The sequence below is a fragment of the Protomyctophum parallelum genome, assembly GCF_964188405.1.
Source record: "Protomyctophum parallelum genome assembly, chromosome: 19".
Lineage (NCBI taxonomy): Eukaryota > Metazoa > Chordata > Actinopteri > Myctophiformes > Myctophidae > Protomyctophum > Protomyctophum parallelum.
Window position 1 is genome coordinate 21970231 of NC_139717.1, and position 57305 is coordinate 22027535.

Below are 57305 nucleotides of genomic sequence, written 5' to 3' on the forward strand. Positions count from 1 at the left end.
ACTGTAATGATTTAGAAGGCCTTATTTCGTAGAATCTGGTGTCAGGTCTAAATGGGTTAAATAAGATATGGTTGCAAAAGGGGTGAAATGGCCTTTTAACCCATTCTACACGGGAACCCCTGTGGGTGTTTTAAGCATATGTTATAGGCTACTTTAGCTATTTAAAAAATAGCAGATCTACAAGCTCATAGTGTGCCACCGAGTGGCGAGCTATGAGCTTGTAGATCTGCTATTTTTTTAATCGTGAAAATGTGGCGCAAATATTTGAATATATTCATCCAATCAGCCGTTAGTTATATGGTGTCAAACGGGGACACGGGAGTGTGCCATATGTCAGAGGTGTCTTCAGACCGTTCCTAAATAAAAAATGAGACGAAAGAAGCAGACATCCCTACACTAAAATCACAACTAACGTGTCTTAATTCTTTCAGCGCCATTGCCATACATCTAGGTCAATTGAAGTCTATTTTTTGACACTACGCTTACCGCCATTGCCGTTGATTAATGGCAATTGCGCTTTTATATAGTGCATTCGATCGATCGAGCCATAATGCTACTTATGTTAGCCGGTTAGCTAGCTATGTTGTTAGCGCAACACCGGATCTCCCATCTTAGATCGTCGTCGCCATAATAATCCATTCTATCCGTTTCTTTCAATCGCCTGTATCTCCTATTCCTTGTCCCAGGTGGCATTTTGGTCAAAACAACGTTTCTTTGACGGCACAGAGCCGGCGATGTGGAGCGTTCCAGTGTACCGGTTTGGATTAATATTGTAAACAAGGCCTCCCCAGGCTCCGTTCAGCTTCCTAGGTTAATACTACTTCCGGTAGACTGGAAATGTAAATTTACAAATTAAGAGCTTGACTGGTAAAAATGCTTTAAGTGTTAGTATTTAATCACGTCAGCTGGATTTGTGTATCTCTAAAAGCTCTGCTGGAGGAAAAAAACACACACATGCACGCACGCTCGCACACGCACGCACACACACACACGCACGCACGCACACACACACACACACACACACACACACACACACACACATACACACAGACACACACAGACAGGCACGCACTCACGCAGGCATGCACGCATGCACACACACACACTGTAGACTGAGGGTGTGTGAGGACATCATAGAAACTTTCGGTCTGCCATCCATTACCAAGTCAAGTAATAATAATAATAATAATAATAATAATGAACAGAACCAAAAGCATGAAATGAACAGAAAAACAGGATTTGATTTAATAAAAAAAACATATTGATGTTTGAATTCACTGCAAGACCAATAAAACCCCAATGAACATCAATCAGCTATCTTGTTCAAAACGACGTCCAATTATTATTCAATCAATCAATCAATCAAGGCTGTCAGTCAGTCAATGACACATGCACTATTCATGGCTCTTTAATGAGGGGGGGGCGGTTTATCAATCAACTTCAGCTGATGATAATTATGTTATCTCTCTCTCTCGCCCAAACCGGATCAGTTTAAATAATAATAATAATAATATATATGTAAATTCCGTCAGATTCTAAATAGAATAGTGAAGCATAGTCTCTGTGTAGCTCTGGAATGTTCACGCACGCACGCACACGCACGCACGCACACACAAACACACACACACACACACGCGCACACAAGCACACACGCGGAGGAAAACGCGGTACGTGACATTAACAACAGATAGCTTTGCAAACAGCTCCAACAACAACACATGTAAATGGAATACACAGACAGACAGACAGACAGACAGACAGACAGACAGACAGACAGTAAATAAGGAACACCTACTGAAATGGCGCCGAGGTCTGTTCTCTTCTCTGTCTGCAACCAGTCTCCCTCTCGCCCCTCTCTCTCTCTCTCTGTGTGTGTGTGTGTGTGTGTGTGTGTGTGTGTGTGTGTGTGTGTGCTCTTTGTCAGGGACGACGGAGTATTCTATCCATTCCTATAGGGAGAGAGGGAGGGATGGAGGGAGAGGGAGGGAGCCAAGGTGGGAGGGAGGGATGGCAGGATCTAGGATGAGAGGGAGAGAGAGAGGGGGGGGGGGGGGGGGGTGAGCGGAGCGCGCCGCTGCATGCTGCAGCCTCCTCCACAGAGGCAGAGCGAGAGAGAGAGAGAGAGAGAGAGAGTCTCTCTCTCAGAGAGAGCGAGGGGACACTGCAGCACAACACAGAAAAGGCGTTTGCCTTTCGTTCCCTTCTGTCTTTATTTTTCATTCTGCTCAAGTCTGTACACCTCTCATGCAACTGGTCTCATATCTCTCTCTCTCTCTCTCTCTCTCTCTCAGATCTCCATGCGACCTCGCACAAACCCGCACAAAATCGCAGCGGGGAGGGTGGGTTCCAGGAGGAGAGAGAGAGAGAGAGAGAGAGAGAGAGAACTCCCTCTCTTCCCCAATGTATACCCTGTAGCCTACCTCCACACAGACACTGCGCGCGCACACGCACACACACAGTCACACAAACGCACACACACACACACACACACACACACACACACACACACACACACACACACACACACACACACACACACACACACACACACACACACACACACACACACACACACACACACACACACACACACACACACACACACACACACACACACACACACACACACGCCCCAGTAATTCTTTACATTGTAGGGCTGTAGGCTATAACCAAACCGTATTGCAGACCAAAAGGAAAACACAAAACTGTTGCTTTTGAAATCAAATTGCAATGCTTTTATATCTGAGTTAAAGGACAACTATAGTTTTTATTTTATTTTCAACGAAGGTTGTTCATGTTTTAGGTTGTTATTAGAGAAAGTAAAAGATGAGTAGACCTATTATTTATTTATTTCATTTGCTGCAGCTTTACAGGGGGCGGGGGGAATTCGAACATGGGGCTTTACAAAATGTTATAGTGATTTATTTTTTGTATTATTTACTAGTCCTACTAGACCCCACAATTACATCTGGCCACAACATATCACATGGATCTACTGAGTGTGAAGGGGGAGGTGACAACCTGACATATTGAGCCTATATGGCTAGATGTAATTGTGTGGGGTCTAGTAGGACTATAGTAAATAATAATAATTACAAAAATATCACATTTTGTAAAAAGAAATACAGATGTTCGAATGCCCCCTTGTCAAAAATAGCTAAAATCGCTAAAACGAAAGAAAGCAGCAAATGAAAAATAAATAAATAATAAAGACTCATCTTTTACTTTCTCTGTATTTACTTTAAACTTGATCAAACAAAGTAATTACATTTAATTGAGCAATCAATACGTTTCAATAAGGGCCTTTCTCGGCCCCACCCCTCTCCAATTGTTTATATTGTGTTTAGTTTCCAAGATGGCCGCAGCAACAGGAGGGGCGTAGGTGAGTGGGTGGGGTCGACATGCCCTTACTGGGCTGCATTCACACATTCAAGACGCCTGTCTTGTGTCTGTGTTTAATGGCCGCTCCAATGCATTTCCAATGGAAGCCCATGTGGCAGTGACGTAGTCTGTGGGGGCCGGGGGGGCAGGGCCCCCATGAGGAATTGGACCTGAATATATATTCGCCTCGGCTCGTCCCGTTTGTATACCGCACCAGGTCGCGCCGCGCCCGTTCGCACGATTCTCGTCTTGCATTGACTATGTATGTAATCGCGCCACTCTAACCATCCAAGTCTGGCACCTTAACACGGTGGTGCGGTGTGGAGTGGACTGCGTTGCCTGTCCCTTGTACACATGCAGATCAGGCATTGAAATGCTAATCTGGGTGCTTGTTTTCACCTGTCAGGTGTGGGTATGCATGCATGCATACAGTACTGTACTCTGCTTAGGCTACTTAATCACAATATGAAACCACCGCCAACAAGGACACCCTGGCTGGCAACAGCGATGCCAGCCTGCCGTCGAAACCTTCCGCCGTCCCAGCGACAGTTCTACAGAACCTGCCGAGGCGGACAGGACTAGCCTGCAATCATGGCATTTAAACATGCTCTTCTGTTTATAATCTAAACACTGTGGGAGGGGAGGGGGGGCAGAACATATCCATCAAAGCTGTGTTCAGACACAAGTCATGTGTCAGACACAAGGCGAGTGTCTTGAATGCAGCCCAGTAAGGGCATATGTCGACTCCGCCCGCTCACCTCCGCCCCACCCCCTCATGGTGCTGTGGCCATCTTGGAAACTAAACACAATATAAACAGTGGGAGAGGGGTGGGGCTGAGAAAGGCCCTCACGTACTGCAACGTTTAGCATCCTGAGCTGGAGTTGAACCCCGATCTCCAACTCGTAGACAAGGCAAGCAACAAGCCACACCAAGAGAGCTATAGCTCCCTTGGAGGAGCAAGTTACGGCCGGGTCTTTTTCAGGGTCGTTACACCAGTGGTTCCCAAAGTGGGGTCCGGGGACCCCCAGGGGCCCATGAGGGAGTTCCAGGCGGTACCCAGCTAAATGATAGTTTGGAACCAAATGGACCCTTATGGGTCTGTAACTCTGAGAGTGTACACATGGAACCAAATTGGCCCTTATGAGCAGGCAGGCAGGCACTCAGCTGCAGCGTGTGAACCATGAGGGAAACACCCAGAGAGAGAGAGAGAGAGAGAGAGAGAGAGAGAGAGAGAGAGAGAGAGAGAGAGAGACACACAGACAGACAGACAGACAGACAGACAGACAGACAGACAGACAGACAGACAGACAGACAGACAGACAGACAGACAGACAGACAGACAGACAGACAGACAGACAGACGAGGAGCACGAAGGAGAGAGACATAATGAGAGAAAGAATGTGACAGAAACAAAGAATATCAGAGAGAAAGTGAAGCCCAATTACCTTCCACCATATCTCTCTCTCTCTCTCTCTCTCTCTCTCCCCCCCACACTTTGTTCCAGAATTAGACCACAGAGGTGGGCTTCCAAACAGCCAGTCTCTCCTCTTCCTCTGCCTCCCCCATGCGTCCAGCCATGCAGCCCTTTTCTTTCTCATCCATCCATCTCTCCCCTTTCATCAATCCTCTCCCCCCGTGTTCTGCAGCCGAGAGCAACCGAGGACACCAAGATACAGAGAGACTGCAGACAGACAGACAGACAGACAGACAGACAGGCAGACAGACAGACAGGCAGGCAGGCAGGCAGACAGGTTTGTAGGCTATAGCAGTCTGACCTAGATAAAGACTTAAATTATACATGTATCTATACTGTCTGTCTGTCTGTGCAGGAGAGACAGACAGTTGGACAGCTGAGAGAGAGACAGATAGTGTAGGTGAGACAGACAGTTGGACAACTGAGAGGGAGACAGTGTATAGGAGAGACAGACAGTTGGACAGCTGAGAGGGAGACAGTGTATAGGAGAGACAGACAGTTGGACAGCTGAGAGGGAGACAGTGTAGGAGAGACAGACTGTAGGACAGCTGAGAGACAGACAGTGTAGGAGAGACAGACAGTAGGACAGCTGAGAGAGAGACAGACAGTGTAGGAGAGACAGACAGTAGGACAGCTGAGAGAGACAGACAGTAGGACAGCTGAGAGAGAGACAGACAGTGTAGGAGAGAGACAGTAGGACAGCTGAGAGGGAGACAGTGTAGGAGAGACAGACAGTAGGACAGCTGAGGGAGACAGTGTAGGAGAGACAGACAGTAGGACAGCTAAGAGGGAGACAGTGGAGGAGAGACAGACAGTAGGACAGCTGAGAGACAGACAGACAGTGTAGGAGAGACAGACAGTAGAACAGCTGAGAGAGACAGACAGTGTAGGAGAGACAGACAGTAGGACAGCTGAGAGAGAGAGACAGTGTAGGAGAGACAGACAGTAGGACAGCTGAGAGACAGACAGTAGGACAGCTGAGAGGGAGACAGTGTAGGGGAGACAGACAGTAGGACAGCTGAGAGGGAGACAGTGTAGGAGAGACAGACTGTTGGACAGCTGAGAGGGAGACAGTGTAGGAGAGACAGACAGTAGGACAGCTGAGAGGGAGACAGTGTAGGAGAGACAGACTGTTGGACAGCTGAGAGGGAGACAGTGTAGGAGAGACAGACAGTAGGACAGCTGAGAGACAGACAGTGTAGGAGAGACAATCAGTAGGACAGCTGAGAGACAGACAGTGTAGGAGAGACAGACAGTAGGACAGCTGAGAGACAGACAGTGTAGGAGAGACAAACAGTAGGACAGCTGAGAGGGAGACAGTGTAGGAGAGACAGACAGTAGGACAGCTGAGAGGGAGACAGTGTAGGAGAGACAGACTGTTGGACAGCTGAGAGGGAGACAGTGTAGGAGAGACAGACAGTAGGACAGCTGAGAGACAGACAGTGTAGGAGAGACAATCAGTAGGACAGCTGAGAGACAGACAGTGTAGGAGAGACAGACAGTAGGACAGCTGAGAGACAGACAGTGTAGGAGAGACAAACAGTAGGACAGCTGAGAGACAGACAGTGTAGGAGAGACAATCAGTAGGACAGCTGAGAGAGACAGACAGTAGGACAGCTGAGAGAGAGACAGACAGTGTAGGAGAGACAGACAGTAGGACAGCTGAGAGGGAGACAGTGTAGGAGAGACAGACAGTAGGACAGCTGAGAGGGAGACAGTGTAGGAGAGAGACAGGACAGCTAAGAGGGAGACAGTGTAGGAGAGACAGACAGTATGACAGCTGAGAGAGAGACAGACAGTGTATGAGAGACAGACAGTAGGACAGCTGTTAGAGACAGACAGTGTAGGAGAGACAGACAGTAGGACAGCTGAGAGAGAGAGAGACAGACAGACAGTGTAGGAGAGACAGACAGTAGGACAGCTGAGAGAGAGACAGTGTAGGAGAGACAGACAGTAGGACAGCTGAGAGACAGACAGTGTAGGAGAGACAGACAGTAGGACAGCTGAGAGACAGACAGTGTAGGAGAGACAGACAGGACAGCTGAGAGGGAGACAGTGTAGGAGAGACAGACTGTTGGACAGCTGAGAGGGAGACAGTGTAGGAGAGACAGACAGTAGGACAGCTGAGAGGGAGACAGTGTAGGAGAGACAGACTGTTGGACAGCTGAGAGGGAGACAGTGTAGGAGAGACAGACAGTAGGACAGCTGAGAGACAGACAGTGTAGGAGAGACAGACAGTAGGACAGCTGAGAGACAGACAGTGTAGGAGAGACAATCAGTAGGACAGCTGAGAGGGAGACAGTGTAGGAGAGACAGACAGTAGGACAGCTGAGAGACAGACAGTGTAGGAGAGACAATCAGTAGGACAGCTGAGAGACAGACAGTGTAGGAGAGACAGACAGTAGGACAGCTGAGAGAGACAGACAGACAGTGTAGGAGAGACAGACAGTAGGACAGCTGAAAAGGGAGACAGTGTAGGAGAGACAGACAGTAGGACAGCTAAGAGGGAGAGTGTAGGAGAGATAGACAGTAGGACAGCTGAGAGAGAGACAGACAGTGTAGGAGAGACAGACAGTAGGACAGCTGAGAGAGACAGACAGTGTAGGAGAGACAGACAGTAGGACAGCTGAGAGAGAGACAGACAGTATGACAGCTGAGAGAGAGACAGTGTAGGAGAGACAGACTGTTGGACAGCTGAGAGGGAGACAGTGTAGGAGGGACAGACAGTTGCACAGCTGATAGACAGACAGTGTAGGAGAGACAATCAGTAGGACAGCTGAGAGGGAGACAGTGTAGGAGAGACAGACAGTAGGACAGCGGAGAGAGACAGACAGTGTAGGAGAGACAGACAGTAGGACAGCTGAGAGAGACAGACAGTGTAGGAGAGACAGACAGTAGGACAGCGGAGAGAGAGACAGACAGTGTAGGAGAGACAAACAGTAGGACAGCGGAGAGAGAGACAGACAGTGTAGGAGAGACAGACAGTAGGACAGCGGAGAGAGAGACAGACAGTGTAGGAGAGACAGACAGTAGGACAGCGGAGAGAGAGACAGACAGTGTAGGAGAGACAGACAGTAGGACAGTGGAGAGAGAGACAGACAGTGTAGGAGAGACAGACAGCTGAGAGGGACTGTGGTGACTGTGAACAGCGGGGAATGTCCGTGGTTGAGCGTTCTCGTTATGCACAGCAGTGCGCAATAAATTTGATTATTTGAGAGACGCAAGGCACCCAAATGAATGTATATGTATTGTGGTGTCTTCTGTGACCGCAACCTTGAAAACCAGTGCGTTGCCTTGGTAACCACAGTGTTGTTTTCGTCGACTAAAACTAAGACGAAAAATGTTCGTCGACTACCTTTTTCCACTGGCAAAAACTAAATGGAAACTAAATTAAATCTAAGCTATGATGACTAAAACTAAATATACTGACAATTTCGTCAAAAAATAAAAACTAGAATAAAATGTTAGGGACAAAATGTTAGTGGACAAGAGATCCAGTATAAGTCATTTTACAATTAGTTGCAAGCTGAAAATAGCCGATCTACAAGCTCACAACGCACCGCGCTGCGGCATGTTGTGGGCTTGTAGATCGGCTATTTTCAGCAAGTGAAAATAAAACTGTCATTACGACGGCATCAAGGCCCGCCAAAATACATTTTGTTCAATTAAATCAACTGTCGATTTAGCAAAAAAAAAAAAACAACAAAAAAGATTTAGTCGACTAAAACTAGACTAACATCCCAGTTGACTAAAATGTGACTAAAACTAAATGAAAACTATTCAAGAGACTATGACTAAAACTAAAATAGAAATTTGCTGCCAAAAATAAAACTGGGTAAACAGCAGCTCTCCTGTCAGGCACACACAGAGTGAGGAGACAATAGCCCTGGGCGCGGTAATAGACAACGCACATGGCTAATCTCTCGCTCTGCCAATCTGAGTTGATGCCGCCGCCTCCTCGTCAGGTACAGTGGTGACTCTGGTGAGCACTCCAAAGTGTCACTGGTGGTGCCTCCCTGGCACCTCCCTGGTACCACGTCTTTGGTGGTACCACATACGGTTGGAGCAGGTCAGAGAGGTAAGGAGGTGCCTGGCCATGGAGGGCTCACTGTGTAATGACTACAATCTTAAAATGTATGTAAAGGTGATGAGGTCGGCATGCACATTTGGGCACATTTGGGCAAGTGGCTATGGCCTAATTTAGCCCAAGGAGTGTTTTTCGTGCAAAACTAATGCTTGGAATGGATTCAGAATCATGAATAACCCCTAGTTTGACTGCACCCATTCGACCGTTATCATACCATTGAATGGGGCCAGTATGGCCGTTATCACACCTTTGAATAGGGCCAGTATGGCCATACTGGCATACTCACAGTCTCAGTATGTCAGTGACGGGTGATAATGTCACTGATGTCCTGACGGAGGCGCGCCGTGTCTGGTGGCCTTGAGCCACGTGAGGCACTGCCGACCGAGGCGCTAGCCGAGCGAGTCGCCGTGCCGAGCGTTGCGACGGTCACCAGACCCGACTCAGCGCCGTCTGAGTTACGTCCCGATAGGCAGAGAATAGTAGGCTATATATTAGTAGCCCCTAGTTTCCATGCGCTGGAAATGACACGTCCACCAGGAGGAAACCTTGACCAGACTATGTTCAGCCAAGGGCAAGTATGCCAGTATCAATGGTATGATAACGGTCAAATCCGCTGGTTTGACACGTCACATGCTATACTTAAAGCATAATTAAAATCTGACATTTTTGCCTTATAGGAATCAGGATGTAAATGATAGTTTAATTAACCAAAAGCTCTGGAACTCCACACGAAAAACACAATACTAGACAGTAGACACCCACCCATATACAAGATACCCGGAGCAAGCCATGTAGACAAACTCTCAACACTTCAACACTAACTGTGGGGGATCAGCAGCAGCGACGTAGAGTCTGTGGGGGCCACGGGGCCATGGCCCCCATGAAGAATCCTAGGGCCCCTTTCGGCCCCCATGAAGATTTTCGTGGACATTTTACATTTACATTACATATTTTCTGGGAATTCCGAACATTTTGGACCTCTCCGCCGGCAATCTGAGAATCCCATCGTCAAATATTCGGGAAAACAGCGCCTCCCCTGTTGTTCCTCAGGCAACAGTCTGTCTTGAGAGACACCGGCCGTCCAAGAGGTGTTAAAAAGTGCTAATCTGTTTCTTTTGTAGTTGTTCTTGAGGCGTGACATAAAGGGCTGTGTTCGGAAATACCACACCGGAGCACACTCGCCTATTAGTTTGCATTGCACAGTGGGCTCAGTGCGCTATTTCCGAACGCGCCCAACACTGATCAAGATTCACCGAAGAGACCTAACCACAGACTAGTGAGACTACACACTGACTCGAGAAAAGACCCATATCGTCCAAAATAGGCTGATCAGTCGCTGTCTGTGTATAGGCTAATTCAATGGTAAAAGTATGCTAAAGAACTCATTTTTAGACCATTTGGGAAATAAATAAATAAATAAATCCGCGGCGACAGTCCCACCCCCCCAACGCAATTCTGTAGCCTACCCAAAGGTACCCAAGGTACGCACCCGCCGCCAGCTATGATCTCTCTTTCTCTCTCTCTCTCCGTATCTCTCTATATCTCCCTCTCTCTCTCTCTCTCTCTCTCTCCCTCTCTCTCTCTCTCTCTCTCTCATAATAAAAAATAATATATTCCTGAAAGTCCTCACCTTGGCTTGGACATTGGCCTATAGAAGCTGCTTTAAAAGTACCAGCGAAACAACTTATTTTTTTCCGCGCTGCGGCGGGGGGGGGGGGGGGGGTGGGGGGGGGGGGGAGGCGGGGCTGCGGGGGGGGGGGGGGGGGGGGGCATGAGGATTGATCAAACTCTTCGGCTCTGATCAGCAGTATGATGTGGCTAGGGTCTAACAGGCGTTTGCTATGGTAAAATAGGTGGTTGATATGGTCTAAAACAGTGGTTGCTATGGTAAAAAGCATGGTTGCTAGGGTCTAACCGGCGGTTGCTATGGTAAAATGGGTGGTTGCTATGATCTAAACAATGGTTGCTATGGTAAACATGTGGTTGCTATGATAAAACAGTGGTTGCTATGGTATAAAGCAATGGTTGCTATGATAAACATGTGGTTGCTAAGGTCTTAAACAATGGTTGCTATGATAAACATGTGGTTGCTATGGTATAAAGCAATGGTTGCTATGATAAACATGTGGTTGCTATGTATAAAGCAATGGTTGCTATGATAAACATGTGGTTGCTATGGTATAAAGCAATGGTTGCTATGATAAACATGTGGTTGCTATGGTATAAAGCAATGGTTGCCATGATAAACATGTGGTTGCTATGGTATAAAGCAATGGTTGCTATGGTAAATATGTGGTTGCTAGGGGTAAGAAACATGGTTGCTATGGCAAACAGGAGCGGCCTTGATAAAACAGTGGTTGCTAAGGTAGTTGCTACCATACACAAACACATACGACATAATAATGCTTGTGTACACAACAGACGTACACAAGCGCTTAAGCTCTGATTGGTTGAGCTCCATAATAAAGGTTGGCTCAGAGTGACAGATCTTTCAGTGTTGGAGACACAGAGCAGAGAGGAGCAGATATCATAACATTACTACTACTGATAATACTATATATCACTGTAATTATTAATATTATAACAGTACGTGTGTTGAAGAGGGACACATAGAGGAGCGGAGATAACATTACTACTACTAATAATAATTATTATTAAAGATGGTTTCAGCTCCATGAAGAGCCCCCACGACTCCACCCAACAACGTTGCCAGAGTCCTCCTCCCCTCACTGCCAAAGGCCCCGGAGAAGAGACGCCTTCCACGTCCGCCGTTCCCCTCGCTCTGCGGGCCAGACGACGCTCGCTCTGTCAGCAGCGGCGGCGGCCTCTACAGGCCAGAGGTTGTTCGGCGCCGCTTGGACTTTTTGGAAGCGTGTCCGATGGTTCCGAGACACCCGAGAACCGACGGCCGATCCCGCCGCTGCCAAACGCCCCAAAGAGACGTCCGCCGCTGCGTCTGCCGCTGCGCTCGTGGCTCTTTGGGCCGGACGTTAGGCGGCGGTTGGCCTTTTCGAAGAGTGTCAGGAGCATAAGATGCTTCTGAAGACGCCCGAGAACCGGCGGCCGAACCCCCCGCAGCCAAACGCCCCGAAGAGACGTCCGCCGCTGCGTCTGCCACTGCGCTCGTGGCTCTTTGGGCCGGACGTAAAGCGGCGGTTGGACTTTATCTCTGAAGCGTGTGCGGATGGTTCTGGAGACCCCAGAGAACCAACGGCTGATCGGCCCCGCTGCCAAACGCACCGGAGAGACGTCTGCCGACGCGCTCGCTCTGTGGGACACGCCCACGGTCCAGCGGAGGTTGGACTATTCTGAGGTGACCGACGTCGGGGTGGACGATGACAGCATCGGTGTGAGTCCCTCGACCAATCAACACGTTCACTGTCTGGATGTGACATCATCATCTTATCGTCACGTTCGGCCGAAGCGTCAGAGATTCATGGAGTCTAGTGGAGGACGCAGCTCCTCTGTGGACATTAACCCATTCTGACCTGAGATCAGATTCATACGAGGTTTCCACTGGACACACACTGGTCTGATGAACCCATTCTGACCTGAGATCAGATTCATACGAGGTTTCCACTGGACACACACTGGTCTGATGAACCCATTCTGACCTGAGATCAGATTCTAAAAAATGTCAGTCGTTCTTCGATTTTTCAAAAATAGCAGACCTACAAGCTCGTATCGCGCCACTCGGTGGTGCGCTATGAGTTTGTAGATCTGCTATTTTTCAATAGCTAAAGCATAACATGATGCCAACACCAAAATGGGTTCCCGTTCAGAATGGGTTAAGACATGTCACATCATGCATTATATATTGTAAATACGATTTTCATCAAATTATTGAGAAGATTTATTTTTTTTACTCTGTGGCTTTAACGTTTCAAATAAATACAGTTTTGATTTGTATCAAAACTATAAAAAAAAGTATTGCTTCCTGTTCAATGATAGTTGTGCTCAGTTATCTTTTGATCCACGCTAAATAGCTGATCTACAAGCTCACTTTAGGCTGTTGGCAATGTTGAAGAGAGTTTGTCCTGTCCGATAATTTACCATTAGCTTTGGAACTCTACACGAAAACCATACTAGACAGCCACCAGTGTTGTTTTTGTCAAAAATTTAGATTTTAGTTTCAGTCATAGTCTCCTGAGAAGGTTTCAGTTAGTTTTAATCACATTTTAGTCACCCGGAATGATTTGGTCTAATTTCAGTCGACAAAATGTCATAAGATTTAGTCGACTAAATCTCACAACGCGTCGCGTTGTGAGTCCCTTCACCTCACTAACTAGACTAACACTTTAGTCTAGTTATTATCTGTTGACAAATTGTCAATATATTAGTCTTAATAGTTTTAGTCATCATTGCTTAGTTTTCATCTAGTTTTCGTCAATGAAAAAGTTTTAGTCGACAAAAACAACACTGACACCCAACCCATATACAAGATAGCCAGAGGCAAGCCATATAAGGAGCAGGGTCAAAGAGGTCGATACTATCCAAGCTTGCGTCATAGTCTGTACACCCCATATAAGGGCATGGGTAACACGTAAGCTCCATATGGTCATGTGACCTTGTGATGTAGGCTATTATAATTAAATAGTGAAACCTTCATATTCTAGAATCTAGATTCATTGCACAGACTGTGAAACATTCAAAACCTGTTTTTTGAAAATCAAAATCCACTCAAACTAATGAAAACTAAGCTATGATGACTAAAACTAAGACTAAATATATTGACAATTTCGTCAACAAATAAAAACTAGACTAAAATGTTAGGAAGGGACTAGTGGACAAGATATCCATTATAAGTCATTTTACAATTAGTTGCATGCTGAAAATAGCATAACTAAAATCTTATGATATTAGTCGACCAAAACTAGACTAACACTAAAACATTCCAGGTGACTAAAACTAAATTAAAACAATTCAAGAGACTACGACTACAACTAAAATAGACTTAAAATCTGATAGTCAGTTTAATACGCAGCAATATAGACAATCATAAAGAGCTCACAAAGTCCTAAACATGTGCGTGTGTGTTCCCATCCACAGTGTTGGGCAAGTTACTTTGAAAGCGTAGCTTGTAAAGCTACAAGTAGCTCACCATGGCAGTAGCTTGATCAAGCTACATAGCTACCACCGAGAGATGTAGCTTGTAAAGCTACAGCTACATGGAAAAGTAGCTCAAAGTAGCTCAGCTACTTTTTATTTTTCAGCGTTAAATTGAGAAAGTACATGCGGGAGACCCCTCCTCCCCTCTGGGAGACCCCTCCCCTCTGGGAGGACCCCTCCTCCCCTCTGGGAGACCCCTCCCACCCTGCTCCCTCGGGGAGACCCCTCCTCCCCCTGCTCCCCTCTGGGAGACCCCTCCTCACCCTGCTCCCTCTGGAGACCCCTCCTCACCTGCTCCCCTCTGGGAGACCCTCCTCCCCTCTGGGAGACCCCTCCTCACCCTGCTCCCCTCTGGGAGACCCCTCCTCCCCCTCTGGGAGACCCCTCCTCACCCTGCTCCCCTCGGGAGGACCCCTCCTCACCCTGCTCCCCTCGGGGAGACCCCTCTCACCCTGCTCCCCTCTGGGAGACCCCTCCCTCACCCTGCTCCCCTCTGGAGACCCCCCCACCCTGCTCCCCTCTGGGAGACCCCCCCACCCTGCTCCCCTCTGGGAGACCCCCCCACCCTGCTCCCCTCTGGAAACCCCTCCTCCCTGCTCCCTCTGGGAGACCCCTCCTCACCCTGCTCCCCTCTGGGAGACCCCTCCTCACCCTGCTCCCCTCTGGGAGACCCCTCCTCACCCTGCTCCCCTCTGGGAGACCCCTCCTCCCCTGCTCCCCTCTGGGAGACCCCTCCTCCCACCCTGCTCCCCTCTGGGAGACCCCTCCTCACCCTGCTCCCCTCTGGGAGACCCCCCCACCCTGCTCCCCTCTGGGAGACCCCCCCACCCTGCTCCCCTCTGGGAGACCCCTCCTCCCCCTGCTCCCCTCTGGGAGACCCCTCCTCCCCCTGCTCCCCTCTGGGAGACCCCCCCACCCTGCTCCCCTCTGGGAGACCCCCCCACCCTGCTCCCCTCTGGGAGACGAGACCCCCCCTCCCCCTGCTCCCTCTGGGAGACCCCTCCTCACCCTGCTCCCCTCTGGGAGACCCCCCCACCCTGCTCCCCTCTGGGAGACCCCCCCACCCTGCTCCCCTCTGGGAGACCCCTCCTCCCCCTGCTCCCCTCTGGGAGACCCCTCCTCCCCTCTAGGAGACCCCTGCTCCCCCCTGGGAGACCCCTCCCACCCTGTGATACCAGGGCCAATCAGAGGCCAATTAGAGGCAGCTGTCAAGTGCTGATATGCCCTCAAAGCAATCAGAAAAAGGAACAGTCCTTGATTTCTCAAAGGGGGTTCTAGTACAAGAATTAACACAGCAACCAATGGTCAAAATTTATATATTTCTTTCATGTTATTGCCCAAAATTGTAGCTTGTAACTTCAGTAGCTAAGCTACAAAAAATGACCCAAAAGGTAGCTGAGCTACTTGACGAGGTACACAAATATGAATGTAGCTAAAATACCACAAGCTACAGCAAAATGTAGCTCAGCTACGTAGCTCAGCTACATGTAGCTTAATACTCCCCAACACTGCCCATCCATGCTACAACGAATCAACAATAGAAACATGTTCTCATTAAACCAGGATCTATGATTCAGTGAAAAGTTAAATTTATTAAACAAAAAGACAAAACGCATCTGACAGCTTCTCTGAAATACGTCCACCATTCCACATCAACAACAGCCGTTCGTTCTGAACACAGAATTCCGCTTTCATAAAATATTTAAATATTAAAACACAAACTACAGTCTCGCGTGGGCCAGACGGTTGGCCTCCCCACAATATTCTAATGTTTTCCTGTCATACAGACCGTCTGGAACAACGCTCCTAATATACCTGAAAAATCAAAAAATAATCAAAAGCATATGATATAGCTTGCTGCTTAGAATAAATATTTTCACAAAACGGAAATGACAAAATGACGGATTTCGTGAGGTGTAGTTGTGAACGCAGTGATTGCGAACGCAATGAGCATTAACTATGAGACCCTGCAGCTCATGTCTGTGTGTCTGTGTGTCTGTCCCGCTGTGACACCACCCGCCCGCCACCAGAGGGCGCAGCTGTAGCACACACACACACACACACAAACACACACACACACACACGCACACACAAACAACCACACACACACACACACACAGCTGCGTCGCTTCCCGCGTTTGCGCGTCTTACTTGTTTACAGACTCAGTATACATAGCATTCGGAGATTGTGGAATAGTTGTCTGGCTATACGCGAGACTAAACACAAAGCAGTTAATTCTGGGCTGTAAAATGTCTCGTATCAAACCGACAGAACGCTGTACCAAACACGACAAAAAAAAGAAAATCTTCCAGGGGCCACAAGGGGGCGCTAATTGGGGAACCCTGGGTTAAGGGGTCCATTTGGAAACCCCTAAAACAAACCCTTGAGGGTCCCTGAGACAGCGCTGCCTTCCTATTGGTAACTGAACTTAAAAGCGGCCATCCATTGGTTACCGTACTTCGAAAAAAGGCCATCCCAGAACACTGCTCTTCCATTGGTTACTTCGAAAAAGCCATCTCTTTCCATTGGTTGTTTTTTTAAGACTTGGCCGCTCCCTCTCTGGACAGCCTGTCTGCTTCTTCATTTCCTGTGTAGCCAGCATGCCCTGGGATGTGCAACTGGGGGGGGGGGGGGGGAGAGAGAGAGAGTTAGCCCAATATTAACACTTTGACTACATAACCTGAGTTACTCAGTTAATTAAGTGACATGTTTCCAGGGTAGGTACCCTCACACGAAAAGACCATGCAGTAATCCTGGTCTCTATGCTGCCTCCCCCTGGACAGCTGGGGCACCTGATGGAGGGGGAAAGGGAACTGGTTGGAATAACGTGTTCCTTCCACGTGCTATACGTCCAACCGGGGGGAACCCGGTAGTATAGTATTTCTATTGTATTTATTATCTACAACTTCCCCAGTCAGAGTTTTAAGAATCTCTCAAGAACAGATTATTTCTATTCTATTTTTTCCTTTTGTTGCCAATAGGTTCTCATATTGGAGTTTTATCCATTGAATGGGTTGATTTGTATAAATATCTTGGGGTCAAAAACAGCTAAAATCCCTAAAACGAAAAAACGCAGCAAAAAATACACTCACCTTTTACTTTTACTTAAAACCTTGGTTGAAAAAAACTAAAGTTGTCCTTTAAATTCACGCTGAGTTTCTTCTACAGCAGGGGTTCTCAACGTTTTTGAGCGTTGAGCGTTGCATGTTTGTCCTGTTATCGTCTTGTCTTGTATGTATTGTTACTCTTGGCCAGTTCACACAAAAGAGACTTCAGTCTCAATGTGGTTTTTACTGGTTAAATACATAAAATAAATAATGACTGTAGAATTATGTGCAGGGTTTAATTGACATACAAATGTGAGGGACTTAATTTATTAGATTTTTTTTCTTTGAAAATGTGTCTTTTTCAATAGTTTATTTAACAGCTCCAGTGATGTGTCGTATTTACCCAGACCACCTCCATCTCAGAGTTCAGCTCGTCCAGCTGCATGAAATCCTCCTTGTTGACGACCTCTCCTCCTCCCGACTTCAACCTCCATCCGTTCAGCTTCCAGTTCTTCACCCAGCTGGTCACGCCTGGCCCACGACGCCAGGCCACGACGCCAAACAAAGACGGCGGCAAAAAAAAAGTCAATAATGGTACATGGTGCATTTATATAGCACTTTTATCCGAGTGGCAGTGTTGAAAACTATGACGATTTTATTGTCGTCGACTACCTACAGCACTGCCACTCAAGTGTGGAATGCCCTGACTCCCTCCCTCAAAAAAATGCAAATCCCTGGCGTCCTTTAAAACAGGCCTGAAATCCACCTTTCAGCATGCCAAAGGGAGAGGAAATGATTACCCCCCCACCCCACCCTTAGTCTAGTGACTACCCTCACCTCCTTATAACCCATTCTTTGTTCCCCAACCTGTACATATTATTGTTATTTTTACCTTTTATGATGATTAGAATTTTGTTGTTCTTTTTTAGGTCATGATTATGAATTGAATACCCAGGACCTGAATGAAAACAAGACGGCAAGGACTTTTTTCAGTGATCCCATTGGACGTGTTTGACTGTACCCCGTACTGATTACATTTCTGTTTGACTGTACCCTGTACTGATTACATTTCTGTTTGACTGTACCCTGTACTGATTACATTTCTGTTTGACTGTACCCTGTACTGATTACATTTCTGTTTGACTGTACCCTGTACCGATTACATTTCTGTTTGACTGTACCCTGTACTGATTACATTTCTGTTTGACTGTACCCTGTACTGATTACATTTATGTTTGACTGTACCCTGTACCGATTACATTTCTGTTTGACTGTACCCTGTACTGATTACATTTATGTTTGACTGTACCCTGTACTGATTACATTTCTGTTTGACTGTACCCTGTACTGATTACATTTATGTTTGACTGTACCCTGTACTGATTACATTTCTGTTTGACTGTACCCTGTACTGATTACATTTATGTTTGACTGTACCCTGTACTGATTACATTTATGTTTGACTGTACCCCGTATTGATTACATTTCTGCCAATAAAGTAGTCAATCAGTCAATCAAACACAAAAACCCCAAAAAACGATGACGATGACTAAAACTAAGACTATATTGACAATTTTGTCCAACAAATAAAAACTAGACTAAAAGAGATGAGTGTAGAAGAGATCCAGTAGAACTAGAAGACAAGTCATTTTATGTTTGGTTGCCCTCTGAAAACAGCAGATCTACAAGTCAATCTAGATAGTGGTGACAATATGCTATTTCCGTGCTCGGACACAGACACACACACACACACACACACACACACACACACACACACACACACACACACCGTACACACACAGCTGTCTATAGGAGTGGTTTGCGCCACTCTAAAAGCTCTACAGATCTGTATATCTTTGGAACCTACGTTTGGATCATGAAAGTGTTAATAGATACCCTTTGTTTAGCGTTTTTACTTTTCTTCACGGAATCAACGATTAGATTTTTTTATTAAATAATTGATACAAATGTATGTTTCTCCATGGGGGGGGGGGGGGGGGGGGATAATGAATGGCAGATTTTTCAGTGGGTCCAGACAACCACACCCACTGCTACTCATTTCAACCTGACAGCAGCAGCACTCTCATTACATTAATGGTGAACTTGCTGTCTGTGTAGAGAACCAGTTTATTGATGTCCATGTCCTTTGCCTGCTCCAGGGCTTTGACGGCCGCCTGTGCACGCACGCACACACACACACACACACACACACACACACACACACACACACACACACACACACACACACACACACACACACACACACACACACACACACACACACACACACACACACACACACACACACACACACACACACACACACACACACACACACACACACATCTTGAACAAAGCAACCCATTTAGACCAAAGCCAACTTGGATCGTGACAATCATGACAAACACAAAAATTTGTGCCGATCAAATAATTTGAAAGAAGAAAATAAAGGCAAAGATACAACACTATTTGTTTTGTTTTTCTTCTTACTAATTATTTGATCGGCCCAAAACATTGTAATTATTGTCATGATTTGTCACGACAAGAGTTGGCTTTGTACGAGGCTTAAAAAGGTCTTTAAATAAATACTTTTTGAAATGTCTATGAGGAAAATGAACAGAGAATCATTTCCTGGGCCATGGTAGGGGGCGGGTCTGCTATTGTACTGTTAAGTGTGTTATATGTTGTGCCCCACGTGTAGTCATGCTCGTGGGGCATAGTCTCTTTCGTTTCCATTTAATACAAATATTGAAACACAAAACACCCGTTTGATGTGTGATGTGTGGCTTGAATATTCACCTGTAATTCTGCTCTCTGGTTGGTTTGTCTTCCAAGGAGCGGCTCTGCAACGTTCCTTTATAATAATAAAAAAGGGGGGAAAAAACTATTACAAAGAGCACAGATCAGTGTCCGTCCAGTGTTGTTTGTGTCGACTGAAACTAAGACAAAGTTTTTTCGTGGACTACTTTTTTCACTGACGAAAACTAAATGGAAACTAAATGAAAACTAAGCTATGGTGACTAAACTAAGACTAAATGTATTGGCAATTTCGTCAACAGCTAAAAAACTAAACTAAAATGTTAGGAAGGGACTAGTGGACAAGAGATCCAGTGCGAGTCATTTTACACTTGGTTGCATGCTGCGACGCGTTGTGAGCTTGCAGATCAGCTATTTTCAGCAAGTGTAAAATCAGGAATTACGACGGCATCAAAGCCTGCCATTCTTTTTAATATATATTTTTTATCCCACGATTTTGTAACCCATTTTTCACCCCAGTGTCAATCATCTAATGTGATCCTGGGCTCTACACAACCTAGTCCCCATATATGGGGGACAAGGGGAGAGCAACAGACTTGAACTCATGCTTCCTTCATGCCTGAGTGTCCAAGTTGCTCCTTTACACCTGACAGGGGGGAGTTTCCCTGGTTGGACGTAGCGCGTGGAAGGAACACGTTATTCCAACCAGTTCCTTTCCCCTCCATCAGCCTAAAACTAGACTAACACTAAAAACAAGTGACTAAAATGTTTTTTTTTCTCCCTGGAAGTAAAAACCTCTGGGTTTCCGAGGCCAACTAAAATGTGACTAAAACTAAATGAAAACTATTCAAGAAAATATGACTAAAAATCTAAATATGCTGTCAAAAACGACACCGATGCGTGCTATTGCCTTACCATCACGCACACAGACAAAATGTGTCCGTGGCAAAGACCATTTTCGTCATCGCTAAAGCCCTTATCCCTAAACTTCTTTGCCTTTTTTACTATTTTGAAAAACATTTTTGAATACCGGTAGTTAAAATGGCCAGTATACAAGCTCACAACGTGCCAATGTAGATTGGCCAGTTGAACTATTCAAAAATGTTTTTCAAAATAGTAAAAAAGGCAAAGAAGTTTAGGCATAAGGGGTTTAGCGGTGAAGAAAATGGAGCCCATAGTCTTGTCCATGGCAAATTGAGATTTTTGAGGGGCGCTATGCCCTCCCCAGCTTTGAGGGTTTGGGTAAACACAAACCAGTGTTGTTTTCGTCGACTAAAACTAAGACGAAAAATGTCCGTCGACTACCTTTTTTCACTGACGAAAACTAAATGGAAACTACATGAAAACTAAGCTAAAATTAAGACGATCTACAAGCTCACAATGCATCGCGCTGCGACGCGTTGTGAGCTTGTAGATCGTCTATTTTAAGTGAAAAGAAACGGTCGTTACGACAGCATCAAGACCAGCCAAAATACATTTTCTTTGACTAAATCAACTGTAGATTTAGTCGACTAAAGCTTGACTAAAATTAGACTAACACTAAAACATTCCAGGTGATTAAAATGTGACTAAAACTAAATGGAAACTATTCAAGAGACTGACTAAAACTAAAATAGAAATGTGCTGCCAAAAACAACACTGACACAAACAATTGTTTTGCATTGTACCGCCTATATGACCTGATAGTTCTGAGTGTTTGTTGTGCACATTAGGCAAGTGTAAACACAAACATTGACATGACGAGATGATGTATGATGATAAGAGTGCCCCTCACGTCAGACGAGTGTGATTTTTGTTGACACCATTATAATGGTGTGACACCATTTAAATATAATGTATTTTGGTCATAAGACTGCCATAAGGGTTCTTTAATTTGTCTTAGTCATGTTTTGATATGCATATTTTTGGACCAGGCCTTCACTGTGTATACATTATTGCACAAATTTGGTGAATGATAATTGAGTGTTGGCTGTCTTCTCAGCGGTGACCACAAGATGGCAACATTGACCTAGTTATTGACCATAATAGTCATACTACTGAATGTCAAATATCCAGGTTTTCTTCACATCAGTGGTTCCCAAACTTTTTCACTCAAGGACTCCCAAATTGACCCCCAATTGAAGAGATATGCTAGGAGACCCCCATAAGAGACGGCTCTAGACAATTCTCAACCCATTTAAATTCAAGGACCCCCAGTTTGACATGCATTAGGCTACGGACCCCCATTTAATGGCATTTCTTTTCCATCTCTGAGACCCCCCAATTTATATTGTAAAATCAATGTTAATTATACTCTGAGACGGAGAGTGTACAAATGGAACCAAATTGAACCTTTTTGTACACTCTCAGAGTTACAGACCCATAAGGGTCCATTTGGGTTCCTAAGTATCATTTAGCTGGGGACCCCCTGGAACTCCCTCAAGGACCCCTGGGGGTCCCCGGACCCCATTTTGGGAACCACTGGGTTCCCAAACTCTCCTGAGTTACCGACCTGTTATGGGAATCATTCAGTATTTTGTGTTTGTGCTCTAGCAGTGATTCTCAACCCGTTTAATTTCAAGGACCCCCAGTTTGACATGCTTTAGTCTACGGACCCCCATTTAATGACATTTCCAACTCTGGGACCCCCTGGTTCCATTTGACTCAGAGTCAAATGGACCCATAGGGGTCCATTTGGTTAACTATCATTTAGCTGGGGACCCCCTGAAACTCCCTCAAGGACCCCTGGGGGTCCCCGCCCAGACACCACTTTGGGTGTCTGGAACAAAAAAAAACAGAATGGGGGGGGGGGGGGGGGGGGGGTGTGTGAGGGGCAATTATAATTCTGGGGCTCCTTGACATGAAATAGTTTGAGCACCATTGACATAGAAACACAGGTTTCAGAAAACTGTCATGATTTAGAAAATAATCAGTCCTACATGGGTCAAGCTTAATTTCTACTGTACGACGGCGTGGCTTATGGACAAGCAGCGCTGTAGAGCAGTGTTTCCGAAAGAGCGGGTCGGGTCACAAGTACATTGTTATTTCAAGACATTTTCTAAAATGTTGGGTCTCGAGCTAAACCACTTGGGAACCACTGCAGTAGAGTATACATACAATGTTCAGCTGTGTGTGTGTGTGTGTGTGTGTGTGTGTGTGTGAGCGAGCATGCATGTGTAACCCTTCAACTCACAGAGGATGGTTGGGACCCCAGTACACACCGATGCCCGCCCGCGCGCCTTTCTGCCCATTCTTTGAACAGCAGCCATCGGTGTACACCACCACAGCGTCGCCTAGGGAGAGACACACACACACACACACACACACACACACACACACACACACATTTTAGGACGGTAAAAAGAGGAATGAAATGCCATTTTTACCTATTTTTTTTGTGGCTTTCGCCTTTATTTTATATTTTTTATGGAGGGACAGACAGTAGGCTGACAGGAGGTGAGGAGAGAGATGGGGGGGGAAGACATGCAATTAAGGCCGCCGGGATCAGGAGTCGAACACTGCCAGACTGGATTACCAGCCAAGGTGCCTGGACCATTGAGCCATGGCCCAGGCCCATTTTTACCTTTTTAACGAAAACTCTATTGCCTTTGACTCTTCTGTCTCGTGTGCGTGTGTGTTACTGTAGTCAGCCAGCCGTCAGTCACTCAGCCAGCCAGCCAGTCAGTCAGTCAGCCAGCCAGTCACTCAGCCAGCCAGCCAGTCACACAGCCAGCCAGTCAGCCAGCCACCCAGTCAGTCAGCCACCCAGCCAGTCAGCCACCCACCCAGTCAGCCAGCCACCCAGTCAGTCAGTCAGCCACCCAGCCAGTCAGCCACCCAGTCAGCCAGCCACCCAGCCAGTCAGCCACCCAGTCAGCCAGCCAGCCAGCCACCCAGCCAGCCAGTCAGTCACTCAGTCACTCAGCCAGCCAGTCACTCAGTCACTCAGCCAGCCAGTCACTCAGTCACTCAGCCAGCCAGCCAGTCAGTCACTCAGCCAGTCAACTATCCCATCAGTGTACTCACCCATGTAGGTGAATCCATTGGAGCTGTCTGAGGTTTTAACCTTCTTGGATGGAGACTCCTCTGGATGCTCCGTGTGGGAGTGGCTCCTCTTCTTGCCTAGGGGGAAGTACTCCAGGGCCTCTGGGCCTCGTCTGGGCAGGAGGCTGTCCGCTGTAGCCGCCGCAAAACTAGCCGCTTCTGCAGCGGGCAAAACACATTGTGGGCCCGATTGACTGGCAGTGTTGATTTTGTCGACTAATACTACTATGACAAAAACATGTTCGTCGACTACCTTTTTTTTCACTGACGAAAACTAAATGGAAACTAAATGAAAACAAAGCTATGATGACTAAAACTAAGACTAAATATACTGACAATTTCGTCAACAAATAAAAACTACACTAAAATGTTAGGAAGGGACTAGTGGAAGAGATCCAGTATAAGTATTTACACTTGGTTGCAAAAACATTGAGAACCCCTGGTCTAGAATAGGGGTGGGCAACTTTGACAATGGAGAGGGCCACTATAGTTCCACACTCACTCCAGAGGGCCACTATAGTTCCACACTCAGTCCAGAGGGCCACTAATGCCTATAATTATAGTTATGCTAACTTTATGAACTAAATGCAAATATTTTAGACATAAAAAAGACACTAACATTTTAATACTAGTCATTGAGCTACTAATTTAGACTGAAGTAATTAAAGTGGGTCATGCTTGCATGGAATTGTAACAGCTGAAATCAATATTATATCAGTATTCCGATATTAAAGGGAAATTCCATGCTAGAAAGCTTCTTTTTTTTTACCTTTATTTGTAGTTGTTATGTCCCCACCAAAGAGGTCCAAGTGTTATTTTGTGCAAAAGCGCATTATTGGCTATTTCCCCTATACCATAAGAATTGAATTGCATTGAATTGAATTGAATGGGGCATTGGGGTGTTGTGCTAATTAATTCACTTATTTCCATTGCTCTTCATCATGTAAATAGTATCCCAAGCGGCACACTTTACTACTTATTTCGATGGAAATAAATGAATTAGCACAAAAACCCAAAACCCATTGATAGATTGTCCGTGCACGCCCCGTTACCTCCTGTCCTAGCTGACGCACACCCCAACGGTCGTTGTATTTGACCGAAAATAATAATAAGGGCAAAAATAATCACACAATGTCACTGCACTGAGAGACATGCAGCTGCTCTATAATTACCAGATTTAGGCGTTTATGTTAAATAAAAACTATAAAACTGCCATTACCCTTTTCATATCACGCACCCCCGCCTAGAAGGCGTTCGCACAACACAAAGAGGAGCACGCACCACAGTTTGGGAACCCCTGCACTATGGTAATGCGTCACCCAAGGACTATTAAAAGAGGACAGGAAGCGAAGAACGTACGGTGCCTGGAAGGAAAGAAAAATGTGCAATGGGCTATATGCAGCAAACACTTCTGCGTTCAGCTTCCTTGGTCTCAATTGCGCATGTTTCTTTCCTTCCAGGGAGCAACATGTACGGTCTTCGCTTCCTAACCTTATTTAATTAACCTTGGCGTCACTTACCAGCAGGGACGATGGCTGGAGCGTCTGATGGCTTGACTCCTCGGACGAAGGACCAGGCGTCTTTCTCTGAACCAAACTTCTTGTAACTGGCATTTGGAAACTTGGACACTTGGCCCTTGCATTCGTCCCTGCAACAGATCATGGGGGGGGGGGCAGCAGACTTCAGGGAGTGGTCTACATATCCACGATATAATTTTAGGGATGCACCAATTAATTCAATAGAGAAGACGTGTACACTGCCAAAGCAAGTGTCAATGTCAAAAGTATATATAGTTCGAGCATGTAAACAGAGCTATGTCACATTGTTATATAACTGTACATATTATATACGGGTCCATTTGGTTCCATTTGTACACACAAATTATTACGAAACATTATGACACAAAATCAACTGTCGATTTAGTCGACTAAATCTACAGTTGATTTTACACAAAACATTTCCAGGCGACTACAATGAGACTAAAAGTGAACGAGAACTATTCAAGAGATTATATGACTAAAACTAAAATCTGCGGTCAAAGATCAACACGGCCGGTTAGCTCAACCGTCTGGGCACCTAGCCAGCATGACGGCGTGCCGCGGGTTCGACTCCCGTTCCCGACGGCCTTTGCCAAAAAATAAAATAAATCAAACACGACTCACCACGTGTTGTAGACTCCCGGCTTGAATCCCTTCCTCACGGCGTACCAGTACTTGACCATGTCTTCCGGCGTGCTGCACAGCGCTCTGCGTACCGTTCTGTACAAGCCGCTCAGTCTGAGCATCGAGCACGCTTACTGCAGCTCTGCTGTCATGGCGGTGGACCTGTACAAGGAACAATAACACCGATATTAAAGATTAACCCCATTTAGACATGAGGACTTCTGAAAAACCTCATGTTTCTATGTCAGTGGTGCTCAAGGACCCCCAGAATTTTGCCGCGGACCCCCCCCCCTCCCCCCCCCATCTGAAAATATATTTTTCAAGAAGCAAAGATTTTAGTTAAAAACGTTCGCTCTGACAGAATATATATCAAAGATTTGCGTCACATTTTCACGATTAAAAACAAATTGCAGATCTGCTATTTTTATTAGATCCTGTCCTATATTGACCCGTTTCCAGGGTCCCATAAGCCTTTGCGTTTTGTGTGTGCATAATGTCCGCTTCCTGTTGCTGCTGTGACCAGGTCTATGAAATCAAGCACAAATTAATTTAGCAGATCTACAAGCTCACAGTGACACATTGTGATGTTGTACATCTGCTATTTTCAATAAAATTGAGAATAAATTGAAATATTTTGAATATGTTTTTAAAACATTTTAACAACACAAATCTTGTACGGGGGTCCCCGGCACAAAATATTTTCAGATGGATGTCCGTGGACAATTGACGTGAAGAAATGTGGGAACCACTGGTTTAAACTACATTAAGACACAATCCCAAATAAGCAACTACTGTACACTTTACAGAAAAAACCCCAACCCTATTTACAAGTGACTTTACAGAAAAGAAACACGCCAAAGGTCGCTTATAATATTCAGAATCCAGGCAACATTGGCTGAAGGAATTGAAACACACACACACACACACACACACACGGTGCTCAAACTTTTTCATGTCAAGACCCCCTGCTATCAATGAATGTGGTGGACCTATTGTATACAGGGACAATAACACAAATATGACAGTTTCTGACTGAGGCGAAGTCATTGAAGTCACATGGAAGCAGGGAATCACAGCTTCAAATTGACATATTGGTTGTTCAGTTTGACCCGCTAGCTTTGGAGATATGGCTTATAGATTAATGTCTTACAGAAAACAGCGAGTTGAGAAAACAGGCTTGAAACAAGGTTCACTTCTGTGGTCTCTAACGTTACACCTAGCTACATGTTTAAGCATTTATTTCATATTTGCATGTCAATTTCAGCTCTGATATTTATTGACATGCTCAGTATGTGAAGAGTCTGCCTGTGCTATCAACTCATTTTGGATATACAACAAAAAAAGAAAAACTGTCTTTCTCCTCTCCTGAACAGTTGCCACCATGACTGTCTGAGTCTGTATCAAAAAGAGTCACAAATATGAATGCAGCTCATGCTTTGGCGGCAGTGGCTCAAGGGTAGAACGGACGCTTTGGGTTCCCAGTTTGATCCCGGGCTCCCCCAGAGTTAGTGCCGAGACGCTGAACCCCTAATAGCTCCCAATGTGCAGGTTGGTGCATTGCATGGTTTCCTCCACCATCGGCGTATGAATGTGTGTGTGTGTGTGTGTGTGTGTGTGTGGTGTAAATGCACAATCTATGTAAAGTGCTTTGGGAAAAGGCACTATATAAATGCACCATTTATGTACCATTGTGCTGGACCTACGGGAGCAATATAACCCATTCAGGACGAGAACGGGAACCCCTTTTGGTGTTTTAAGCATTATGTTATACTCCCGCTATTGACAAATAGCAGATCTACAAGTTCATGTGCCGCACTACGAGCTTGTAGATCTGCCATTTTTTTTAAATCATGAAAATGTGGCGCAAAACTTTGAATATATATTTTTCGTTTTTAACTCAAATATTTGCTTCTGGGGGGGGGGGGGTCCCTGGAACAACATATTTTCAATTGGGGGTCGGCAGACAATTACATATAATTCTGGGGGTCCTTGACATGAAATTGTTTGAGAACCACTGACATAGAAACATAGGTTTTTCAGAAAAGTGTCATGATTTAGAATCTGGTGACAGTCCAAAATGGGTTATACCCTCTAGTGTATATCAGATGTATAAGCTCATAGCTTACGAGCTTGTAGGTCTGCTATTTTTGAAGAAATCACGAAAATGTGTCGCAAATCTTTGAATATAATTGTTTTTAACTCAAATCTTTGCTTCTGGGGGGGGGGGGGGGGGGGGTCCCTGGAACAACATATTTTTAGATGGGGGTCGGTGGCCAAATACAGTTAATTCTGGGGGTCCTTGACATGAAAAAGGTTGAGCACCACTGATGCATGGGTTTTTCAGAAAACTGTCAGAATTTAGAAGACATTTGTAGAATTGTCCTCAGGTCTAAATATGTTAAGTCAAGTGGTAAATGTCTGATTAAAAGAACACACTGACAATGGTCTATGAAGCGACCTATGACAGTGGTTCACAAACTTTTTCACGTCAAGGACCCCCAAAATGATAATTAGCCTGCGGATCCCCATTTGAAAATATATGCCAAGGACCCCGTAAGAGAAGATTTTGTGCGGCCCTAGCAGTGATTTTTAACCATTTTCATTTCAAGGACCCCGGGTTTGACCTGAATTAGGCTATGGTCCCCGGCCCTGCTTCATCTCTCTGTCTCAGCTAAGGGGTCCTTGGCCCTAGTCTTAGTCAAACAGAGTTTTAGTTATTTTGGCGAACCATCAATTGAAGTATTTATTAACAGTTTGGAGAATGACAGTATACATTTCAAGCTCAATGGTGAATGGACGACAAAGTGGACCATAAAGCATTACACGTGTTTACCCACATTCACGTGTTGACATCTGGGGGGGCAGGCACTTTCGTTGAACTACTGTACCCACGGGCCATTGTACAAACTGTTTCAATCAATCAATCAATCTGGAATAATCAAAAAACTAATCAATGTAATTATATTCTCTAAATCTCCAAGAACGTTGCAGCCCTATATCGTTGCAACTTACCTCGACTTTGTAACAACAAAACAAAAGCAGTGTTTTTGTTTGTTGTTTACAACTTTGTTGATATTCTTCTGCAGGATTCGCGGCTGATTGATGGCTTGTTATTTGCCTGCGAAGTTGAAGTTGGCGTTTACGTCTACTAGCACTGACGGATGCTACAAACACGGTAGAGAACAGACTGTTTGAGTCAAAGTTGTAATATTTATGGGTTAAACGCTAAGGTTAAACATTAAACGAGATGATGAAAACTGACATCCATGCGACTCAATGCTTCCGGGTTCCTGCCTGTGTCTGCTGAAGAAGGAATGGTCACATGCGTCAGGTTCTAAACGCACTGGTGGAGCAGAGCAGAGTGTAGAGTAGGAGAGTAGCGACGCGATTTGATCGCGCCGCAAAGCGGGTGCCTATGGGCTATAGTTCCAAACATTGCTGCTATGGCTGGAACTATCCTATCCCATTGAGATATCATGTGCACTTCCGTATTCCATTGTTACAATGGGAGTCAACGCTAGTATCACCACTCTCTTACTATAACACTCTGGATCAGAGGACACTCGGTTTAACAAAATAAATAAAACAATGTTTTCTGATCTCCTGTTTTTTTTCTGTATACGTTTATTAACGTTAGAATTACATAATAAATAAGAATAATTATTAAAAAACTTGAAATAGTTGTTGAAACATTAAATTTTCAGTCATAAAGAAAAAGTATGACAAAAGACGAAATATTATTATATTACACAAACGCATCAACGTCGTGAAAAGTGGACAAGAAAAAATATATATAAATATTATATATTTAATGCGGGTTCCCATGGTTCCCGGCGGGCGGCGCGAGACGCGACTTGGGGACTCCTCGCGAGATTTCCGACCTCTTCCTTGGCCGTCGTTGACAGAGGTTAGTCGAAGCGTTTTCGCACGGCCACACATTTTAACATTAAACATGGCATTAAAACGCACATTTGGTCCCCATTCCGCGTCGCATCTCTTCACGAACATCTGCCGCGTCCGATGGAGTGGTTTGCGCCGACGGATGGCCATTTAACGAGACGATATGTCATGGATATAAAGTCTCTGGTGTGTGTGGAAGTGGGTTCCCTTCCCTCCACCGGGCTGGCTTGTTGGTTCAATATGGCCTACACGTGTGTTTGTACATCGTTGCCTTTTACATTGACTGTCGAGGCGTGCTCGGTTCTGTTCGCTCCATGGTGGTCTTCTCCGCGGCCTTTAAATTAATACAACTTTAGAATGGTGGTGGTCGTGTTGTTGCTAACAAGCTAACCTGTTAGCCAGCCCAATAAGGCTGCTCCACCACCATGCTAGCTTCGTGTAGCTAAACTGGTTTTACAGACTGTGTTCTCTGTTGACGTTTCCACTTCGTTGTCTTGTTGTCAGCTTGCCCCGGCTTGGTTCGGAACTGATCTTTAACGTTCTGCAGTGTCACGATAATGCCGTTTAGTTGACTGGTCAAGAACCCGGCTTCGTCTAGCCGCTAATATTGTGCCTATCCTTTTTTCATTAGACCCGTTAGCATCACAGCTAGCCGGCAGTGCACACAGCATGTCGGGCAGGATGATCCCCATGGTTAGCAGCACATATGTTTCTGCAATGCTTTAATAACACAGCAAAATCCTAGTCTCAAAGTGTGCAAGTGGTACTCTAGTATACAGGAACTCTTGCTGTTATTTGGGTCCAAATTAGATGTGTAGGTAGGTAGGGTCAAACTTGGGTCCACTAACTGGCAGGCAGTGGCTGGCAGCAAGCATGGATGTCCGGCTGATGCTGCAACTAGCAGTCAAAGTGTGCAAATGGACCCTTATGCCTGATATTGTACAGTTAATGAGGTTGCAGTGTAAACCATCTGAGTTAATTTCCCCATAAAAGTGTTTAATTTTTAGTGTTTAATTGTACAATTTAAAAGAGTAAAAGTACCATTTAATAAGGGTCCATTCGGTTAATTCAATAACATGCTGGGGTTTTGCAACAGGTTTACAATGATTTGACGACACTAGTGCCCTTCTGCCCTGATTGACTAAACATTAAACTCTGCAATTCATATTGTCATTACACTAATGGCAGCATGGATGTATTTTGGTCCTCATGTCCCCCTGAGCTGAACTTGTTATGCCTTTAGAATGATTCTTAAATTGCTGTTGAATGTGATCTGAAAGTTTGAGTTGTGTTTTTGTTAAAGTGTGTTCAACGTGGACATCCTGTGAGGTTACTCTCTCGCATGGCTCTGTCCTTGTGGCGTATGGGAGCGTAGCATTCGTGCTGTGACGTACAGTCCCGTTCCACGACGTTGTACAGCAAGCTCTGTCCCCGGCTCTCCGGGCCGGTGAGGACGGGCGTCCTGTATATTCCTACATCTTCCCAGAGTCCTTTGGGCCGTTACTGGGGGGCTAAACCATGCAGGACATAAATTGTCCTCCGCCAGACACCTGCTGAGAGTGAAGTCTGAACTGTTTTCAAGAGATGGAAGGACAGATTTGTGGAATTTATAGATGGTTGTTGACATAACTCGATGTGTCATCTTTCCTTTTTCAGAGACAAAGGCCATGTTCAGTACCAGCGCCAAAATCGTGAAGCCAAATGGCGAAAAGCCAGACGAGTTCGAGTCTGGGATCTCCCAGGTAAGAAGCGACTGAGGGGTGAAAGCAGTGTTTATTATAATGTCCATGATAAGTGTATGTATGATGTACTGTACCTGGTTCATTAATGTGATTGTGTCTGCTGTCTCACAGGCTCTCCTCGAGTTGGAGATGAACAGTGATCTGAAGGCTCAGCTCAGAGAACTGAACATCACAGCTGCAAAGGTACAAGTCTTTTAGTTGTATGTTATTAGCTTAAAACATTGTGTATTTCTTAACCCATAAAGACCACCTGAGGCAGATTCTAAAAGAAAAACACTTCTAATTCCTGGCAGTTTTCTGAGAAAACAATGTTTTTATATCAGTGATGCTCAAACCTTTTCATGTCAAGGACCCCCAAAATGTGTTCTGCCACCGACCCCCATCTGAATTTTTTTTGCCCCGGGACAAGCACAGATTTGAGTTAAAAACGTGAAAAAAAATGTGAAAGAATATATTCATTTTCACAAATGGCAGATCTACAATCTCGTAGCGCAGCACGACACTCGATGCTGCACTATGAGCTTTTTCAATAGCTAAAATAATTAAATTGGTGACACTCTTTATGGGTTAAAGGTTGTAGTTGTTCACATGTGTGCTTTACGTGAATTGAACAGTGTTGTATGTATATGTTCAACGTGGACATCCTGTGAGGTTACTCTCTCGCATGGCTCTGTCCTTGTGGCGTATGGGAGCGTAGCATTCGTGCTGTGACGTACAGTCCCGTTCCACGACGTTGTAGAACAAGCTCTGTCCCCGGCTCCCGGGCCGGTGAGGACAGGCGTCCTGTATATTCCTACAACTTCCCAGAGTCCTCTGGGCCGTTACTGGGGAGCTAAACCATGCAGGACACAAACTGTTGACCTTTTCTATTGTTTTATAGTGTCGTTGAAAAAAACACTTAGAATACTGGGTGAACTGCCTACATTTAGCAAATGTGCTTAATTGTTTCTTATGTTTTAATATTTTGCGATATCTGTTTTAATGCCCACTAATTCCTCCCGAAATGGTTTGTCTAATTTGTTTTTCTTTTTTCATAAGGAAATTGAAGTTGGTGGGGCCAGAAAAGCCATCATCATCTTCGTTCCCGTTCCTCAGCTGAAGTCTTTCCAGAAGATTCAGGTTCGTCTGGTGAGAGAGCTGGAGAAGAAGTTCAGCGGAAAGCATGTTGTCTTCATCGCACAGGTAAAGATTAACGTTAAATATGATCAGAATGTTCACTTGTGCTTTTAATGTGTTCAACGTGGACATCCTGTGAGGTTACTCTCTCGCATGGCTCTGTCCTTGTGGCGTATGGGAGCGTAGCCTTCGTGCTGTGACGTACAGTCCCGTTCCACGACGTTGTACAGCAAGCTCTGTCCCCGGCTCTCCGGGCCGGTGAGGACGGGCGTCCTGTATATTCCTACAACTTCCCAGAGTCCTCTGGGCCGTTACTGGGGAGCTAAACCATGCAGGACACAAATGTACCTAATGGATTGATGTAGTATTGGACTGTGAGATGATAATTATTGTATTATATTTGTGTTTATGCTGCTCTGTGGCTGGGCCAACTGTAACATGTTAAATCTATGTGGAATGAATCCCTTGGTTAATTTTAGATGTATATATTGTGTCCTTGCAGAGGAGAATCCTGCCCAAACCCACCAGGAAAAGTCGCACAAAGAACAAGCAGAAGCGTCCCAGGAGGTGAGTTTCTGTGTTTTAAGACAACTGGTGGTTTAGAACGGTGGTTCCTGAACCTTTTAGCCTGTGACCCAAAAGACATTTGATGTTTCCCCTGGACCCAAACTAGTGAAAATGGCAGATTACAATCTCACAAGTAACGTGTCGCTTTGCGCAGCGTTGTGAACTTGTAGATCGGCTATTTTCAGTAGTTTAAACATTTTTTGTAATTCATGAAATTACTTTAGGGAAAAATGTTTTGAATTCACGAATAATCTTGCTATTTTTGGGAATGTGTTTTGAAAAGATGTAGGAAAAAATAAAATATATATAGGGACCCATAAAAATGTGTCTCGAACCACTGTTTGGGAAACGGTGTTTTCTTTTTTTGAACATTCTGTTATGTTCCAGGTGTGGCAGGGCTTGACTGTCATGCACATTTTACACGAAAGGCAAGCTTGATAAATGCAGTCCATTTAACTGAAATCCATGCGTAAATGTGAAAGTAATGCATCGATATCCACTCAAGTTAATAATTTCGAACCACACTGGAGAAATTACTTTTTTAACAATTCACAACTCCACAATCTTTAGCTGAACTATTAATGTTGCACTGCTGTTGAGACCGTGTTCAACCAACGTGGACATCCTGTGAGGTTACTCTCTCGCATGGCTCTGTCCTTGTGGCGTATGGGAGCGTAGCATTCGTGCTGTGACGTACAGTCCCGTTCCACGACGTTGTAGAACAAGCTCTGTCCCCGGCTCCCGGGCTGGTGAGGACGGGCATCCTGTATATTCCTACAACTTCCCAGAGTCCTCTGGGCCGTTACTGGGGGGCTAAACCATGCAGGGGACAGTATTAAAGGAAATGTGAACCATCAATTTGTTTTGTTTAAATGACATTTAAAATTCAGCCATCAAACTTGAGCCGGAGTTATAGTGGATATTTAAATATATTGAAAGGTTTTCTTTTAGTTTTTTTCCCATATGTACTCATGGACATGATGTAATCTGTTAATAATTCTTAATGTTCAACACTGTTAAATGGTAGGATAGAAACGGCAGGTCCTGGTATGAGATAAAAACCATCAGTGCTAGAGGTCCTGGTAGGACATGGAACATAATGCCTAAACATGTGTTTGTCTCTGTTGTCCAGCCGTACGCTGACGGCCGTGCATGATGCCATCCTGGAGGACCTGGTGTTTCCCAGTGAGATCGTGGGTAAGAGGATCCGCGTGAAGCTCGACAGCAGTCGCCTCATCAAGGTCCACCTGGACAAGGCTCAACAGAACAATGTAGAACACAAAGTGAGTAAAGTCCTGGTGAAGTTTGATTTCTAAATCTTTCAACTTCAAAGTGCAGTTGGAGTACACGGTGCTGACAAGATCCTTGAACAGTCGATTGACTGAACAAGTCACTGTACTTCCTTATACCTTCCTTATTACCAAATATCTTGGCAGAAAATAGCAAATCCACAAGCTCACAATTCACTTGGCTAGTAGATTGGCTATTTTGCAGTTCTGTTCACCAAACAGAGGCGCTATGGTTAAGTATTTATGTTCAACACACTTAATACTCTGCAGCTATTAGTTACTGTTTTGAATATTTTGTAATTCATGATCCATGTCATTAAACATTTTAGACTGTCAGGTGTTCAACGTGGACATCCTGTGAGGTTACTCTCTCGCATGGCTCTGTCCTTGTGGCGTATGGGAGCGTAGCATTCGTGCTGTGACGTACAGTCCCGTTCCACGACGTTGTAGAACAAGCTCTGTCCCCGGCTCCCGGGCCGGTGAGGACGGGCGTCCTGTATATTCCTACAACTTCCCAGAGTCCTCTGGGCCGTTACTGGGGAGCTAAACCATGCAAGATACAAATTCTGTTTAACTGTTAATGCCAGCGTTCAGATTAAATGAAGAATTATATTTTCTCATTTCCATGTACAGTACCAATGGGCTGTTACACACAGACCTACCAGTCCCTGGTTTGGTTCCGTTTACCTCCCAGATAATTGGAGACTGAAACCCTAATGCTGATTTTTATATATTATTTTAATTTAATCTTAAAAAATACAAGATATTAAATACTGCTGATATTAGTCTATAAGAAGTGCTAAGAACTGGAATTGTGTAATACTAACTTGTGCATCATTAGATTCTGTGCAGATGTATTACTTACTTCAAATATTACCAAAAGGTCAGCCTTGTACAGCTGGTCATGTTTTACCCTGCACTGAGAATGTAACAATTAGCCCTGCGTTTTATCCACATTTTAATAATATATAGGACGTTCTAAAAACCTTGAGTGATTGCAGTGAGTTAACCTGTCCTTTTGTGTGTGTGTCTTTTCTGTCAGGTTGAGACCTTCGCTGGTGTCTACAAAAAACTCACTGGCAAAGATGTCGTCTTCGAATTCCCTGAATTTCAGCTGTAAAGTGTAAAGATGACGAAATAAAGTTTGTTTACTGTCGTCGGTTGGTTGTTTGTTTATGCCTGTGGCATGGGGTGGGTTTAGTTTAATACAGTTTTCTGTTGCAAATCTTTCAGTTGTGTATAAAATCCCCGGGTTTAAATATTGTGAGACTGCTGCTGGGTATACCAACCCCTAATGATTTCTCAAAGAGGGTCCAGGGGTGCCTTTTGAATATGCGATCAATAATTGATCAACAACTTCAGTTTAATCACTTAACCCTCAGACTAGGTAAACGGTCCTGAATAGTTACACTGTCTTAACCCATTTAGAACTGATTCTACAAATGTCTTCTAAATCATGACAATTTTCAGAAAAACCCGTTTCTATGTCAGTGGTGCTCAACCTTTTTTCATGTCGAGGACCCCCAGAATTATCTATTTGGCTGTGGACCCCTATCTGAATATTGTTGTTCCAGGGACCCTCCCCAGAAGCAAAGATTTGAGTTAAAAATGATTTGTGCCACATTTTCATACCACTGTAGTGTTTTGGGCTACATCACTCAACCTTTATTATGTCAAGGATGTTATCTCTGATACAGTTTACTAATTGTACACATGGAACCAAATGGACCCTTGCGGTTCAGCTTTGTACACTTGAGTTACAGATGTGTCTCTGTTTTGACCCCTGGTGGTCCCTGTAAAAAAGGTAACAAGTCAACTGTTGAGTTTTAATTTACCAGAAGGGCCTGCAGTGTAGCCTCGATACCCAGGCTTTCATTTCGTCTGCGCGAAAGATGAAAGCCTGGAAAAAGCCGTGGGCTGAACCAGTCTAAAAGTGGGAGTCAACCCTTCCGGGTGGGCGTCGCTCTAAATGATGTGACGTAGCGCTGCACTAGGGGGGAGAGGAGGGGCCGGGGGTGACGGACAGATCGATGAGATCCAATCAGGGTGCGCGCATTTCTGAGGCGCCCCGCCCCTCTAGACCAGAAATGTCTCTGCTTAGGTCAGGCTACCTGCAGTGTTAACAAATAAACAGCAGGGGGAGCCTGAGTCTGTTGTACATGGGCAAAAATGGTGGTTTGGATGTTCTATGCTTTTAGGTCAGTCAATCTAAGATTTGACCCAAAAGTACTTTGTCAAGGTTTTTTTTAATGATCCTTAGGTTCATCCAAATAACATAACAAATTGAGTATTATATAAATTGTGGAACTTGGTATATTCAGGGGTTTAAAGTTGGAATAACATTAAAAACATGTAATTCTAAAACGGGTACTCCCAATACTTGATTCTGTTTGCCTGGTTACCATCACTTGACCGGTGTAAATTTCACCGATAACCCACACCTTCAATCACTTATATCATTCGCAGCCGATTCCGCATCTCTAGCTGTAGGGAAGGGCAGCACTTGATTGCTTTGCAAACCCATAGGAGGCCTTAAGTATGTTTCAACAGTTTCAATTGAAACGGGCCTCCACCCTCAACAGAATAATGATGTCATAGGTATATGGGGGCCTCATATTTTGTCTTGAAACGGGCCTCCAGATTCCTAAGGCCGCCCCTGTGCAAACCTATGCCGTGCGGGTGTCTAAGCACTGCCCGGCTCATGACTGTGAATGTGTGGCTCCAGGCGGCCCCGTAAAGACATCAAGCGCTATTTTCCCGTCACATAGCCTAGTTGCAGCAAAACAAGGAAGTGATGTGGCTCGGCTGCGCCTCGGGTCTGCCTCATGGGTCTGCCTACGCCTCCAGCCATTATAAAATACCCGGTAACCTGAGACCTCGTGGCTTATTGCTTTATTATGCTTTAAGCATGCAATGTGTTTTAATTATTCTGAACCATCTGAACCCATTCCAATTGTTAGTTTTACATGAAAAACACTCCTTGGGCTAAAAACGGCCATAGCAACTTGCCCAAACGTGAAATGGTAGCCTACTCCAACTTTCAATCACTGAATTTACCATGCTTTACATACTCAATTTTTTATTATGTTATTTGGAAGAACCTATGGATCATAAACAAAGAAGAAACCTTGAACGATTACATTTGCAATTTATTTTGGGTCAGGCCCTTTTTTTTTATCTTAGATTGACTGGCCTATTGAATTGTTTTGTGGAAAGATGGGAAGCCATTTACATGCAGAAGTATGTTTAATGTTGCTCACAATCACATGGGTCAAATAGTTGTACTTTAGGCTGCACCTGTCTGAATGCCTATAGTTGTCGAGGTGCTTATAGACATATCTCCATAATTATTAATTTAGATGGCTTCCCAAATCCCACCTGTACATCTCTCAGCCTTTCAACCAGTGGTCCTTGAGAAGTTCCCAGGTGGTCCCCGGCTAAATGATGGAGAGTTCGTAACCAAATGGACCCTTATAGGTCTTTAACTCTTGAGTGTAAAATGGTTTCATTTTACGCTCCCAATAATTAAATAATTGTTAAAAGTCGGAATTACTAAATTTTCATGAATCTACACAATTAGAGAATGTAGAAGAATGGTTATTTTGATCAACATTTGCCTGATATCTCTCCTAAATAGGTCTACAGCATTGCATTGTGGACAAAAGCAAACAAAAAATCTGTTTGGGTCTGAGAGACGACACCTTATCAAATGGTGGTCCGTGGCTAAAATTCAGAATTAATAGTGGGCCCTGGTATCAGTCCTGGAATTTCATCCTTTTAGGGGCAAGGCCACTTGGCCTTTAGTGTGGTCAACTTTTTGAGGGCACAAGGCCAAGTGCCAGGGCATGAAGGCCATCAATTAAAACAATGATTTTAAGTCCCCGGTCATCATTATTTTAGCTTAAAGGTTAAGGATGATTACATTTTTTTGTGTTTAAAGGAGAACATTGGTTCAGAACAGAGCTTCTTAAATAAATAATCACAGCTTTAAATAACAAAATATAAGTAGCTACTGTTGTAAAATATTGTAAACATGTCTGTAACATGGGGTCCCAGTGCAGAGATGAAAATCATAATGAAATGGCCTAGGACCCTGTCACCCTATAATTCATATAGCCTACATTTAATTTGGGGGTCATTGAAATTAAAATGGCTGAGGATCAGTGGATTAAACTGTGAGTTAATTCACAGAAAATACAATGACAGACAGCCTACATTCATTTTTATAGCCCTATGTTTTTGTTCTGCCTTGTTTGTTTTTGTTCTGCTATATATTGTCACAACTGTGTGATATGTTCCTTGTTTTTCTTCTATTGTTTATACTGTGCAAATTGTTCAGCACCTCCTAACTTTGTTTCGAAGGTCCTGGGTTTCATTCCCGCTCGGGACGCTGTGGGTGCTGGTGGCATGTTTCCTCATCCGCGTCATCAGTGCCCATACCCGAGGCGGGGTTGGCGAAAGGGCCTTTCTGTGTGGAGTTTGCATGTTCTCCCCGTGTCCCCTAGGGTAGGTACCCTCACAAAAACATGCAGTAATCCTGGTCTCTAAACTGCCTCCCCCTGGCCAGCCGGGGCACCTAATGGAGGGGAAAGGGACTGGTTGGAATAACATTTTCCTTCCACTCGCTACGTCCAACCAGGGAAGCTCCCCCCTGTCAGGTGTAAAGGAGCAACTTGGACACTCAGGCATGAAGGAAGCATGAGTTCAAGTCCGTTGCTCACCCCATGTCCCCCATATATGGGGACTAGGTTGGTGGAGGGTGTGTAGAGCCCAGGATCACATTAGAATAGATAATTGACACAGGGGTGAAAAATGAGTTACAAAATCGTGGGATAAAAAATATATATGAAAAAAAGAAGATTAACTCCTGAAAGCTGGTGACTGATTAGTATTAAGTTATTGATCCATCCAGCAGTTTGGATCAATAATCCAGACACATTGTTGCCATTTGAGTAAATAATTAGGATGCCATATTAAATGCCACAATTTCAAATGGAACACATGTGAGGTATATGAACAACACATACTTACAGGCAGGTAGAACATGAGAGATCAATATAGTGACAAAGGTTACAAGGCAGAGGCAAGGAAGCAACCAGGTGCTCAGGAGGTGTACAGGTATACAGAGTATAAAAATAGTAAAAAGGTGCCTTACTTTTTACTCCCTGTGTTCCGAAAGGGGAAAGGATTTCCAGTGTGGTCGGAGGGAGGCGGTATACTGAGTGAGCTGCCACCATTACTTTCTTATTTGGACAATGTGGCTATCATCTGAAGTGGCAGTATGGGGAGGTATGCATATTTACTAAACCATACGGTTTTATGTGAGGAGAGACAGAGAGCCCCGGGGCTCGGCTCTCTTTTCTTTGCGGTTTTGTGAGTACAGACAGAGGTGGAAAGTAACTGAGTACTTTTACTCAAGTACTGTTTGAGGTATTTCCAGTACTTTTACTTCTACATCTCAGAGCCAAATTTTTTACTTTTACTCCACTACAATTATTTGAAAACTAGTTACTAGTTACTTTGCGATTTAAAATTTAGTTAAAAAACATGCATTAACTAACAATTTCAACCCTATACATTTTGGCCATTTGAAAATAGCCGATCGATCTATAAGCTCACAATGCGTCGTAACGCAACACATTGTGAGCTTGTAGATCTGCTATTTTCAATAGATTGTCTACACATTTTGAACTTGTGAAATGGGACGTTCTGCAATATGAGTACTTTTAGTAGGCCTACTTTAAGTACATTTTGATGCCGATACTTTTGTACTTTTGTTATGGCTGGCTCTGGGGCCATAACGAAGAAGGGGAAACCACACCGGAGGACAATCGAAAAATAAGTATTTTATTTAATACTTGTGGAAAAAGATAATGCAAGCAATTCAATTAAAGTTCATACCGGCAGGGAAACATGCTGCCCAAAGTCTAGAACCAAAACAAATAAATGAACAAGGGAACTCTCCTATGGCCACCCCTGCAGCCTGTGGAGAAAAGCAGATCTGAAGTGCTGAGAGAGCAGGTGTCTTAAATAGTGTTTGGGGAGGACACTGGCCAGGTGTCTCCCCTTCCACTCATCATCTCTGGCTCCGCCCTCCAACACTGCAATGGAACTGTTAAAGGCACAGCCACACATACACACACAGCACCCATAGTAGACTAAAGGCCCAGGGGGCCGTCACATCAAGTACATTTTAAATTCTGTGCTTTTACTTGTAACGAAGTTGTTCTAAATTGCAGTAGGCCTATTGGTACTTTTACTTAAGTTAAACAATTGAGTACTTTTTCCACCACTGTGTACAGATATACCCCGTCTAGGGAGCCGGAAGAATTTCAGTTAACAGTTTCCGTGCCGCGAATGGATTACTCCAGGTTAATGTCGCTGCCGTATCGGACATACCCGCCTTTTGTTTTATGTGTTTAATCCGCCGTAATGTAATGAATCAAAAGAAAATCCGTCTTCGTCGCGGAGTATGAGACTGGATGGCTTCGCTGTGATGACGAAACCGGAAATCGTCACATGCTGTGGGCTGCTAGGGCTTCTGGGAAATTGAGGCCAATGGAAATGCATTGGGTGCAACGCCTCATTGAGACGAGTCTTGTGTGCGTCTTCCGGGTGCATCCGGGTGGTGGATGCGACACTCGGATCATAACAAACCACGGGACCTTTTTTCGCTGGATTTTCGCGGATTAAAAGCCCAAATAATCAGCGTATGCTCTAAAGGTAATACAACAATCTCGGCAGTGAAAGGGGGTTGATTAAAATGCGTGTTAAACGTAAAAAACAGTCAAACTGTTAAGAATGAGAGGAGGAGAGTAAAAAAGTGCAATTTGCAATGGTCATTGGAAGGGCTTTAGGGTCCTGGTCCGGTTGATGAGTATATGTGAATTGTGACAAGAAAGGTTTCCTTCAGCCTGGTAGACCCCAGTGTCACTCAGTGTTGTTTCCGTCGACTAAAACTATGACGAAAAATGTTCGTCGACTACCTTTTTTCATTGACAAAAACGACATAAAAACTAAGCCATGATGACTATGACTAAATAAAGTGACAATTCCGGCAACAAATAAAAACTAGACTAATGTTAGGAAGGGACAAGTGATCCAGTATGTCATTTTACACTTGGTTGCATGCAGAAAATACCATATATACAAGCTTGTAGTGTGTAAACACAGTCATTACGACGGTATCAAGGCCCGCCAAAATACATTTTAGTCAACTAAATCAACTGTAGAATTAGTCGACTAAAATCGCATGACATTTGGTCGACTAAAACTAGACTAACACTAATACATTCCAGGTGACTAAAATGTGACTAAAACTAAATGAGAACTATTCAAAAGACTATGACTAAAACTAAAATCTAATTTTGATGCCAAAAACAACTCTGGTTGGAGCCTAAAAAAGGAAATATAGAAAGTATCAGCTGTATAGGCCCACGGCTGGTAGTATGGAAGAGAGCGAAAAGAGGCCAAACGGAAACTATCCGATGTATAGTAGGCTTATAGCCAGTGGGTTGTGAGAGAGGACCTAAAAAGGCAGTGTAGAATTTGTCCGCTGTGAGCCTGTGGTTAATAGGTTGGGAGAGGGCCTAAAGAGGCCCTAAAGAGGCCCTAAAGAAATTATCTAATGTAGGCTTCTGGCTGGTATAGGGTAGGAGAGTAATAGGCAAAAGATATGGTAACCTCTTACCATGTCATTTAAGTGTGTGGCAATTTACAATTACAATTTACAATTTAGGCATTTAGCAGACGCTCTTAATCCAGAGCAATTTACATTAAGCAAGAACAAAAAGCATGGCAATACATCACATACATAAAAAGTATTTATCATGAAACATGTGTAAGCTAAGAATGTAACGTGGAATATCTATATAATGAAACTATACATATAGACTATACTATGCTATATGTACTATGAAGTGCTATGACTACATAAAATGCAATTCTAGTGCTGTCTACATAACATGCTATAAATCTGTATCAAATGCTATCTAAGTCTACAAAAAGTGCTATCTAAGGCGGTAGGGTAAGTGCTACAGGCCATGATGGAGTCTGAAAAGGTGGGTTTTCAGACTATGACGGAAGATTGGCAGTGAGGCTGCAGTTCTGATTGTGATGGGAAGTGCATTCCATAATTTTGAAGCCAGAAGGGAGAAGAGTTGGGGACGTGTATAGCAACCACCAGGAGAGGCAGTATGAGTGTTTTTCTTACGGGTTTTCAGTTATGTCCGCTTGCCATGGGAGTGAGAACATGTCATCTGTCTTATGTGGCGTACACTACAATACTAATTGTTTATGATCAGGCTATAAGGCAGGCGGTTCATATAATTCATACTTGCATTTTATTTTAACTGCCATGCTGTGACAGTGAGGCAGTTTTGATTGATTGATTGATTGATTTTAACACCCATTCATGTGTATAACCCTGCATGTCTTAACTGTCACTCTCCTCTCACCACAGGCTTATAGGAACGGTCCAGGAAATGTCCGAGGGACAGAGACTATCGGACTGTATGAATAAAATATAGGAACAGGAGTTCCAGTTCCACGTATCGCGCTGCGGGAGGAAGGCAGCCCCGCCACAGTGACGGTGACGTGGAAACTACAAATAATAAGGTCGGAAAGAAACCTATAATTCTTGATATTGCATATTGCACTGGCAAACAGGCGCTCATTATATACGCCAGATCGGCTTGACGGCTTGTGCTCTCTCGGAGCTGAACCCCCGCTATGGGAGAAGACCCGCTACAGTTAAAGATAAAGACCGATGACGTCACGAAGCAAGGCATCGCCGTCACACCTTATCGTTGTTAAAACCAAAGCCCTCCAGTGAGGAGCGAGCTATCAGAGACTGTATAAACCTGAGTTGAAATCTAATCTTCTGTTCTCATCCTTCTCCAGGCTGTGGAAGACGCCTGTGAAACAAATATTGTATGGAATATAATTTGTCCGGAACCTATGTGGGGTTTCTCCTGCCTGCTGTATGATTTGCTGCTAAAACAAATAAAAAGCCGTTTGAAACTGCTGCAATCCCGTGTTCCGCCTGCTCATTGGTCACAGACCTTCCACACTATTTGTTATTATCTTTAATCTTTAATCCATTTGGTTTCCTTTCACACTCTCAAGAGTTAAAAATCACACCCGTGTGAAGTGATCAGGAGCGCAATTTACGTCATATTTGGTGGACATTTGACCTAATTTCTCCTTTCAAGTTTTTCGTCATATTTGGCGGACATTTGACCGATACCGATACCGATATGGCATTTGTATGGCCGATTCCGATTATGCTACCGATTATATTGGGCATCCATAATTTAGTCAATTACAAAAAAAGGTCTTAATTAGCCCTTCGCTAAATCCCAACACAAAAAATGATTGTCCAATGCCAATCCAAATAGTTTAGCAACTGTTGCTATGCAGGTCAAGCTTTCACCATTCGCCTCATAGCTGTCAATGTTATATTATATTGCATGTCTGTGTTGTTGAACACGTCTGGAAACTTACACGACTCACCCACCCAGGTGATGGCAATAATACAATGCTAATGACCGTAGTCTTACCGTGTAACATGAAAACTCCTGTCGGTTACTCTGTCCTGTTGTTAAAAGTAGTATCCTCATATTTCTTTTTATTTAAATAATGTCATGCACATTTGCCCAGTGCATAGCCTACTGCAGGCCTGGTTGACTAGATTTAGAAGACATTTTGAAGGTTTTGCTTCTGAAATTATCCGTTATTTATATGGCGAAATTGCGTAATTTAACATGCATCTCAATGGGTGAGAAGGACAGGTTGACCTGTATCTTCGCTGCTAACGTGCCTCCATGCACCACCTCCTGATCACTGGATCCCTCAAATACAAACATCTTTGTCCCGATGATGGTGGCAGAGTGATATGCTGAAACAGGTGGTGGAGTGCCAGCAATTTTCATTAAAACCATTGAGGTCGGTAGTGTCCAACTTGTAGATGTCATTAGTTCTTTCAGACGGCCTGATGTATCCTCCATGGACATACATGACCTTCCCCAAGACACAGGCTGAGAGATCCCAGCTCAGCTATCTGGGAGGATTCCCAGAAAACCTGGGCATGAAGCATCTGTGGGTGTCGACATCAAATGCAACGTTGAAAGAAAACATTTCTCCCCAGATGTAGATGACGTCTTCTATCAGCACAGCTATGTGGACCTCACGGTGCCGGGAGGGAGCCTCAAGGCTACCTTCTCCTCTTCCATGTGTTACTATGGGAAACTTCACCCAGCATAAAGACACTGTGTTGAAGACGTGTACGTCAAGTTCAACTTTGGAGTAACCATGAAGCAGGACGTCTCCAAAGTAGTACATCTTGTGCCTCACTGCCACAGCAACACCCCTGGTTGGTCTCTCTGGCTGCAGACTCACAGGCCAACACAACATTCCTCACACTAAGGGGCCATGCTGTGTTCACCGAGTTGTATGTTTGGAATTTCACAATGGAACCACAGTTTATTTTCTTCTTTAGAAACACCAGCATAGCATGTGGCGACGAAGTGCTTTAGCGTTTCTTGTTGCGTTCGCGTGTGAGGTGTTTCTCTCTTGCTAGCTGAGAGCTGAACTATTTTCATCTTATTGGCTGTTATTGGCTGGGACAAACAAGGTCAGTGTACACGACCCCCAGTGAGATAAAGATTCAAGCTAACAAGCTCAACACCGCCGCTGTCGTCTACCGTGTAAACATTCACAGATGCCTCCCGGGGGTTTCTTGCTTGAAATATAGCTCCTAAATCTAGTAAACACGGCCCTTATATGCATTCATACTGCTGATGTCACCTCCTCTTCACATGACCATGGAGCTTACGTGGTACCCATGTGCTTATATGGGGTGTACCGTCTATGACACCACCTCGGATGATATCGACCACTTTGGCCCTGCTCCTTATATGAGTTATATTGGCTTGCTCCATATGGGTATATGGAATATGAGAATATATCTTGTATATTGTTTCCGTGTGGAGTACCAGAGCTAATGGTTAAGTAAACTCTATCAGACAGGACAAACCCTCTTCAACATAAGTCCACATCAGCCTACAGTGAGCTGGTAGAGCAGCTCTGTTTGGGCTAAGAGATTTGGAGTGGATCGAAAAAGAACTAGCACAACTATCATTGAATACTTAGAGTTTTATATTATATTTATTTGAAATGTCAAAGTCACACAGTAAAATATATATATCCAGAATTATTACAATATAATACATATGACATGTTTGATTAATTTATCAAAAGCAGGCTACAATAATACATTTTCAAACATTTGAAAACATCAGACCGATGCCCGTTGGATGTCCACAGAGGAGCTGTGTCCTCCACTAGACTGTCCTGTAATGTCTTAATGTCCACACAGGAGCTGTGTCCTCCACTAGACTGTCCTGTAATGTCTTAATGTCCACAGAGGAGCTGTGTCCTCCACTGTCCTGTAATGTCTTAATGTCCACAGAGGAGCTAGTTATACGTCCGGTATTCTGGCTTCAACTCCCACATGCTCCTGTGCGCCCCCATGGTGTTGTAGACGCAAATCTCTCTCATGATCTCCTTCAGATACGCCACGGGTTGTTTGGTGATGTCGACCAGCTCTTTGATGTTGTAACACTGCCGTTTCTCCAAGGCGGAGAACAGCATGTCCAGAACCGCCTGGCGCTCCGCCCGCACCATCCTCCCCTCCGCCTTCCTCTTCTTCTCATACTCCACATTGACGACGTGATTGGCCACAGGCTTGTAGGTGCGGACAGCCGTCTCCAGCAACTGCGCCACGCGGCGAGGCTTGACGGACTCTGCGATGAGGCTCTTCTTCAGCTTCGCGTAGTCGCCGTTGGCGGCTGCGGGCCTGCAGCCCCCTCTCTGAACCACCACGCCCTCCAGGGCAACGCCGCCACCCGTCTGGGACTGACTGAAGACCACCAGGTTTTGGGCCCCCTGCACGGCGTGCATGGTCAGAGGGTAGTCTCGGGGAACCTGCAGGGTCTCGCTCTTCTCGCCCGGGGCGCTCACCGTGGACAGTGCCTTGCTCAAGGTGAACGACGCCTGCTCTGTTCTTTCCCCCTGTTTCTGTCCAATGTTCAGCTTCCCCACTTCTCTCCCTGCAGATTGTCTCCATTGCTGGGAGAGATAGTTGGGAACCTTCACCAGCCAGACACCTGAGGTCTGTTTGATCGCGCTCAGATCAACCTTCTGGTCCTTGTTGTTGGACATTATTAGTAGTAGTATCTTATCCTACAGTACGTGTGTTTAATAATAATAATTATTAGTAATGTTATCTCTGCTCTCTGTGTCCCTCTTCAACACACGTACTGTTCTAATAAAAGTATTATCAGTAGTAGTGTTATGAGATCTGCTCCTCTCTGCTCTGTGTCTCCAACACAATGAAAGCTCTGTCACTATGAGCTGACCTTAATTATGGAGCTCAACCAATCAGAGCTCTCGCTTGTGTACGCGTACACAATAATTTGTGTACGTTGCCATGGCAGCAGTCTGCCACTGGTCTCTTTGTGTATGGTAGCAACCACTCCCGTGTATCAAATCAACCATGTTTCTTACCCCAGCAACCGCCTGTTTACTATAGCAACCACTGTTTTTGACCTTAGCAACTGCTGTTTTATCATAGCAACCACCCATTTACCATAGCAACCATTGTTTTAGACCATAGCAACCAGCTATTTTACCATAGCAACCACAAGGTTATCATAGCAACCCCTGTTTTAGACCTTAGCTACCACATGTTAGACCCTAGAAACCATGGTTTCCCCATAGCAACTATAACTGTTGACCATAGCAACCACTAGTTTTACCATAACAAAAAGTATTTGACCCTAGCAACTGTGGTTTTACCATAGCAACCACTGTTTTAGACCATAGCACAACCACTGTATCATCATGGCAGGTTGCATTTACTATGAAAACGTGAAATTCCCGTCAGTCAGTCAGTCACTCACTCACTCACTCACTCAAAATCCTCATATATGGGAATGCCCCCATAAATGGTGCCCAGGTCTCGTGACATCACTATAACATCTGATGTCTTAGTAAATGTGATCTGCTGTTGCAATTAAGCCCATATATGGAGATTCCTGATCAATATTGGCTAGCAACTCCACATCTGACCTCAAACCCTTAGATCTCCATATATGGATATGTCAGATCCTGTTCTGACATTCCATATGTTGATCCTTCCCCATCCATCCTTCCTCTTTGATGTCTCCCTTTTGACTGATACCTGTCCATTCAAACTCTAGACACGGGCCTGCCCCAAAGTTAAAAACTAGAGTTCTCAACAGACCCTGTACACTCAAGAGAATGTCCCCGCTACCACCCTTAGATCTCCATATAGAGCTGACTTGTTCTGACAATCCATAAGTTGATCTGACCTCATCAAACCCTGTATACTCAAGACATGCTCCTTATATGGCCAGTACAGAATTCTTACGTTGATCTGACCCCCCCTTGCCAAAGCGCCAGCGCTCGCCCAGCAGTCTGCCGTCAACATGACGGATGCATGCACGCGACCTCGCCTTAATTTAGGTTGTGTGTGTGTGTGTGTGTGTGTGTGTGTGTGTGTGTGTGTGTGCAGTCTAGGGTCTATCTATCTATCTATCTATCTATCTATCTATCTATCTATCTATCTATCTATCTATCTATCTATCTATCTATCTATCGTGGCTTCTTCCCATGTAGTTGATGTGTTTTAATTTCAGTTCAATGTATTTATAGTGACTCATAGGAATAGACTATGTGACAACCAGGTCTGGTGACCACCAGAGAGACGGGTGACAGCCGGAATGTAGACGGCACCCCAGGAGCAGTATGGGTTGGCGCCCCCAGCCTGCATCCTCTGTGAGGCCTCAATTACACCTATACAACAATGTTGCATGCAAGATGTAAGCAAGAAGTAAGTGTCATGGCCGCCCCAATGCATTTCCAATGGAAGTCACATGGTTTGATACAACATTTCTGTTTGATGGCTGTGTTGTGCCCCCCTCCCCTGCATCAAACAAAAATGTTGTATCAAACCATGTGACTTCCGTTGGAAATGCATTGGGGCGGACATGACATGACACAACTTGCTTACATATACCATGTATGCTAGATGTATAGGTGTAATTGAGGCCTTAGGCCTGACTCTCACCTTCACAACAGAACAGATTGATGTATAGCTGATGCATGAGATTTGTTTACTGATGCAAGCTCGCAATGCATTTCCAGTGGAAGTCACATGGTTTGACACAACATTTTTGTTGTATGAGGGGGAGGGGGGCAGTCGAAACACAGCCGAAAGCCGTACAACAAAAATGTTGTGTCAAACCATGAGACTTCCATTGGAAATGCATTGGGGCGGCCATGACACTTACCCTTTGTTTACATCTAGCATCCAACAATGTTGTATGTAGATGCGAAGGTGTGAGTGAGGCCTGCCTTCGGTGAGGCCTTTAGGAGGCCTTTAGGAGGGCCAAAACCGCTCTCAAAGGGCACCTACGGATGGCTGCAATTCGAAACTGGCCTCTGTAAAATCTGAATCCCCCCCCCCCCACCCCATTTCCCCTCACTGTATATATATCTTTTCCCTTTTTGCTTCCTATATGATGAATTCCTGTTCTGTTCTTTAGCTACATAGAAGTGTCTATTTGTATGTCTCTAAATGTTTTGATGAATTGAACAATGTGGACCCTGTTGTAAACAAGTGTAATGCTTAATTGGGTCGTCCACTCACAGTTAACAGTCTTTGTATTGAGTTTGTGCTTAAAATGTACTGTAAATTCTACAAACTGTTAATAAATATTTCAATCAATCAATCAATCAAATCGAGCCGCAAGCGGAGCCTGCAGTACCACCGTTGCCCAGGTGGAGCCTGCAAAACCATTGCGGCTCAAGAATCAACCACTCCTGAATGAAAGTGTCTGGTGCTGGGAGTCTGGTGCAACGCACAGGTCCTGGACCTGGTGAGAACAGGAGTGGACCTGGTGACACGTAGGAGGGACCCGGACAGGAGGCAACCCACAGAGCCTATAGTCCCTCTACATATCAGAATTGTGCCTCCCAGTCCCGGCAGAGTAGTTCCGGGGTGGTTCCAACGGATTGTGTGGCCCTGGACTTTCCATAGTGGGCCTGATCGAGGGTAGCTACTGGGACGTAAGTCGGGACTTGATCACCCCGGCTGGGTCGCCTGAGTGAGGGGTATGATGTTGAGAGACCCGAAACCCCCGATGACCTTGGGATACATCACTGAGGATACGTCCCAGGTGCATCCATGCAATGTATTTTCATTCTAGGCTACACAAATGTATATTTTATTTGGCAGTGGCTCAGGAGGTAGAGCGGCTTTCTTGGAATCCAGAAGATTCCAGGTTTGATACCCGGTCACTCCTGGCTAAGTTTCTTCATTTAAAAAAAAATCTATTCATGTGGTTTCAACTTTAAACCTTACTGTAAGTGAATGTATCCGACTCCTCCTGGGGGAATATATTTTGAACATCTAATTAAAACATTTTTTTAAACAGTTTTGGACATTCAAGGAAAATAAATAAGGTCGTTTCAGGAACAGAGTCAGAATCAAGAATCATCTTTATTGTCACATGATCCTGGAATAAAAACTGTTTCCGAGGCTACGTGATCTTGATGTTTTACAGGTTGTGAAACAGTGGCTGGAACTTGTTTTTGTGCAACAACAACAAGCTCCATCATTTTGTTGTTTCCATGAGAAAGAGAGAGAGAGAGAGAGAGAGAGAGAGAGAGAGAGGGGGGGGGGGATAATAACCCATTTTAGGCCTGACGCCCCATCTGATAATATGTTATTCCAGGAACCTCTCAGAAGCAAAGATTTGAGTTAAAAGCGTTCACTCTGAAAGTATATATAATATATTCAAAGATTTGTGCCGCATTTTCACGATTTTTCAAAAATAGCAGACCTACAAGCTCGTAGCACGGCACTCGGTGCTGCGCTACATAATATTACTTACCTAGCAAAAATAGCCGATCTACAAGCTCAAAACTGCATGTAGATCGGCTATTTTGAGCTATTATTATTATTATTATTATTTATTTAAATCCTGAAAAATGTTTATTTAATTTCAAATTAATTTAGTTCTAGTTATGTTAACTTTATGAACTAAATCCAAACACATTGGACATACAAAAGCGGGTCATGTTTGCATGTTTGGAATTGTAAACAGCTGAAATCAATAATATATCAATATTCTGATATTAACCTGAGGGCCACATAAAGTGAAGGTGGGGGCCCCCTGGCTGCCAGTTGCCCATGCATTGTGTAGACCATACATGGGCAACTGCATGGCCCGGGGGCCTACTGTCAAATTACAAAATGTGTAATGAATATGAAAAAGCTACTCCTGTGGAAGGATTATCATGTATTTATGTACTTATATTGATTGAACAATTTAATATAGGTATGGTTTTGCCCACTTAATTCACAACTAAAGGTCCAACTCTGACTCATGGACTAAAAACGCGACGCGCGTCAGGGATGTTTTCATTGTGTCAGGGTGGAATCACAGCGATGCTGCGGCACTTCCTCGTCAACATGAAAGGTCCCGTTCAGCTCAAAATGCTGGAAAAACAGAACTATTAAAAGCTGCACAAACAACAGAATAGTTTAGAGGAAAAAACACCGCAACCGGGTGCTCGAAGGAGATAAGACGCTGGGCTCCATCTTGCATGTGCCACCCCTTACCCCTTATCCCTAAAATTATTTGCCATTTTTTATTATTTTAAAACATTAAAAAATAGTTCAACTAGCCAATCTACATCGACACGTTGTTGGCTTGTATAGATCGGATATTTGTACTATTTTAAAATGTTTTAAAATAGTAAGAAATGGCAAATAAGTTTAGGGATAACGGGTAAGGGGTGGCGCAAGATCTAGGGCAACGTCTTCAAAGTACTGTATATTGAAGGTGCTGAGAGTGGGTGCCGCCTTAGAATACTTTGATATTCATATTTGGAATTGATCAACATCACTTCAGTTAATTAGACCAGTGGTTCCCAATTTAACCTTTTCATGTCAAGGACCCCCAAATCGACACTAATTAGCCCTGCGGACCCCTCATTAGAAAATATCCGCCATAAGAGGAGATTTTTCGGCTCTAGCAGTGATTCTCAACCAGGTTAATTTCAAGGACCCCAGGTTTGACCTGAATTAGGCTACGGACCCCCATTTAATGGCACGGACCCCCACTTTATATTGTAAAATCAATCACTCTGAGAGTGTTCAAATGGACCCTATACACAGACGTAAAGGGTGTTCAATAGCACTGATTTATGCCACAAAATCTAAAACATAAAACATGGATCCTCCCGACAGCAACAAATTATGCTCTATATGTACCATAATATGATAACACGATTCTGAAAAGTATAATTAGGGTGCCTTGAGTCAAGAAAGTTTGAGAACCACTGTTCTAGGATCAGTGGAAATGTATAGGCTTAAGAATAATAGAATAAACTTTGTCTTAACTTCACTTCCCCTCTCTCTCTCTCTCTCTCTCTCTCTCTCTCACACACACACACACACACACACACACGCGCGCGCGCGTACACGTGCCATTTCCTCGTTACAGTCACTCAGCCTTTTCGTTGGACTCGCGCGAGTTTCACTCGATACTTTGACGCGAAAAGCCATCAATAGATCAACTAACAAGCCGATCAATTGAACATCCTGGTGAAGATCGCCTGCTAGGGAGACGATATTCACTGAGGTAAGGAGAGACCTATGATATTATATTTAAAAAAAAACATGCATACTACGTACTAATTCAATACAAATAGTAGGACTATAGCCTACTACAATGCACTGTATATACAACACATAACACCTAATTTTGAGATTAATATCCGAATATTGATATATTATTTAGTTTAGCTGATACAAATTCCAGACATGCAAACATGGTCCGCTTTAATTTCTTCAGTCTATATTAGTATGGCTGAATGACTAGTAATATAATTGTGTATTGTATTATGTTCATAACATAAGTAACCTATAACTAAATGCATTTAAAATTAAATAAACATGTTTAATTTTCAAGATTCCAGCTTGTAGATCTGCTATTTTTGATACAACAGTATATGCAAAGTGGCCCTCTGTAGTGAGTGTGGAACTATAGTTGCCCTCTGGAGTGAGTGTGGAACTATAGTGGCCCTCTGGAGTGAGTGTGGAACTATAGTGGCCCTCTGGAGTGAGTGTGGAACTATAGTGGCCCTCTGGAATGGGTTTGAACCATTTTATTTCATAAATATTATAATTTTTTTCCCTTTTTTATTAACTCGAAAATATATCTTGGCGAGAATGTGATATGAGCATGTCAAAAAAAGTAAGTTTCTAGTGCATTCCTGTCAGAAGTTATGTCTATCTCTGCTGTCCCTCTCCAAAATCCCCTGTGCACATTACTTTGGTGATGGGCCTGCAGCCAATCAGCCAATCAGCAACACACACACACACACACACACACACACACACACACACACACACACACACACACACACACACACACACACACACACACACACACACACACACACACACACACACACACACACACACACACACACACACACATTTAACATCTTTATTTGTATTCACATTTTACAAGACATTTCTTGAACACAAACAATAGTGGATGCGCAAACTTGAGAAAAGTGCTTCAGATACAGATCACGGGTTCAGAAAGCATCGCCTTCTCCATATATGGCGACTGCCAATTATTGCAGACACTGAACATAATTTTGCCGATGCCTTAGCTCTCGGCTTGGGCATGCCTGCAATCTGCAGGCCCCTCACGACTGATTTGTGGACATTACCGAGGCTTCCAAATATGAACACAAGTAGTTTACATCTGTAGCCAAGCTGTATAATAGCATCCTTAAGACGATGGTACTTAAGCACCTTGGTAAGGAATGCCTCTTCCAGACTGTGGTTAAATGTACATGCCACTTCCAAAATGGTCACTTCTCTAGTGTCCTCATCAACAACAATATCTGGTGTATTAGCTGTGACATCTGAAAAAGCATCATTTTCATTATTGTGCATGAACATGACAGTTGAAACGCGTGAGTGCTTATACATTTTGGCAGATGATGAAACATATGAACTTAAGTCCTTAGCTAATAGGTCAACAATTCTGTCGTGCCTAGCAATGTACATTCCCTTATATACATAGCATGCAGCCATTAAGAATATGTGACAGTGTTTCTGTAACTGGAGTGTGGTCATGGTGCAGACAATGAGGAGGAAACGTGTTAGGGTACCACAGAGAGAGATTGAGTCTGGTTGGGAGGACCTGTAATCTGGCTTTGACTGTAAAGGTGACTATGTCCTCATCGACTGCATAATTCTTGAATATTGTATGAGATACGGTGTGGTCTGCATCGGGAAGGCAAGCTAGCTTCCCCTGTAGTTTTAAACCAGTCCAGTGTTGTTGTTGTTTTTGCTGTTGTAACATTACAAGGTACCTCCGTGCATTGACTGGTGATATATGGTGTTCCGTATCAATTACAGTACTCCTTACTGAGATCAAACAGTTGGTAATAATGTCCTCAGAAACTTCTACAGATTCAGGTCGAACCCAGCACAGAGATACTCCAGTTCTCACACAGAGGTCATTGAGGTCAGGCCAATCTGACGTCACCCCAAACCCAGTAGCATGTGAGTCCATTTTAAGGTTGGGCTTTCTTCTAAACCCCAGGAAACTTGGCTCGCCCTCTGCTGCCAGTGGCACTTTACGCCGTTTCATATCTAGAAACAGAGAAGATCTAGCAAGCACACCAGCACGATCGCAAAACGGTGTTCTCTTCTCTCTCTCTCTCTCTCTCTCTCTCTCTCTCTCTCTCTGCGCTGTGTTGCGCTGCCCTCGACAGAACCGAAAGTGCTATACTTCCCCAGTACAGCAGTGCAGAACCGAGAGAGTGACACATTCTTTTGGATCTAAACTGCGCAGCTTTTAGCTTTTTTGATCGTATTTGCGGATCGATTTTGTGTGTGTGTGTGTGTGTGTGTGTGTGTGTGTTTGTGTGTGTTTGTGTGTTGGGAGAGACGAGAGAGATTGATAAAGAGCGGGGGAGACGCGCTGTGCGGTCTGATCGAGACGGTTATTTTTAAAATTAATTTAAAAAAAATGGTCCGGATGTTCGCTCGAAAATTCCTGCCGACGTTCGAGTCCTAAAAACAGGGCTAGGGTACAGCCTTAAAGGTGCAGTGAAATGAAAAAGACGTTTTTCACACTTTTAGACCATATCCGTGGTCATTATATGGGCATACCTAACAATGGATGCCAAAAAAATGTGAAAATTCTTATTTCTGTGTGTTTTTATATCAAAGGTCCATAAAAACGATTGCATTATTTATTTATTAAAACGAAAACGTGCTGCGTGATGACGTGTAGAGATACACATCGATAAAAGCCAATAACAATAATAATAATAATAATAATAATAATAATAATAATAATAATAATAAAACTTTATTTGTATAGCACCTTTCATGACATCAAATGCAGCTCAAAGTGCTTTACAGAACAATGGAGAATAAAAGAAAAGCAAGGCAACGACATTAAAAAACAAGCAGTAATGCAATACAGTGAGGACATGAATAACAAAAAATATAACATCACTTAAAAGCAATGTTGTAGAAGTGGGTCTTGAGCTGAGCTTTAAAAATGTCTACAGAGGCTGCCTGACGAAGGTACAGAGGGAGCTTGTTCCATGCCGATGGCCCGTAGAAGCAAAAAGCTGCTTCCCCGTATTTTTTAGTTGCCATTTTTTTAGGCAAAGCGAGCAGGCCAGCAGTGGAAGACCTTAGCGGGCGGTTTGGGACATATTTAGGCAGGCAGTCATGTAGGTAGGAAGGTGCGAGACCATTGAGAGCTTTATAGACAAGTAAAATAATTTTAAAATCAATCCTAAAAACAACCGGAAGCCAGTGCAGTGATGCCAAAACTGGAGTAATATGTTCTCTCATCTTAGTTCTAGTTAAAACTCTGGCTGCTGCATTTTGGACAAGTTGTAATCTGTCAGTTGTTTTCTTAGGCAGTCCTGAAAAAAGTGCATTGCAGTAATCAAGCCGAGAAAAAACAAAGGCGTGGATTAGCGTTTTTGCATCGTCCAAGGACACATAGGCTCTGATTCGTGCAATATTTCTAAGGTGAAAAAAGGCAATCTTGGTAACATGATTAATGTGTGAATTCAAATTCAATTCGGAATCAATAATAACCCCCAGGTTCTTTACTGTACTGTTACTGTCTACAGTCAGGTTGCCAAGTCTGCTTAATATTGATTATTTCTGCTCACTAGAACCGATTATGAGAACTTCTGTCTTGTCCTCATTTAGCTTGAGAAAGTTCTCACTCATCCAACATTTGATGCTAGACAGACAGGTAAGCAGCGGATCTAAAGCACAGGGATCATCTGGAGCCACAGATATATATAATTGGGTATCATCAGCATAGAAATGAAAATTGATTGGCAATGAGTTCGCCCAATGGCAGTATGTACAAGGAGAAAAGCAGAGGGCCAAGAATCGACCCCTGTGGAATACCAGAACTGATGTCGTGTTTGTCTGAGTCAAACTCGGCTAGATTGACAAAGTAACTTCTGTTTGATAGGTAGGAGGAAAACCAGGACAGGGCCGTACCAGACAGGCCTATCCAGTGCTCCAGACGCTGTATTAAAATTGAGTGATCAATCGTGTCAAATGCAGCCGTTAGATCTAGAAGTAAGAGAACGGATACATGTTTCTTGTCAGCAGACACCCTAAGATCATTCATTACTTTTACAAGTGCTGTTTCTGTGCTGTGACCTTTCCTAAAGCCAGATTGGAATTTGTTGTGCACATTATTGTTCTGTAGAAACACATCCAATTGATGAAAGATGCATTTTTCTAAAACCTTGCCCAGAAAGGGTAGATTTGAAATGGGTCGATAGTTACCCAAAACAGAGGGATCAAGATTGTGTTTCTTGAGAAGGGGCTTAACTACAGCAGTCTTCAGTGAGTCTGGGAAGACGCCTGATTGTAGAGAGCTGTTTACAATTTTTAGGATATCTCCAATCACACTGTCTAAGACTTCTTTGAGAAAGTTGGTGGGAATTGTATCTAATGAACAGGAGGATGATGTCATCTGTGATATAGTAGCTCACTGAATGAAGCTCAATGAAGCTCACCCGTTTAATTTCCCATATTTGCGCGTCCGTCCATCACAGCTGCTACTGATTACAGAATACTCCGTTTTTATTTCCATTCCAGAAAACATCCAGACAGTGTATTACTCGCTTTCAACTTAATCATCACGCTAGAATATGTATCTGAAAACATTATATGGAAGAAATAAGCCACATAACAGTAAACTGGTTGTGCTGGCCGACCATATGATTTATAAACAAACAACACCACGCTGTTGCGCCTAGCATAGCTACCGTCCCTAGCTACCGTCCCATCGTCTGAAGGGATGCGACGCTCTGATTGGTTCAGAAACTTCAGACCGGTGTTTCATGTTCACCATTTTCATGTTGTTCACCATTTCCGTTTCACTGCGCCTTTAACTGCTACAGTAGCAGTTGAAGTAATACTATCACAATCATTGATACAGCAAGTGCTAGTATAGTAGTAGTACAGTACATTA

The 57305-nt window shown here is 44.2% G+C and overlaps 3 protein-coding genes across 4 annotated transcripts; 1 reads left to right on the plus strand and 2 right to left on the minus strand.

The window, feature by feature from the left end:
- Positions 1-15638: 15638 nt before the first annotated feature.
- On the minus strand, positions 15639-29332 carry rnaseh1 (ribonuclease H1). 2 transcript variants are annotated; one of them, XM_083789707.1, is made up of 10 exons: positions 29055-29332; positions 26043-26204; positions 25401-25528; positions 23863-24039; positions 23030-23129; positions 19900-19954; positions 19190-19274; positions 17504-17631; positions 16785-16845; positions 15639-16671 (listed from the first exon to the last, which is right to left on the minus strand). In XM_083789707.1, the coding sequence occupies exons 2-10, from the start codon at positions 26162-26164 to the stop codon at positions 16634-16636; spliced, it is 894 nt and encodes a 297-aa protein (XP_083645833.1). In that variant the 5' UTR covers positions 26165-26204; positions 29055-29332; the 3' UTR covers positions 15639-16633. The 2 variants fall into 2 exon arrangements, with proteins under 2 accessions (XP_083645833.1, XP_083645834.1); XM_083789708.1 differs by lacking the exon at positions 16785-16845.
- Positions 29333-29901: 569 nt separating this feature from the next.
- Positions 29902-35812, plus strand: rps7 (ribosomal protein S7). Its single transcript, XM_083790103.1, has 7 exons — positions 29902-29949; positions 31599-31684; positions 31796-31867; positions 32723-32866; positions 33303-33367; positions 34500-34650; positions 35699-35812. Exons 2-7 carry the CDS (start codon positions 31610-31612, stop codon positions 35774-35776), a joined length of 585 nt encoding a protein of 194 aa, XP_083646229.1. The 5' UTR covers positions 29902-29949; positions 31599-31609; the 3' UTR covers positions 35777-35812.
- A 10319-nt stretch (positions 35813-46131) lies between these two features.
- On the minus strand, positions 46132-46878 carry LOC310876854 (general transcription factor IIF subunit 2-like; the record flags this gene model as incomplete). The annotated part of the gene is made up of 1 exon (XM_083790506.1): positions 46132-46878. One exon carries the CDS (start codon positions 46876-46878, stop codon positions 46132-46134), a length of 747 nt encoding a protein of 248 aa, XP_083646632.1.
- Positions 46879-57305: the final 10427 nt, after the last annotated feature.

Excerpts from the sequence above, each read along its gene's own strand:
- rps7 (XM_083790103.1), top strand. The coding sequence starts at position 31,610 with ATGTTCAGTACCAGCGCCAAAATCGTGAAGCCAAATGGCGAAAAGCCA. Across the intron at positions 31,685-31,795 it reads TCGAGTCTGGGATCTCCCAG|GCTCTCCTCGAGTTGGAGAT; the intron begins GTAAGAAGCGAC and ends GCTGTCTCACAG. Across the intron at positions 33,368-34,499 it reads AAGCAGAAGCGTCCCAGGAG|CCGTACGCTGACGGCCGTGC; the intron begins GTGAGTTTCTGT and ends TCTGTTGTCCAG.
- rnaseh1 (XM_083789707.1), bottom strand. The coding sequence starts at position 26,164 with ATGCTCAGACTGAGCGGCTTGTACAGAACGGTACGCAGAGCGCTGTGC. Across the intron at positions 19,275-19,899 it reads ACCAGAGAGCAGAATTACAG|GCGGCCGTCAAAGCCCTGGA; the intron begins GTGAATATTCAA and ends GTGCGTGCACAG. Across the intron at positions 16,672-16,784 it reads TTACTGCATGGTCTTTTCGT|TTGCACATCCCAGGGCATGC; the intron begins GTGAGGGTACCT and ends CCCCCCCCCCAG.